The 72,089-nt window shown below is 30.6% G+C and overlaps 4 protein-coding genes and 1 non-coding gene across 11 annotated transcripts; 1 reads left to right on the top strand and 4 right to left on the bottom strand.

The window, feature by feature from the left end:
* The first annotated feature begins 2,308 nt into the window (after positions 1 to 2,308).
* LOC115723482 (immune-associated nucleotide-binding protein 9-like) lies at positions 2,309 to 4,696 on the top strand. The gene is made up of 5 exons (XM_061106252.1): positions 2,309 to 2,706; positions 2,917 to 3,191; positions 3,265 to 3,429; positions 3,562 to 3,651; positions 3,754 to 4,696. Exons 1-5 carry the CDS (start codon positions 2,466 to 2,468, stop codon positions 3,937 to 3,939), a joined length of 957 nt encoding a protein of 318 aa, XP_060962235.1. The 5' UTR covers positions 2,309 to 2,465; the 3' UTR covers positions 3,940 to 4,696.
* A 3,242-nt stretch (positions 4,697 to 7,938) lies between these two features.
* Positions 7,939 to 15,827, bottom strand: LOC133031811 (agamous-like MADS-box protein AGL11). 5 transcript variants are annotated; one of them, XM_061105509.1, is made up of 9 exons: positions 15,583 to 15,827; positions 14,115 to 14,325; positions 10,969 to 11,050; positions 10,806 to 10,867; positions 9,701 to 9,800; positions 9,506 to 9,547; positions 9,322 to 9,363; positions 8,273 to 8,439; positions 7,939 to 8,183 (listed from the first exon to the last, which is right to left on the bottom strand). In XM_061105509.1, exons 2-9 carry the CDS (start codon positions 14,294 to 14,296, stop codon positions 8,180 to 8,182), a joined length of 681 nt encoding a protein of 226 aa, XP_060961492.1. In that variant the 5' UTR covers positions 14,297 to 14,325; positions 15,583 to 15,827; the 3' UTR covers positions 7,939 to 8,179. The 5 variants fall into 5 exon arrangements, with proteins under 5 accessions (XP_060961492.1, XP_060961490.1, XP_060961491.1 ...); XM_061105507.1 differs by having other exon boundaries at positions 10,969 to 11,053; positions 15,583 to 15,822; XM_061105508.1 differs by lacking the exon at positions 15,583 to 15,827 and adding an exon at positions 15,417 to 15,497 and having other exon boundaries at positions 10,969 to 11,053.
* A 13,702-nt stretch (positions 15,828 to 29,529) lies between these two features.
* LOC133031810 (uncharacterized) lies at positions 29,530 to 30,346 on the bottom strand. The gene is made up of 2 exons (XM_061105506.1): positions 30,128 to 30,346; positions 29,530 to 30,033 (listed from the first exon to the last, which is right to left on the bottom strand). Exons 1-2 carry the CDS (start codon positions 30,201 to 30,203, stop codon positions 29,807 to 29,809), a joined length of 303 nt encoding a protein of 100 aa, XP_060961489.1. The 5' UTR covers positions 30,204 to 30,346; the 3' UTR covers positions 29,530 to 29,806.
* Positions 30,347 to 36,360: 6,014 nt separating this feature from the next.
* LOC133032856 (small nucleolar RNA R71) lies at positions 36,361 to 36,467 on the bottom strand. Its single transcript, XR_009685445.1, has one exon. It is a non-coding gene; the product is annotated as a small nucleolar RNA R71 (small nucleolar RNA).
* Positions 36,468 to 46,249: 9,782 nt separating this feature from the next.
* On the bottom strand, positions 46,250 to 51,846 carry LOC115698023 (probable pectin methyltransferase QUA2). Of its 3 annotated transcripts, none has more exons than XM_061105503.1 (9): positions 51,363 to 51,846; positions 49,732 to 50,486; positions 49,515 to 49,647; positions 49,186 to 49,426; positions 48,730 to 48,955; positions 48,422 to 48,597; positions 47,924 to 48,227; positions 47,450 to 47,588; positions 46,250 to 46,919 (listed from the first exon to the last, which is right to left on the bottom strand). In XM_061105503.1, the coding sequence occupies exons 2-9, from the start codon at positions 50,445 to 50,447 to the stop codon at positions 46,761 to 46,763; spliced, it is 2,094 nt and encodes a 697-aa protein (XP_060961486.1). In that variant the 5' UTR covers positions 50,448 to 50,486; positions 51,363 to 51,846; the 3' UTR covers positions 46,250 to 46,760. The 3 variants fall into 3 exon arrangements, with proteins under 3 accessions (XP_060961486.1, XP_060961488.1, XP_060961487.1); XM_061105505.1 differs by lacking the exon at positions 51,363 to 51,846 and adding an exon at positions 50,863 to 51,127; XM_061105504.1 differs by lacking the exon at positions 51,363 to 51,846 and adding an exon at positions 50,586 to 51,126.
* Positions 51,847 to 72,089: the final 20,243 nt, after the last annotated feature.

Here is a 72,089-nt window from a genome sequence, read left to right as displayed (position 1 = left end):
TCCAAAAGCAATATTACATACATCATTGCCATATATAAGCATTTCTCTAAATTAAAATACGTGATGTAGAATTTTAAAAGGGAAAAAAACAAAAAAATACAAAAAAGGAAAAAAAATTACAAAAATACTTTGGGCCGGCCCATTAAACATTTATACAGTCCACATACAAATATTTACAAAAATACCACATGCACTAAGCCTTCAGCTGTACAGAGCGAACCATGAAGATGAAAATACGCGCTCGTTTCAAAACTGCAAAACAACCAAAATGAAACCAAAGCGAGAAAAATACAACTATTAATTCAATTGATCTGATTCAAATAAAACTGATGAAAAAGCACAATGACCACAACTATATTAAATTGAATTAAGTGTTGTGGTTTTTCAAGTTGATTTACAGTTGCATCATTATTTTATATTAGTTTAATTCAATTGTTTGCAAGAATTTATTTTGGAAATAAGAAAAGGAGAAAACACTTTGAGAAATAGTTAGTTTCTGAAATAAATTTAAACGTTTCTTAATAGTTTCATTTTAGTTTTATTATAGTTTATTAACAGCAATAAATATAAATTGTAAATAAACAAGTATACAAACTATAATAAAACTATAAAAAAACTAAAAACAACGACAAGCGAAAACAACTCTACGAATATAAACTACAAACATCTAAATCGAATTGTTACCTAAAAAAGAACAGCAAACAACTATACCTAATAATATTCCCAAAACACATCATACATAAACATATTAAACTATTAAAAAACTAGAAAAAAAAAAACTAAAACCCACTGATTAGAGACACTAAAACAAAAACAAATGTTTCAAAATATCTAAAAAAAACTAGAAACACAAACAGAACATAAAACACAACAAAAATGGAACGAAAATAATAAGAAACAAACTAAAATGCCAAACCCAAGAACAAAATAAAATTGATTAAACAAAAATAAAGTCCTAAAAATCCAAAGAAAACCAAACGAAATTTTAAAATGAAAAACCTAAAATATCACAAACCAGAAAAAACCAAAACGATGAAATGGAAATACAAGAAAATGTTTAAAATGGGGGGAAACGAAAATGAAACTGAAAACCAACCTCTGTTCAAACTTCGGCAGAGGCACTAGCTTTTTCACTAGAAATTTCTTCAACCATTTGCTCCTCCACATTGAGCTTCGATTTCTTCTCTTCAACAATCGGACGTTTACCCTTTGCTTTGTTAGCCAAAGATTTCAAGCCCATTTTCGATTTTTTTTTTCTGAACTGGGGAAAGAGATGAGGATGAACGAGTGATGACCATTTTATAAAGAAATTTGAAACAAGAATAAACTGAGAGGGAAAAAAACTTGAGAAATCGTGGGTTGAGTGAGAGTTGAAATTTTTTGGAAGAACAAAAAATGAGAGAGAAAAAATCGTGATGAATAATGAGTAGTTATGCTTCAACAATGGAGGTTATTGATCTTCCAAACAAAAAAAAAACTGAAAGAAAATCCAAAATCAAATGAAAAGAAAAGGAAAAAAGAGAAAGAAGAGAGAGGAAGTTGATTGATGTGTGATAGAAAAGAAAAAAAGAGAAAGAAGAGAGTGGAAGTTGATTGATGTGTGATGGGGATGACACATGTGTCTGTGCATGAGAATGGTGTGTAAGTGGTATTATTGTAATAAAATAAAGATGGTAAGTAAAAATGTTGATGTAGGCGTGTAGGAGTAAAACAGTAATAAAATGTGCAAAACAGATTTTTGATGTAAAAATTTCATTTTAAAATGAATGAATAGAAACAAGGAGATAATTAATTTCACGTATATCGAACCGGTAACAAATATCAATGCAATAAGAATTAAGGAAGATAAAAGGTCACCATAATAATATTTTCGACCCTTCACGTTTCTCACTTTTCAATAAAGAAGAAATTTATTATAGAAGATAAACGATAAACGATAAACGATAAACGATATATACAGTATCTAATAATATACTTGTACTAAAAAAATAATATTCTAATTGAGAGGTTATAACTAAATAGAGTTAGATTTTAAAAAAAAATCAAAATATAAAAAAAATATCAATGTAATAAAATTACCAATAAACAATTCTTAATCTATATTATATTAGAATTATTTTCGAGTACATATAATATTTATACCTGCACTATAATTTGAAATAAAATTATTAATTTTACATAAATAAACTGGACTTAAAAAATGTATAACTAATTACAATGAGGTTATTCTTATTTATAACTGGCCCAAATTGGGACTTTATTTTTTTATAACAAATTAGAAATTATTCTTGAATAGAGTATTCTTAAATAGAGATTCTACTGTATATATATTATAAAATGCAAACTGAAATATCATCTCTCTCCCACTCTGACTTCTCCTCTCCTCTCTTACTTGCTTTGGCAAGTATCATATATCTTCACCTCTGTTCATAAATTTCTCTCTATATATAATCTGATTGTGTAGGATGGGTGGATATGCTTGTGAATATAGTGATCGAGAAAATGCCTCCATATGCAATGAAAATAAGGCTCTTACTATTGTATTAGTGGGGAAAACAGGCAATGGCAAAAGTGCCACAGGCAATACCATTCTTGGTAGAAAGGCCTTCAACTCGAAAACAAGTTCCTCTGGTGTTACAGCCACTTGTGAATTGCACCACACTCTACGCACAGATGGCCAACTCATCAATGTCATTGACACTCCTGGTAAATTAATAGTAATACATTCATACATACATGTTATATAATTTTTTAAAGCTTAATTTATTAAATTATGATAATAATAATAATAATAATAATAATAATAATAATAATAATAATAATAATAATAATAATAATAATAATAATAATAATAAGGGCACGTAATTTGTGGTTTATTTGTGTGTTTCATGCATATCAATTATATTGGTATTGCAGGACTATTTGATTTTTCAGATGGGAAATCATCAAGGGAAATTGCTAAGTGTATTGATTTGGCTAAGGATGGAATTCATGCTGTGGTGTTAGTTTTGTCTGTTAGGAACCGTTTCACAAAGGAAGAGGAGTCTGTTTTTCATAGTTTGCAAACTCTTTTTGGTACCAAAATAGTTGATTACATGATTATTGTATTTACTGGTGGAGATGACTTTGAAGACGATGTGACTTTTGAATTTGAGCATTACTTAGGCCGTGAATGTCCTCATCCCCTGAAGGTACTTATATATTTCTCAAGAGATATATCATGTGTTTAGTAATCATATATTAATATTTATATGATATGTATAGGTTATGGTCGGAAGATGTGAAAATCGAGTGTTGCTCTTTGATAATAAGACTCGTGATAAAATAAAGAAGGCTGACCAAGTTGAACAGCTTCTGTCTCTTGTAAACAATGTGGTGGAGAAAAATGGTGGTCGTCCATATACTAATGATTTATTCTCTGAGCTAAAGGTATATATATTATGAAATAAAGGATTATTTATTACTATTTTTGATAAATTGCACAAACTAAAACAACAACAACAATGGTTTTAGGTTGCTCATGCAACCAATTCTTGGTTATTTTATTGATATAATTTAAATTATTTACAGGAAGGGGCTATGAAAATTCATGATCGGGAAGATTTGCTATTATTTGATCAAGAAGGGCCTATGAAGAAAATTGTTGAAATGGTATTTTTTTCTTTCTTTCTTCATTCATTGCCCTTTTCTTTTATGGGTGGGCTAAGTCTTATATTTATATTTTATGTAATTTTTTAAAATATTAATATATAGATTGAGGCGAGGTTAAAAGAGACAGTTCAAATTCTTGAAAAACAATTGGAGAAAGAGAAAAAAGCCAGACAAAAGGCAGGAAAGAGGGCTTTGCAAGAACAAAAGATATTAGAAGAGAGAATTCTCAATCTTAGAAGGGATCTCGAGGAAGCAGGCAATAACAAGTCCAACTGTGTCATTCTTTGAAGTATGAACTGTGACCACCTAAACACAAGATCTTCTACCTTTTCCATTAAGATTCTCAACTCTATTTTTTTTTTTGCATTTAGATCCTCAACTCTGTTTTTTGTTTTTGCATTTAATTTGTTATCTTCCAAACATATTGCAGTCGTTATATTTACATTTGGTAACTAAAAATTGTTATTTGATATTTAAAGTTGCTTTATAATATTGTATAATTATTTTTTATATTATTTATTAAATTAAAATAGATAGGACACGATATTAAAATGCATCAATAACACTATATCACGTTTTGTGGTATAACCCTTAACTGGTGTTTGGTTGTGATGGAATGGTGATTGTAATATGCTATTAGTAATATAATGGTACACTACAAAAAACTGTTACTTTTAGTGACAATTTTTTAATACAACATAATTTTTTTGTAATTAAATGTGATTTTTAGTCATAATAAAATGTTAATTAAAACATACTATTTAGATACAAGTTGTCACTAATTTAGTTTTAGTCACAACAAGTATTGTGACTAAAAATACATTTAACCATAGATCTTTTAGTCACAATATAGGAATAATAATTTGTAATTACTCACAATTTTTTCACTTTTAAAGTAAGAATTTTTTGTAGCGGTAATTGATTGCTATGTCTAGTTTGTTATTAGAATGAATATTGGAATAGATAGTAATTTGACAAAATTATCTTTACTTTAGTAAGAAAAAGTATAAAATGAGACTAAGATCATTTTAAGTAATTTGTAACGAGAGTTCATGAGGTATAAGAGTATAATCACTTTTCATACATGTAATATTAATTACAAATATAGGAAATTGTTAATTAATCACTTGTAATGCACCACATCAGTATGGTTAGATATGTTAATTCGATCTAATTTGTATTATTTTTGCTCATAGTATTCTATCTGTACTAAGTATAAATTTTATATTTTGCATCCAATTCAATCCGCATAGTAATTGAAATTCAACTTAATCTAATTACAGATTGGATAAGCTATTTTGAATTAATTATTTTTTAATATTGAATTGTTTAATATTTATTAAAAGTATATATTTTTTTCACCTAAGTAACATTAAAACAAAGAAAATTATTGTTGTTTTATGTACTATAAAAAATTAAAATAAATAAAATAAAAAATAACAAAGTCAAAGCAAGAAGAAAAAAATTGTATGTATAAAAAATAATTTAATTTTGTTTTAGATTATATTTTCTTATAAATAAGAATGTAATATACATTTGACCTATTATATTTTAAAATATATTTGTATCATATATGTATTAAATTTTTAAATTATTATTTTTTACATTAAAATATTAATTATATATTTTTTAAAATATATATATATATAAATATGTTTGGATTAGATTGGATCAGTTATTTTTACATGTCAATCAACATCTAATCTATACAAGTGCGAATTTTAAATTTTCTAATCCAATTCAATCTACACAAATGCGGATATCCGCAATTGGATTGAATTGGATATTTTATATGAATGGTAGATTATAACATAAATACTTAATGTTTCAGATTTTATACACTTAAATACTTAATGTTTATTTTTAGAGGCAAAAATATCTAATGTTACAATTCTCTTACACTGTTACTACTAGTTCCGTTAACTCATAAATATGAACATGTGGAGGGTTCAGATTCATTCCATTTATTTTTATTTTATTTTAAAATTTAATATTCTTCATATTAGAAACTAAATGCTACTTGTTTAAAAAAAAATCAATTTTAGCTCATAACAATTTTCACATGATATTGGCACTTTAATTCGATAATCATGTTCCATATACAGCATTGGTTCACTCAGCTATGGTAATTTAGTATTGCATCTGTCTTATTTTTTTTTTTAAATAACTAGTATTTAGTTTTTGATATTAAGAATATTAATTTTTTTTTTGAATGGAAAATGCATCTTTATTAACCATTAAAGTCCGCTACCAAAGAAGGTAGCAAGTCGATTGGAACAGACTCCAAATCGAAGATACAACCAGGAAAAAATATGGAAGCTCTAGCACAGTTATGAGCTACCACATTTGCTGATCGTTTAAAAAATAACACAGAAATCATTTTTAATTCAAGCAACAGTTTTTTACACTCTTGGATAATTTGACCAAACATTGAAATCATATTCACCTCACTTCTTATCGATTGGACTACCGTTAAGCAATCCGTTTCGAGTGTAACTTGCTGCCAATTATGTCTCTTGATCCAACTTAACGCTTCACGAATGCCAATTGCTTCAGCTACCTCGGGTGTAACCGAACCAGAAAAGAGCGCCATCTTCCCCTCAACTAGCATACCAAAATGATCTCTTGCCACTAAGCCACAGCCGTAACTGTTACCACCGTCAAAGAGAGCAGCGTCAACATTTACCTTGATAGAATTTACACTGGGTGCAGTCCAATGCTCAGCACCGTCGTCCGCTCTAAGGCCTGACCATGACGTCTCAATTCGAGAATTTTGAGCATTCTTCCATTGTTCAAGGTAACCCGTTGCTTGCTTTACAATACTAGCTGCGATAACACTTTTCTGTTGCCATACAACATCATTTCGGGCGTTCCAAATGGCCCAACAAAGGACCGGGAGAAGCAGCTTTTTTTCTGCGTCAACAACATCAAAAACAGCAGTAAACCAGACCAGAAAATTTTCTGGTGCGGCTGCTGCAACATATGTGCCAATACCAACTCTGTCCCACACTTGTTTCACTCTCGTACAAGTAATGAGTGCATGGACAATGGTTTCGTCTTCACCATGGCAGATAGGACAGAATGTTTGGACATCGACTCGTTTAATCTTTAATTGTTGCAGAGTCGGCAGGCATTCTCTAGCAGCTCTCCAAACCAGATTCTTCACCTTTGGGGGAATTTTCAGCTTCCAAAACTTAGTCCAAAACTTGGTGAGATCATCTTCATTGGCACTCCATCTTCCATAAAGATTTTGAAGTAGATTATAACCACTTTTAACCGAGTAAATGCCTGACGTTTCATAGCTCCAAGTAAGCTTGTCACTGCCGTGGCCTATAGTCAAGGGGATATCCAAAATGAGCTGCTTTTCACGCTCATTAAACAAATCTTTCAGGATCTCGACATCCCAACTCCCACCCTCCATGGCCATTAAATTACACACTTTAGCTTCACTCAAACTAGGATGACTTGAGTGAACAAAAGGGTCATCTTCACTAGGCAGCCACGGTTCCTGAAGAACATTTATCTCCTCCCCATTGAAGATACACCAGCGAGTACCTTTTTTAATTAGATCTTGGGCTTCCAACACACTCCGCCACACATAACTTGGATTAGACCCCAGCTTTGCCGTGAAAAAAGACCATTAGAGTAGTATCTCGCCTTGAACACTTTAGCAACAAGAGAATTAGGACGGAATAGTAACCTCCACCCTTGTTTAGCGAGCATGGCTACATTGAAGTCTCGCAAATGTCTAAACCCCATGCCTCCTTTAGACTTATGAGAGCAAAGCCTATCCCATGAGAACCAATAAATACCATTTTTAGCAGTATTTGCATCTTGCCACCAGAACTTGTTCATGGCTTTCTCCATATCACGAGTAATATCCAAAGGCAACAGAAAGACGCTCATCGCATAGCTTGGAAGAGATTGAGCCACCGTTTTGATTAGAATTTCTTTACCAAAGAATATTAAATTTTAAAATAAAATAAATAAATATAATGCATTTGGACCTTCCACGTGTCCATATTTATGAGTTAACGAAAAATGCTCAATAATTGATAGTGTTTTTATTCTAATATTATCCATTTACATCTTACGATTATTCATTCTACCATATGCATATAGATAATAATATCATTCATCAAAACACATTCAAAAGGATGATAATTAATATTGTATCTAATAATTATACTAAATACAAAAGATTATAATAGCTAAAGATCCTACAATTGATTGTTCTCCATGTTCTCTGGTTCTACAATTGAACTCACGTACGGAGAGGCCCATCTCTACCACATAAATACACACACATATATAAATATATATATTCAAGTCATCATTACAATCACAATAATTCCATCATCTGCATCCAAACCTTTGCTTTTAGTTAAACAAAGTCTCTCAAGCTAACTTAGAATAATATTCTTACACATAAAATTCAATTGTTCATAGAGTAGTAACCTTTATTTTATATAGTAATGTTGATACCTTTCTTTCACAAGTTCCCTTAATTTCCACTTGTTCATATATATCACCTACATTAATAAAGAATATATATTATGATATATTTATTTAATTATTATGTAATAAATTATGTATAACATTATTAGTTAATTAATTTTACCCAAGATGGAGCATTTTCTTCTCCTGGTGATGAGAGAAGGAAGTTCCAGCAGCCTCAATAAGATTAGGATTAAAGAAATTGCGTGAAGAAGCTAATGCCTGAATAGCATTGAACTCTGACCCAGATACCATATTGTTGGCTTGATGAATCCTTTCAATCTCTGATATCTGCAGTACAAGATTAACTATTATTACAATTAATTAATTAAGAAAACAAATTAAGAAAGCTCTATATATATAAGTGTTCATCCAATTCAATCTGTACTCTTTTGCTTATAGTGCATTCAATTCGCACTAAGTGCGGATTTCATATTTTGAATCTAATTAAATATATGTCATAACTTAAATTCAATCCAATCCAATCCGCAAAATTACAAATTTAATTAATTATTTTAAATTTGTTACTTTTTAATATTTATTAAAAATATTATTTTTTACATAATTAACAACAAAATAAAACAAATTATTATCATTTTATGTCTCTAACACTTACTAAAATAAATAAAATAACAAATAATAAATTCAAAAAAAAAAAAAATTATATGTAGAAAAGATATTTAATTTTGTTTTAAATCATATTTTTCTTATACATAATAATAAAATATATATTTTATCTATTAAGTTTTAAAATATATTTGTATCATATGTATTAGATTTTTAACTTTTTTTTTTTTTTTGCATTAAAATATTAATTGTATATATAACTTTTTAAAAAATATATATAAGTATGTGTGAATTGAATTTAATTGGTTACTTTTAGATATATATTAATTAATATTTAATTCGCACGTGTAAATTTTGAATTTTTCGATTGAATTTAATCTGCACAAATGTGAATATCCACACTTTATAAATTGAATTTAATTAAATCGTACGAATTTAATTAGATTAAATATTTTATAAATACTCAATATATAAGTATATTTATCATGACCATGCCATCTTATATATTTTATGGCACGTTAAAAAGAAACAATACTAATACTGACGAAAGTAGACAAAAGCATATTTCAGCAAAAGTTAATTGAGCTTGCTAATTGATATTATTACCTTACTTCGAAGACAAATGTTTTCGTTTTCCAAGTCCATTTCCTAATAATAATATTCAGGGTACATGGATCAATTATCAAATCATATATGATTAATTTTGAGGAATAAGTTTAATTATTATACCTATAATTAAATACATTGAATTAATTAGAAAGAAAGGTGTTGTGTAATAAGACTATTTTACCCTTTTCTGCAGGTACTCAATATCTGCCAGTAACATTTCATGCTGTTTTTCCAGGGAACACGTACGGAACAGAAAAAAAACAAAAAGGGTGTTAAAAAGATATGAAAGCTGTGTATGTATACACACACACATATACATTACATAAAGGAGATTATATTATGATTAATATTTTATGAATTAGGAATATATAATTACCTTCTTGGACCTGATTCTGGTGATTCCTCTTTCGAGTCTAGTCTCTAGCTGTTTTAGTTCTTTCACAGAAAGTGAACTTAAAGAATCTCCCATCAAGTGCCTGCACACAATATGGAACACATACATGCATTTACTTATATATATATATATATATATATATGTATATATGTAACACTCACACTCACACTTCCACTGCTGCTAACTTACCTATATATATATATTTAACTTTGATTAATAATTACATAAATTTTGACTATTTTTATTTATATATTAATGTAAATATATAAATATTTGTTGCACGCACAACTTTTAGAAATTTTGACCATTTTTCTTTTTCTTTTCTTTGTTTCTTTTATTTAATTTGCAATCATTTCATCAGCTTTGAATGGAAGAATGTGTTTTTAATTAGTTTACGTTGTGAATTTATGGAGTGAATTTTGGCCTGTGAGAGTAAGCAATCCATGATCTCCATATATAACCATTAAATAATTAAGATTGAGCTGATTTAAGTTTAATAGTAAAAATCAGAATACAAACTTATTAAATTACATTCAATATTAATTAAAATACATAAAATAAAACATATATAAGACATCTTCATTAAATGCTGTAAAATTTAGCTAAATTTGATTAAAAAAATTAGTCAATATTACATTAGCGGTAAAATTAAATTTTTTACCAAAGAAATTATTTAAAGTTGATTTAGAATGGTTTGAAACCTTGTAATAAGGTGATTTGTGTATAGTATAGCAATACACTAGATTTTGGATTGGGGTGCTGTTAGAATGTACATATATAATGGTTTGTTGCAATATAATAAACTGATTTCTCAAAAAAAAAAAAAAAAATTAATAGATTATGAAACAAATTCCCTTTTTTTAATAAAAAGAGAGAAAATTCATTCCATATATATGTATATGTATATATCTAATATTATCATACACAATTAGTTGCTAGCTATATAGGTTTTCTTTTTTAACCTTTTGTCTCATATGTCAATTATGTATTTCACTGTTTGAGTTGTGTCATCATTACTTCAGCATTACAAAACCAAATATTAGATTGTGATGACAATGGTATTCATACATATATTTATATATATTACCTATTGGAATTCTGCAGCATTTGTATCTGTTGTCTCAGTTTTGCCGATTCTTGTTGGTAGTACTGCATAAAATATATATTATCAGTTTCTAAATGAGGATATATAAATCCAATAATACATGTATTATATGTAATCAGGTATATTAATTAGATAATTTAATTACCTGGGCATTTATCTCTGTAATAGAAGTTGCACCTGTGCTATCTGAACATGCCTTCTTGTACCTTTCTATGGTTGATCTTATGCTGCTACAGTACAAAATATAAAATAAAAACCGTTTTAATTATTTAATAAACCTTCATTATTAATATTAATCCATTTATTATATATATATATATATATTATATTGATGGTGATGAGACTATATATGCATAGGTGCTACACCCAATAAATCAACTAAAAAGATATTATATTGGATAGCTCTCAATGATGCCAAATAGAAAAAAAACTAGTACGTCCACACGCACTTTTGTCAAAATGGAAAAAAGATTAATGTGCCTGTAATTCTCAAATTAATTTATAAACTCTCAATTAAGCATGTAATAATTAATAAAACTATTAAAAACTATCTCAATAATGAGAATTATATATATCGTATAAGTTACCGACAAGTACGTTACATATAAATTAAGGGGTAGTTGAAATTAAATAAGCACTTATTATAAATATATCTTTTTCATTTTGGTGGACACATATTTAAATTTTAAAGCTAGTGATCATGCGATGGGACATATTAATCAGATAATGTCCAAAAATCAGATTAAACATAAAGCATGCACTAAAGAGTTTTTCAAGTACTGATCAACTCAAGTCTTAATTACAGTACGTGATGAGTTCAGTGTGACAAGTTTTAAAGTAACTAAATATTAAACGATTGGATGTAATAAACATTTATAAATATATATATATCTAAATAAAAATGTTTATAATGACAAATCCATTCACACAAAGATCCCACTAGTACAGAAAAATTAGTCTTATTATTTAAAAATTATTGATTTATACTCTTATATATGATCATAAAAACATATGTTTAATTAATTAATAGATCTGATATCACAAACATATAAACAAAAAATTAGTACGTAACTAAATAAATATAATGTGTGTGTTTTTCAAAATTAAACTCACATCTCTGTATAGCTAGCTGGACAACACTTTAGAAATAATGTGTAATAGTACAACTCACACAAACAATAAAGGAATACTAGGTTGACTTAAAATAAATCGACATAGAAAAGATATATAGTAAAAGAAACCTTGTACGTATCCCTTTTATTCTTGTAGGCCAGTGTATCTTGAAGCAATACGATCGATAAATATATAATTATATATATTGCATTTAATTATCTATACACTAGTACTCTTTCATGTCCATATGTTTCTTACTATTTACTTTATAATTATTTTCCCTGGCCTATTGATTGACAAGTGTACCAAACCCATTAGGAAATATTAAAGAAAACCAAAAGTTTAGGAAATATTAAAAGACTCTCCATAGTATATACACACGACCCATGCATGTATATGTTTGAGAAGGGTCCATCTTTGTGATTTGATGTGCAAAAAATTGACACCATATATATTATAACACAAAGTAATAGAAAATTATAATAATGAGATCATTTTTTTTTCTTAAATTTGGAAGAAAAGAGGGAAAGGACTGGCTTTATTATTTATTTTTAGGCAAAGGGATTTTTTTTTCTTTCTAATATGTACAGTAAAAAAATACCAATAATATCATGAAAATTACATTTCTCTATGGCTGCTATTATATAGTACTTATTCTAAAGCTAAACATGGCGAAAGAAGCCAATGAACGCAAGTATATCTTATAAACATTCAAAGAGGAAAGACTCAGAATTCATAAATAAAATCTCCTTTATTAATAATAATAATAATAATCTATAGGATGCTCATACTCATACTCTCATACTGGCTTGTCTTACTTTTTTTTTTTTACTGAAAATTAATGACACACTTCTTTTGTTATCATTAAAAAAAGAAAAAACGTAAAAGAAATCAAGCAATGGCTGATTCTGGCAGATGAATAATTAAGTCCCAAATTGGTGCAAGAGTACTGTGTGTTTGAACTGAACTAAGATCTCCTTGCTTTGCATTTTTGTTCATTATTCGATCTGTTTAGTCTCATTTTATGTAATTTTTAGTTATATATCAAAATTTTGACAGAAGAAAAGTTAAAAAAAAAAAAGAATTACTGAGGATATATATCCACTTTATGAGAATATATATATTAAAAAAAAACTGAAAGTTATAATAAGAATTTTTCTAAGTGGCTAAATTTGGTGAGGGAAGTGAGTGAACCTTGATTTGTCCCACAAACACAGGAAGAGAAATATTGGATTAGCTTAGAGAAACTACTGGCCATATATATAGCAGCCAGTAATATATTTAAAAATATTTTAATATATATATATAGCTAAGCCTTGCTTCACAGATTCTCATGAATTATTATTACAAGTTCACTGAAAATTATGACAAAGTGAGAACATGAAAAGACACCCGGCAAGAGGATTCTTTTCAAATAAAAGCAAAACCTAAATTGGTGCAAATATTGCTTTTTGAGCTATCCTATAAATATTATATATATATTTATATATTGTATGTATAGCTAGCTCCTAGCTAGGTTGGCAGTATAGCAAGTTAATTTCAAATTTTGTGGTGAGTCCACATTTTAGAGTGATGATGGTGAATGATATGATCATGATCAAGAGATCTTGATCATAATCCAACAATTTTGACCCATATATATATGTTACATAAATGCACACACAAACACACATGTCTATATTCATATATACCTTGAGTTTGCTATAATAGCTGAGGATTTCTATAATAATATTATATATAATGATCAATTCTAAAATTAGATTTGAAAAAAAATAGGAATTTTCTTCTACTTAACAAGTCTACAATTTGTATACCAAATTATATTTTGAGAAAATAATATTATTTTTTTTCTTTTAAACAAAAAGGTCATATCAACTATCAAGGGTAGAAATAATAATTAGTGAAGAAAGCTAAAATAGGTACAACTTCTTGTCAGACTCAGACTATATATATAGATATATTATTCTCAATTATAAAAATGAAGACTTTAATATTGGGGTTCTCTGCAAAATAATTATAATGATCATGTTATTAAGGTGTATATATATGTATATATCTAACGATCAATTTTTTTTTTTTGAATAAATATCATCAACTAAAAGAAAGGATTTTTGTATCATGAGTATACAGTAAATTTATATAAAGGCCTATAAAAATTAATAATATATATATACTTACTTGTTGTTGGAGTACTCATAGAGACGACCACGACTGGAGAAGACAATGAGGGCAACCTCAGCATCACAGAGAACAGATAACTCATAAGCTTTCTTTAACAGTCCATTTCTTCTCTTGCAGAATGTCACTTGTCGATTTGTTGTGTTCTCAATCCTCTTTATCTCTATCTTCCCTCTCCCCATTTTGTTTAATTAATTAATTAATTAATAACCTGAAACAATATAATAATAATTAATTGATTTATTTTCTAATTAGGAGATTGCAAAGCATTTATTTTGAAAGAAAAAGACAACACATTTATATATATATATATATATATATATAATGTATCATAAAAATTAAGAATAATATTATAAATGTATATTATTTGCAGATCAAGATTATGTATACTAAGAACAAGAACAATTACCCTACAAAAAAAAAAAATGAAGATCTCTACAGCAAAATGACCACAACAAAATTATTTTAATTAATAATGTTTGGTATATAATAGTTTAATTAGTTGGTTTGATATTAGTATCATCATCATCACCATCATGAAACGTCAGATCTCAATTTTCAAAGCTAGATTTGTATGTATGAAGGTTAATGAATTAATATATATATATATTTATGATTTTGTGAAAAGAATAAAAGTAGAATCGCGGCCCGGCCAAGAACTTCGGATTAATAATAAAGATTTTAATTAATTAAAACTAAAAAAAATCGGCATTGCAAAGTATATAACACACACGGTGATCATCATGAATTAAAGACTCACCTTTTACTACATTAAGGTCTAATTAATTGAGATAATAATAAGTAGATAATATAGTAAGTAGATAAATCATATTTATGAAGAACAATTGCAAATATATATGGGAATCTGCAGGTACATTATTAATCGATTTATCATGAACAAGTAATATAAGATCGAGTCCAAAAATATATATTTGAGAGAGAGAGAGAGAACCTACAGACACATAATATGTATATATATTATATTGAACCTAATAAATTAATATATACCACTGAAATAATAAGAAGAAAAGTAATTATTTTTAAATGAGAAGAAACAATAGCTTGAAGTAATATTTGAAGCTACTACTTGAAGATATTTATATGAAGAACTTAAGTATATGAGAGTGAAAAACTAATTAAGCAAATGGGTGATCTGATCATGAAATATATAAAGTTAATAAATTAAGAAAAGAAGGGGGTAAAAAACATGCAGATCGATCTCCAGGAAAAGAAAAGGAAGATTCTTTTGTATGTGTAAGCTAATTAACTATATATATATACAAAATAAGATCAGTACTATACATGTTCATAAAAGAACAGATCTAAAAGAGTAATGACCAATGCATATTTATATATATATATAGATAAATCAGATCTGTATATATGGTGATGATGATGATCACCGAACAGTAAATATATAATATATATAATATTTATTTCTTAAAATGATGAATCACAGGGCACAGACCTCTCTTTTGGGGTTCCTACTCCGGGCAGTTAAGGAGATCAGCTTTCGGAAAACCCTTGTTCCTAAACAAGGCCAAAGTGTATTGTTTATATCCTATAATATAATAACACTTGTATCACTTCTTTCTTCCATTTATAGCTCTCTTTTCTTTCTTTGTCTATTTATATATAATTAATAATATCGACAAACACACACACACACACACACACCCTTCTCTCTCTCTCTCTACTACTACTACTTCTCTTGAGAAATTAAAGAAAAGAAAAGAACCTTACATTAATTATGTAATAGGGTCGTTTTTGCGAAAAGCCAAATTATAATTAAAACTTGGTGGTTTAGCTAAATCAAACTGCAATTTTTTCATGATGATTATTATAGCTAGGGTTAATTGTATTAAAAATGTTGCTGATGACTAATATGTCCCTGGCCTTTATCAATACTAGAGAACTTTGATTATTTATATATATATATATATATATAAACCATGCATTTGGAGATTAATTAGTTAGTTAATTAACTAGTAAAGATGTGTGGTTTTGAAAATTACGTACGGATGGATGTGTTCGACAAAAACTAGGGTTTTGTGCTTTCCACGTATGGGTGCACTATGCAGGGTGTTCAACGAGAAAAACAAAAGTTATAAAACAAAAAGTGAAAGAAAAGGAAAATGGGTCATTTCATTTCTTACATGAGAAAATTGGTGTCATAAATACCTATAGGATGTATGTTATGTGAGTTGAACTTGAAATAAGTATAGTTAGAGAGAGAGGGTGTTTAATTAGATTAAGTGGAGGAAGTTAACATTATGATCATTATTAATTAAACTTATAAAAAATCAGACTCAATTGGAAACACAAGCTCTAATTAACTCATTAAAATTGAATTTACTAAATATGGGTTGAGTTTGATATTCTCATTACCACCAAGATGAATCCTCATACTAAATGCATAATTTAGTACTCAAATCTTTTTTTTATTATTATTTTAATTTTTAGCAATATTTTTGTAGGATGAAGTGTTTACGTGCGTCCTCGAGTGGCTCGACTCATATTTTTTTAGTACATTTTAAAATATAAGTTGTGTTGTATCGTGCCATGCATACTTAAAAAAATACAAATCATGTCATGTTGTGTTCGGATTCAAACCGTACTTTACTCATGACATCCTATTTTCTTATACGGGCTCTAATTTGCATTTTACTTGTTCACATTTTATTTTGCATTAAATTAATGAGATAATTAGTAAGTGTTATATGTGTTTTTTTATAGTTTCAATTATTTTTTTTTATAGCTTTTCAATAATATATTATAAAAAATTATATAAAAAAATTATTAAAATTTTAATATTTACTAATAAATACTCAAATTATTATTATTACTATTATCATATTATAAGATTTTTAATGTGTTGTGTTCTCAAGTTAGATTATTCATATTTATGTGTCATAATTTTTAAGTTTATTATGTCGTGTCATGCTTAAATTTATTTATTTTTTTTGTATCCAAACCCATATTTATGTGTTGTACTCGTACTCGTGCCTCGTGAGCTTGTGTCCTATAAAAAAGTAGGACCCGTATTACCATTAGATTTATGCATTTAAAATGTCAAATTTTTGTGAAGCATTGTTATTTTTTAGTACTTTTATCATAAAATATTTTTTCAATAGTTTTCTAAAAGTTGTGTTATTAATTTATCACAAGTATTACAATATTAACAAATATACATGTTTTATATACAATAATGTCATCAAACACTAATGAGTGACTTTAATTATATTAATTATCATTAATAACAATTACTTTTCCTATCAATTTACATATTCAAAGGCTATTATATGCATTCAATCGTAGCTACAAAAGTTGTGTTTTTCTTTTTAACCACAAAAGTTGTGTTAAATATATAACATTATTTACTCATTATTTGTAACTACATTATAATTTGTAGATGGTTTTAAATACCAAACATATTTATAAAAGAGAACGTTAAGAAAATATAAGTAGTTGTGCTTAGCACGTTTTAAGGTGTGATATCGCTAATAGTATATATAATTAAGTATTAGATTTTATATAATTTAATACAATAACTTTTATAATATATCGCTAATTAATAAGAAAGTGCCACTCTTAAGTACTGGTGTTGTTGGGCACTAGTGATGTTTTATTGCAATGCTCTTTATAAAATGCTTATTGGTCTTGTTACAATGATTGGTTAGAGATAAGTTCTATTTAGCTTAGCTTTTTACTTTTGTTTATAGCTAAAAGTATAAGATAAATAAATTAATTTATTTTTTTATCGAATTATTACTGTATAAAGATTTGTTTTAAGTGAAAAGTTTTTCGAAGTGCTTAATATTATTAAAACAAAGATCTTAAGTATTTAAATTATTCTGAAATCTTTTCGAGGGAAGCTACAAGTCTTATTAATTAATTTCTACTAAAAAGAACTTCAAATTAAAAAAGAAAAAAAATATTTTTGCATACAAACACCTTTATTAGAAAGATTTTTTTTTAATTATAAAAACTAAAAAAAAATAAAAATTGTCACTATCAAAAATCTTACTTTTAGTCAAATTTGTGATTAAAAATAAAAAAGTTGTAGCTAATTCTAAATTATTATTATTGTGTTGTGACTAAAAGTCTAAAAAGGTCCGTGGGTAAAAGTAATAGTCACAAAAATTACAATTTGTTGTGAATAAATATATTTTTAGTCACAATATTTGTTGTGACTAGAATTAAATTAGTGACAACTTGTAATTAAATACTATGTTTTAGTCACAAGTTTGTTGTGACTAAAAGTCTCATTTAGTCACAAAAAATTTATTTTGTAACTAAAAGTTATCTCTAAAAGTACCAATTTTTTATAGTGTGTGTGCGACTGTAGTAATCTTTAATCAAATAAACTGATAAGGTAACAAAACAAAATTACTATTTTACAAACATAAACTATTAATACCTCCAAGTAAATATACATAAATTAAATATGTATACCATCTTTCATCATATAATAAATATATATTTATAGATATATATATATATATATATATGTAATATATATGGCTGTGCTGGTGTTGTAAATCGTGTGCACATAGTATGAGGTAGCATCAATCATGTATAGTTTGTGCTCCTGAAACATACACGACACATATCTTGGGGTATGCTAGTGTATGGTTTGGTATTATAATAAATATCCAATATGTTTAATTTTGTATCACTACTACTTATTGTTTTCTTAATTATGTACAATGTTGACTTTTATTCCATTCCCATGAATCCATATATATGTAATGTCCCCCACCCCCATACTTACCATAATCATTAACTTATTTGAACCTGAGCTGCTTCCTTATATACTTAATTACTTCATAAATATACATCTACACAATACATATACTTAATTAATTTGTTTAAATATAATGAATATATTAATTAAAGTTCGGTACATATAAATATAATATTTTGGAAAATGAGAGATTTGTATTCCAATGAACCACACTTACATCTTATTATCACTTTTGTAAAACTAGAGGCCTGACCAAAACTATAGCTGTATGAATCAAGTGAAACTATAATTTCTCAAACCATTAATTCTTTATCATGTTTGCTAATATTTTTTGGTCAAACAAATAATACTCTACATTTTATAATTATCAATATCTTCTTTACAAGAATATTTATTGTAGTTACTTTCAAAGATCACCAAAAAGCTTCATTCTTAGCTTTCAAATATGGTATACCAATACAAGTAGAAAAGATAAGTTTCTTAAACTTAACTTAGCTCGATCTACCCAACGAATCAACTGCTGAGAGGCAGCCAATACATTCCAGTCAAGCCAGTTTTTAGGTGGTGTTTGGTTGGGAGGAATGAAAATATAGGAATAAAAATAGGAATGAGAATAGGAATAGGATCAATGGAATGGAATAAAATTTAAAATGCATAAAAAAAATTGATTAAAAAATCATTAAATTTTTTCTCTTGTTACATTAGAATGGTCTTTCATTTCTTTTAAAATGGAATAGTCATTCTACCAAAATAGTAGAAAGAATATTCCATTGGAATGCCATTTCAATATTTTAAAATGCAACCAAACAAAAGAATGGAATGAAAATTGTTTCCTTTCCACTCCATTCCATTTCATTACCTCCAACCAAACGTCACCTTAATTTCCATTAGAACCTTCCTACTAACAACACAATCAAAGAATTAGTGAACAGCCGATTCCGATCTCGTTCACACAACAGTCAAGAGCAATCTTGCACCAAATTTATGCGCTTCAACCTGTTCCTAGTTTTTAAGCAATTTTGAACAACCAACCAAAATATAAAGCAATATTTGGGAAGATTGAATCTACCCCAAACCTCCTTGCTCTATTATAATTTGTCAGAATCTGGCCAAATGAGAGCATACCCCTAGTGAATCATATACTTTATTATTATGAATTGTTGCTCATTAACTTATTTTTTAATCTCATCCTTCACTGCAACCACTTTCATCCAATTCTGCTCTTTTATATAGACACAATCGATTTACTATACCAAAATATCATATTTTTTGTTGAAATTTCTCAAACATATTTTTCTATTGCTGCTTTATTCCAGGCCAAAGTATTTTTGAATTTGAGTACTCCAGCCTTCTTAGACTTTCAAATTTGATCCCTAGCAATTAGGAGTAAAGCTATGCTTTTTCATGCCACAAGAATACTCGAAATATAGTATTAATTTCCTCTGGGATTTTTTTTAGTATAAAAAAGATTTGACTCCAATATGTATGTATAAAAATAAACACCGAATTAATAAGAGTTATTCTTGAGCATATATTTTTTTTACACATATTGGAATCCTCAAATATCAAAATGGTAATGAACTTCTTTAAAACCCAAAAGCATCAATTAAGCGATGCACTTCACTTTCACATTCCACTACAATACAAGGTGGATTTTGCTTCACTCGAAAAAAAGACCCGAAGTCTTAAAATAGTTTCAATCCTTGTACCAAAAAATAAACTGATTAAAAGACAAAGAATACTAGTAGAGTACACTCTTGGAAATATAGTAAAAAGTTAGGCGAATTTTCACTATGAAAAGGGTAAAAGATCATTTATAAATTTTAATGTGATTTTTTTATTATTGTTAATTTCAAAACCCGAATTAATTCACATTATAAAATCCTATGATATATAGGATTTGGCGATTGTATTAGGATAGAATATAAATACCTTAAGAAATTCATACACACAACCAATTGGTAATGTACATGGATGCTCTTAATGTGATTAATGATGTTGATGTACATAACACAAACTTATTTAATTTTGAACTATTTGTGGATCTTGGACCATTACTTGTGCAACAATCTGATCATCCACCATTTATTGTACACAATGAGCCTATACTCCCAATAACTACTTAAGATGATACGATAGAAGATATTGAAGAAGTAGCAGAGGAAGAAGACTTGCTTGTTGATCTTAGTGTTGATAATGATATTGATGATGTGTCCCGTGTAATAAAAATTTAATTACCAAATATGATAATGATTATTCTGTTTAGATGTAGTTTTGTAATAAATTATTTATTCGACTATGTAATAAATATTTTTAGAAGTATAACATCTATAATATTTTTAAAAATACAATATTCATAAATAGTTTTAATAAATTTTTTGTATTTAGTATCAATATGTCAACAGATGTAGCTTTTTAGCATGGTGGAGATAGTAACGGAGAAGATCCCCCTGATCCTTCTAGGATTGCGCCGGTAATAATCCCATTATTAGGGGCGGACCGTCCCCGCTGATAATAGGTTCGCCCCTAATTATAATTTTTGTTGTAGTGTGCATGCGAGGACGACTCATTTATATTTATACTAATATTTTAAAAAATAAAAAAAATTATATGTTCGTTATAGTTTTTTTTTTCTTATTCAAAATATAAGATACTCGAAGAAAGGGTCGTGGTCCATCAATTCGTGAAGAATCGAAGAAAAGAAGGAGAGAGGCAAAAGAGCCATTGCCATTAGTCTACTGTCCAATTTCACAGAAGATAACGGGAGTAGAGCATGCGTTTTGAGCGATTACATTGCTGCTATGTGTCCTACCCATTACAAAGATTGGAATGCAGTGTCCCAACAGTACAAGGATCAAGTGCTTGGAAGAATTCAGGTAAATAATTTGTTAATATACTTAATATTTTTTTTATGTAATTTTACTATCAAATTGACGAGAATCCGTATGTTGAAATTTTTTTGAGATGTTTCGACACCGAGTGTGCTAATAGATACAGAACAAAAAAAAAATTAGTCGACACAAGCATTTCAAACGTTTTTATTCAAAACCTGAGGATTACGAGGAAACACTAAAATATCATCCAATTGATATGACTCTGGAACAATGGCAAAGGCAGGGTGAATTTTTTACTAGCCTAGCTTTTCTTACTCGATCTGAACAAAATAAGAAAAACCGAGAACATATGACATATGTTTCAACCCAAGGAACAATATCCTTGGCTCAGAGGCACCATGAATTAGTAAGTTCAAATATAATTATAGTTAAGTTATATTAAATTGTATAATCTCTAATGTTTAATTACTTCATAAATTATAGGAATATGCAAAACAAGATTATGTAAATTTTTGTAACTTAATCTTTATATTTTCCCAATGTTAGTGTCATATTGTTATAATTTATTGATTTAATATAGGAGCGGTTAGAAGAAGCTCGAGCAACTTGTTCTCAGACAGATTTTGATTCTTGGTCATCATCTGATTACGTCAGCTTCTTCGAAGAGACGTATGGTTAGTGGCGGGGTCACGTTCGTGGAATTGGCCGCAAATTGAAGGGTACATCTTGACCCATAAAATATGGACCCTGCAAAGTTAGCAATGTTTAATATGCTTAAGAGTAAGTACTCCACTCCAGTGCCTCAACCGTCTCAGACTCACATGTGTCAAGGTTCCCATGCACATTCTCAACATTCAGTGGCACAACCTGACATGCATACATCTTCGACATCACAGTCTCAGCATCCACCACAACCTTTTCCACAACCATCACACCCTCCACCGTCTTACCCTTACATGTATGGACCACCGTACACACATCCATACATCTACGGAGGAATTTCATAGTAGCATCCTTCTGCTTTCTTTCCGGGTTCGACTGATATGGGTGGATCATCACAGCAACCTACGCCATCACAGCAGGCTCAACCAGCCCACCCATATCAATAGATGATGGGGGCACCGATATCACAGTCGCTACAACTACCACATACATCTTAGCTGCTACAGCTATCCCATACATCACAACCGCTACAATCACTTCAGACATCACAGCCGCTACAACCACCTCAGACATCACAGCACCAGCTACCGAGTCATCCAAAGTTCAATAAGAACGAGAGATCAAATGACTTTTTATCACAGTTATAGAACCAAAAGACTACTATTTTTTTGTAAGAACTAATTATAATCATTTTTTGTTTTCTTTAAGTTATTTTAGTTACTAATTTTTGTAAGAACTATTTAATTTTATTATGTTATTGTGCTACTATATTAATGAATAAATTTGTATTTCATATTAATTATTATTTTTAATTTTATTTGTTATTATAATTATTTTTAATAAATTAAAAATTAATATTTCAAGTAATATAAAAAATATATTTATTTAATTTAATAACTTTTAGGGGTGATATTGTCGCTCCTAAAAGTCAAATGCAACAATTCTAACAACACATTTTAGGGGTAACTTTATGGGTATTAGGGGTGACAATATCGCCCCTAAAAGTAAAAAAATAGAAATTCGTCGCCCTTATTTTCAGGCGACTATTTTGTCGCCTCTAATATTACTTTTAGGCGTGAATTATTTGAGGCCAGTGCAAAATGTGGGATTCCTAAGGCAAATTACACTACACACAAGATACAATATTGGTCTTCCAACCCGTTATAATTATTTTGATTTTTAATTCCAAAATCTGAATTAGTCCATTTTTCACAAAATTTTAGTGTGACTTATATTATAATAATACTTTTCGTAATAATATATGTATAAAAAAAAATAAAAACTCTTCACATTATATATGTTACATGAGTATATTATAAAAGAAAATAAGCTGTATTCGGAAAATTAGCGAAGATCATATGACTCGATCTTATTAATAATTTGATGGAGTTTTAAATATTTTGAGCAAATCATATTTTTTTCAAGGAAGAGCAAATCATATATTAGTGAGAACTACTATATAGTTATTTATATATATATATATATATATATATAAATATATGTATATCTGATCAGTATTCAGTAGTAGTTGTAAGTAATCTAGAGAGATCTAGTATTTATTATTTAATATTAATATGTGTTCACTGCAATATTAGTTATTGTGTGGAGTAATAATTAAGTTATGACTTCATACACACACATATATGTATGTACTACACAGCCACGTGAATACTGATAACAACAACATCCAACTACACCTTTTAGGTAATTTATATAGCAATACATTTTTAATTAGGGTTTCGTATTTTGTGCCTATACAACACACATAATATATATAAAGTATTTTAAATATATATGATCATTTTCATCTAAATATGTAGTTATTTATTATTGCAGAAGCATTTGGAAGGTAGCTTGCATAAGGTAATTATATAATTATAACTAATAAGGTAGACGTAAGTTAGCTATAGCTATGAAAACCCAAATAATACATATATTGAAGTTGATCAAGTACCTATATATATAGCTATATATATATAGATATATGGCCCATCTTCTGTATGCTACACATAATATATACACATCAACACCATAAATGCTCTTTGATAGTTTTTTCTTTTTTTTTTTTTTTTTGAGAGAGAAAGTTATTATTAATTACCTCTTTATATTAATTGGTAATATCATGTTTCCCCCGTTGTGCATGTACTGCATGTTATATTATATATATGCATATAGTTAAAAGTTAAAAATCAAATTGAAGATGTACGAATTGGTTGTGTGTACATATTAATTTATACATGTGTGTATGTGTATGTATATGCGTGGCTTAGCTATATGCCATTATTCATGATAGAGTAGAGCTAATTTCGTACATATATATATATATATATATACACATAATAAATAAGATCCAAGCAAGGGCAATGGGTGAATCGATGAATATGATCACCCGTGAAATATTCAATCTAATAGTACCATATTTAGATCTCTCTCTTCCAATATTACTTTCTGACACCATCACCTATTACTTACATATGTCCAACAGACATGTATATATGTATATATACATATCATCAGAAAGTTGGGAAGACATTCAATATTTTTATGTTTACTTAATTTCAAATTTCAGAGAAATGATGATAATTATTATTCAATATTCAATATTTGTCATTAATTATAAATCAGTATTTTTATGTTGTGATTAAAAGGTCTCTGACTAAAAGTATTAGTCATAAAAATTATAATTTGTTGTGACTAAATTTAATTTTAGTAATAATGTTTATTGTGACTAGAACTAAATTAGTGATAATATGTATTTAAATATTATGTTTTAATCACAAGTAATTTTTTGTTATTGTGACTATGAAATCGTCACTAAAAGTAATAGTTTTTTTAGCACTTGGTATGTTATTATTTGTGTGTGTGAAAAATATCAATCTATGCGGTTGTACCTATAGTATTCTTGGTCAGTGGCGGACCCAGAATTTAAAGTGAGGGGGGCGTAAATAAATTTAAAAAGAAAATATAAAGTGTAGTTAGTGGGGTTTGAACATTTACCCTCTAACCTATTTACTAACCACCTTAACCATTACACCAAGGTTACTATTATGTCAATAAATATCATCTTTTAATACATATATATGTTGTAACTAATTAAAATACATATACATTTTTTTCTCGATTTTTTTTTTCAGGGGGGGCGACTGCCCTCCCTCGCTACAATGTGGGTCCGCCCCTGTTCTTGGTGGTATTATATTGTCTTGCCAAGACGAAAAGAAGTGAGTTCATGATTAATACCAAATTATTACATGTAAACAAACACATAACCACTCCTGTTTGTATATATATGAAAAGTCATGAGAACTACACCAATAATCCCTCTATATATAATTCTACGATTTTTCCTTTCACATGCTTAGATATATATATCCACTAATTGCAAATTAACTTTTAATAATTTGAAACCTAGCTAATTAAGTAATCATCTAAAGAAGTACTTAAAACTCTTTTCACTTTCAAAAAAAAAATATTAATTAATTATTTAAAGAAGTTGGAGAATACATGTGATGTGTATAAAATATACATAATTAAAGAATGGCAGTCAAACTTACAACTCAAGCAAGCTTAAGTATTCTCTTGAGTTAATTATAAGAATAATATCTAATATTATTACGTAACATTTTCCACAACTATAAAACATTTCCTTAATAATTGAATCTAATTAAAATAATAAAAAAGGTCAACTATGGACAAGTGTCAAGATACTCTAATGATGGGTTGCCAAATCTTATTGCATAGGATGATGATCAGTATTCAGTAGTGAATTGAAAATAATAAAACCTTGGTAATTTGTGACCCTAGAATCTTGATGATGAACAAGATTTGAAAATGAGGTTTGGCAAGACAGGCCGACCACGCATGTTTTGAGGATTAATGGTAACTTGTCTGAGATTGGTATTACACTTGGTTTGGTTTGGTTTATTAGGAGAATCCAATCTAACAAAAAACAAAGTGAAAAAGCATGTTTTGTTCCATGAAATTCGATCAATATTTTTTTGTATATATATTTATATATCACAATCTGTCCTTCTCTTTACAGGCAGATCGATGTGTGTGGCTCTAGTACTCTTGTTTCATTTACTATTGCTTGACTTGAGGCTAAATTAATTTGTGTGAAAAAGAAGAGGGACCGACCTGTGTAAATAAAAAAGTTATATTGGATTTCTACATCGAATCCAATTTAGATTATGAAGTGTTTGGAATATTACTATAAATGGTAAAAATTCCCTTAAACAGTGATAAATGTTAATATGAGAAGTTTTCCCGAAAATAGATGACTTATTATTCTGTGGTCCTAAATGCCTGTCTTTCAATCTTCAATATTCCCATTAACAATGCAAAATTGAAATAAAGTTGTGAAAAGGAAAGGAAAGACAGAGATGGTGAAAGAGAACCCTCTCCAACTCCAACTTTCTTTTCTTCTCCACATCACCTTTTCTTTTCTTTTCACTAAAATATAATTAATGCTCTCTTAATTTTATCATATCTCTCTCCACCCAAACCGATATAAATATCCCATTCTCATGTTAATTAACACCGAATTAACTGATCAAAACATTAATACAACTAATTCATAAAAAAAAGATATGAGTGGATTTCCAGATAAACCACAAATGAGGAGCTGGAATTGAGAGGACTGAGGAAAAAAAAAGACACATTCAATAAAAGAAACTGCTGATATATGATGATATACAAGCTAGAATACCATTCTAATGAATTTGTTATTATTATTTTTTTTAAATACCCCAGGATTATCAAACTAAAAGAGGTGATGAAGAAAATAAAATACTTTAATCATATTTCTCTCTACATATGATTATTTGACTTTGACTAGTTTGGAGAAGAAAATAAACTTAAAAAAAACAAATAAATGACTCTCATTCATTCATTCATTCATCTTGGGATATGAAAGCACGCGTTGTTCTTCTGATATCACCTGCGTATTATCATGTGGGAAATGACGACCAAGTCGTCATATGGCATGGTATGGGTCTCATAAATGCTCAATCGCAATTAACATAAATAGATTCTTTTCCTTTTGTGGGGGAGAAAAAACAGGCCAATATAAATATAAATATAATCAAGCTGAGTTGTTCCATGATCATGGTTTCACTTTCCCTACTAGGAGGAAGCAGATAAATTAACAACAACAACCCATTTATGCACAGTTGAATAAGGCTTTAGGTGTTGTATAATTACCTACACTACTCTACACTACAACCTCTCCCCTCTCATAATCTACTCAGGAGTCTTCCTTTTTCGTTTCACTTATTCTTTACCCTTTTGGGTATTTTAAAGTTTAAAATCACTACCCCCAATTCTAATATAAGGATATTACCTTTGTTATACGTAAAGGAACCACAGAGGAAACTTGCATAACTAGGAAAAATCTAAAAACAAGTTGCTGTTTTGATTTCACACTTGGTGTACCTAACACCGCGTGCGTGAGGTGCTTACATTACATCTCTCTCTCCTATACAATATTAGAATATAAAGAAAGCAGCAATCTAACCACCATCACCACCCCCTAACCCATCAACAATCCAAACAATACCAAAAAAAGGTAAATAAGATTTATACCCTTTATTCCGAAAGCTTAAACATTTCAGGGGGAAAAAAATGCTTAGGACTAGGTCTAAATTAAATTCTAAATATCAATTTTGGATAGCAATCTTCACTTTGTCTAGTAATTGACCATCATACACAATCAGCTTGTCTTGATCACCATTCTCCGAGGGAAGCTCAGCAGCTTCAGAGAAGGAAAGCAATAAAAAGTTTAACGGAAGTTATACCAGATCGGAGATCTTGGCCATCTTTTTAACTACAAACTCATTATATCGTGAAGAAGAGTACAAATCGGGCATGAATCTTTCAAGAACGCCTTGATCCATTCATCGTGGCAATTTCAAAGATAAGATATACTAATCCACCTCACCTCCCCAAAAGGAATATTAGAAATAAAATGATATAGTTGAACAATCAAACAACAAATGAGACAAACAAAGACGAATTTAAAGGTATACCAGCAAGGAGCAAAAGATTAACAAATGGAATCACAAGTCTATCATCCACCAAAGGACGAGGGTTATCACAAGTCTTTGACATTTGACATCATAGTTTCCATCAACATCTCCCATTATATTATCACAGAATCTTAAGCATAGCACATCCATCTCCCCTCCTCCCTCCCTCCCTCTCTTTTTGAACAATCTAAATCAATGATAATTCATCAATGAACTAAAACAAATTGACCTCTGCCAAATCCTCCATGACCTATCGGTATAATCCTATACTGGATTTATTTTCCCTTTTGGGATTGTAAGCATGTTTGCTAGAGCTAAAGACAAAACAAAACTACCTAGCTAAAGGACCATGAAAAACAAACGGAAAATAAAATAGTGTATGATATGATATGACATAAAATTATGCTGACATACAATAGGCCATTAAGGAAAAAGAGTAGTCTATTTTGGTCATAATTTACAAAAATAAACTGATGCACAAGACAAACGGACTAGTAGAATACAAAAGGAAATAGTTATGTGGAAGTCAAATATAACATAGATATCATGTGATTAATGTCTGGTTAAATATGATTGTGTAGAAAAAAATTCTAATTAGATGGAAGAAAGCTAAAAAGAACAGCAAGTTACTGAATATGACATAACACTAAAACATAAAGAGATACGAAAGAGCATAAACAACAATTATGGTACTTCAGTAGATGTTACTACGGAATTATCTAGATCCAACATTGCCAATCCCACAGTTTGGAGCATAGCAAGTTTTAGAGCAAAGATGTTAAGTTGCCCTGATCTGATGCATGTGTGCTAACATGTCCAAAATGCTATTAAAATAACAAATAGACAATACCTACATCACCAATTTTTAAACACACATTTAGCTAGTTCTCTTCTGATCCTATATCATACCCAGTACATAAAAAGAATAAAAGATAAAAGAATTCATCTCCAAATATTGATAAGGAACTTTTCACAGACAATCCGAATATACATAATAAAAGAGTACACAGCATTCTTAACAATTGGCATAATTGTCAATCAATATCCTAAATCCCAAATTGGACCAACATATAAAACTGAATGCACAAGAATTGATTATACAGAAGTATATATATATATATATAAGCCCATGCATGCAAAACAACACATACGAAAAAAAATCAAATAAAATCTTATTCCAAAATGTAATACAGAATGCAAATCAAAGATTTAGGGCAAAACCCCAAAAAAAACATCCATACAAAATTTTCAACAATTCCACAAACGGATCAACTACTATAAGCACAAATGACATTAGTATACAAGAAAAGATGTATATCACTAATTACAATAATTCTGTAAATGACCTAAATTTAACCCAAAGCGCACCTAATCCGATTCCGAATCAAAATCATTCGTCGGAGCGTATTAGGGTAATGAGCTACATCAATCGCGAATACCTAATTCAACCTCAAGCTCATCGTCATCCTCAAACAGCTTGAGAAGACGAGCGTGTTGTTCTTCCCTCTTCTTTTTTTGCCATAATTTGAATAACAAGACACAGAATCCAATTACTGCCACCAAACCCAGCAATATAATCAGTACCTTGATCCCTGCCGAGCTTGATTTGCTCTCAGATTTCGAAATTGCGGGATCAATCGCGGTCGCTAGACCTTCAGCAACAACAAAATTTCATGTTAGATCAAAATTTACCAACGAACCTCGATCTGCTTCCCAAAAAAAAATTAGAGAGAAAGAGAACTATACCCGAAACGCAGAGCAGCAAAAGCGATGAGAGCAGAGATGAGATTTGCATGGATCTTCGGGTAAGGGACATAGTCATCTCTCTCTCTCTCTCTCTCTCTCTCTCTCTCTCTCTCTCTCTCTCTCTATACTCCTTTCCTTTCTTTCTTTCTTGTTCAAAATAATACAAAGGAAATGGCCGCGTCTGTAATCTTTTATTCGATTTTGGTCGATTCGAACGAAGTTCTCTAATACTTCAAAGTTCGTTGTCGTTTTTACTACAAAAGAAAAACTTTTGTTGTCGTTTTACCGCTACACAGAAGGTTCGTGTCGTCTACTCTCAATCAGGCGAAAAACGACATAATTCGAAAGTGTTTGGTGTGGCAAACGACATAATCTTTAAACCGACAGTTTTTTTTATCCTCCTCTTCAAAAAAATAGGAAGGAAAGTAATGGTGCAGTCTTTTTCTTAATTTAATACTATTATAGTTATAATTTATTTTATTTTTAATTATATATTTTAGTTATAGTAATATTTTATTAAATTTTGAAAAAAGTTGAGATCTTTCGTTTCTTTGGGTAGGAAAAAGAAGGAGGTGTCAAAGCTCTGACTGATGCTCTTGATGAGATTGCAGCGAGTAAGCTCCCTTCAAACTAGGAGACTTCAGAGATGGTGAGTCAAGGGTGAGGATTACTTACTCTGATTTATAAGTATAGGCGTTGATGAGTTGATGAAGGTTAATCGATTGTCTGCTTGTCGATCTTGGTCGGAGCAAGTGCAACAAGGAGCTACGGTGGATTACCATGATGTTGCAAAGAAGTTTGGGGGAAATTGGAGGAGAACCAGGTCAATCCTCCATCAAATAAACTTCAATACGAGAAACCTTTAAAACAGGGTGATTAGATAATAGCAAAAATTGATCTAGAAGAGGTTGAGGAAGAGGCTTCCTTTTGGCAATCTTCTATAGTCTACATTGTGATGGGAACTTACCCTTTAATTTTAGTTTTTGAAGGTTTCATTAAGAGAGTGTGGGAAAATTTGGTGGTAGATTGTATTGTGCAAATGCACACTAGGTATACTTTGGTAATGTTTAGGGATGAAGTTACAAGGGATTTGGTGTTGGAGAGTGGTGTTATCCATTTTGATAAGAAACATGTGATACTTTGGCCTTGGTCTAAGGATATGGACACTTTAAAATTGGTTAAATCGATCTTGTTAAGGATTCCTCTAAATGACCTAGGCCTTCAATATTGGGGAAGGAAAACTCTAAGTGCTTTGGTGAGTATAATTGGCAAGTCGATAATGGTTGACAAGGTAACTAGGGATCGATCAATGGTAAAGTTTGCTAGAGTTCTTGTGGAGATGGAAATCTCAGATAATCCTCCCTCAACAATCTGCCTTTTGAAAGAAAATGGGCAATTGGTGGATCAAAAGGTGGAGTATGAATGACTCCCTACTAAATGTTTAGCTTGTGGAGGCTTAGGCCATGGAGTTATATCATGTTCGAAAAAGTCAGGTAAGGTTTCGGTAAAGAAGAATAAGGCAATTCAAAATATGAAAAAAATCTAAATTGGCTAATTTTGATCGTTGATGATGATACAACAGTCAAAAATAACTTCTAAGGTTGATAGACAATTTTCTGAGCAGGTCGTGACGGCGGAACCTACTTTGGGTAAGCCATTGCTTATTTTTGTAACTCTCTTGGGGTGAAATTTGAGGCCGATAACTTTAGAATTACGACTAAAGTTTGAACATCACTTGATAGAGCATTGAAATAGTTTCGAAACACAATTTGAATCACATCAATAAGATTAATATTGAGTAAGTTATGGCCGTGTTACTGAAGGCATTTCATAACCTAGTGCCCAAGTTGACATCCCAGCGCCCAAGTTGACATATGACGTCAACATGGAGGCTAGGTGAATGGGAAAACATCCTATGGATGTACTTTTGATGTCTAAGTAATATTTTGACATCACTTAGTCTGTTTTTGTGTTCTGGCAAAGCTGGTCACTAGTTCTCAGAGATATTGTTATTTTGTAGAAATGAGAGACTTGAAACTCTTCATTTCTGAGTGTTCTTCCCATGTTGGAAATGAGAAATGTAAAGTTGTGAATTTGACCTTTCTGACTTTATGGGATTTAGTTAGGGAATTTTGATTTTATATACTTAAAAAATTAAAAAATTTTATTATTAAACCAAAAACTTAAACCCTAAAAAAACTATGATTTTTTTTTCAAAACCCCAAAAATACCCCCCTCACAATTCACCCATTCTCTCTCTGCATCATCTCTCTCTCTCTCTCTATATATATCTCGCATCCCAACCGCCCACCCTCACCACCACCTCCGACCTCCATCCTCCGACCTCCGGCCCTCACCACCACCTCCGACCACCCGCACCAACACCCTCGACCCAGCCCCACTCTCTCGGACCACCCCAAAGTCGCACCCCCTCAGCCCCAATCTCTCTTCCTTTCTCTGAAATCGCAGAAGAAAAAAAATTCCCCTAGGTCCGATGGTCGAACCATTAAGTCCGACCATCGGACCTATATATTTTTTTTTATTTTTTTTTTTTTTTTTTTTTTGCGTTTTCGGAGAGAGGAAGAGAGATTAGGGTACGATGGCTCGGACCATGGGGTCCGATGGGTCCGATTGGTCGGACCCCATTGGACCCCATGGTCCGACCATCGGACCCAGGGGGAATTTTTTTTTTTTTTTTTTTTTGCGATTTCAGAGAGAGGAAGAGAGAGTGGGCTGAGGGGATGCGACTTTTGGGTGGTCCGAGAGAGTGGGGCTGGGTCGAGGGTGTTGGTGCAGGTGGTCGGAGGTGGTGGTGAGGGTCGTAGGTCGGAGGATGGAGGTCGGAGGTGGTGGTGAGGGTGGGCGGTTGGGATGAGAGAGAGAGAGAGAGAGAGAGAGAGAGAGAGAGAGAGAGAGAGAGAGAGAGAGAGAGAGAGAGAGAGAGAGAGAGAGAGAGAGAGAGAGAGAGAGAGAGAAATGATGCAGAGAGAGAATGGGTGAATTGTGAGGGGGTATTTTTGGAGTTTTGAAAAAAAGTCATAGTTTTTTTAGGGTTTAATAAAATTTTTTAATTTTTTAAGTATATAAAATCAAATTTCCCTTTAGTTATTACAAAAAACTAGACAGATGGTCGAAATAGAATCAGAATCAAATAAGCAGAACCCAGTGCACCAGGCTATTTGCCAACATGGGCGCTGGGTGCTTTTTTCAAAGCTTCCGGGATGTTGTTTTGATACTTCCAAGGTTTCAGAACTTGAGGACGAGGTCTCCTACCCCGTTTTGACCATTCCAGATTGAATGCTTGGATAATTTGGCATTTGAATGATCGAAACTAGCGCACTAGGTTGATTGTCAACCTGGGTGATGGGCTTAGCACCAAGTCAACATGGGCATTAGGCTTTGCTTCTATGGCCTCGGGTTTGTGGTTTTCTCCCTGAGTTTGCTTGAATCTTCACTATTTCTGATGACAGAAAAAATACTCAGGACAATTTTTCAAGAACTTGATTGGAAATAGCCCAGGTTGACAATATGTCAACTTGGGCGCTAGGTCCCTTTTATGGCCCTTCGAAAGTTTTGTTTGGGCCCAAAAATAGTTGAATCTTAATCTTTGCTGAAAACATAGAAGATGCTCAAAAGAATTCTCGGAAAACATCATTGAAATCGACCTAGGTTTACAAAATATCAACTTGGGCGCTTGGCCTTGCTTCTAGCACCCAATACGTGTTGTTTCTTCCTCAGAAGTATCTATTTCCCCATTTTTTTATGAAGACAAGGAAGATGAAAAAGTCGGATCGTCGATCTAATACTTAGAAGGTGCCTAGATTGACAAATTGTCAACTTAGGCACTGGGTGCTCAAGCGCCGAGTGCTCTGTGTGCTAAAAATGAACTTTCTCCGAATCTGATTATGATGCCTCAAATATGTCTGTGGTATGTCTAGTTCATGTCACAATGCAAAGTTTGACCCATTCTCACTAAGTCAGTCCCGAAAACTAAAACCCTAGTTGAGGATGTCAACTGATAACTTTATGGTATAGAGTTAATTTTTATGCTTTTAAACTAAAGTATTGTGAGGAGAGTAGTGAAAATGTGTTTATTTTGCTTAATTTTAATTAGTTTTAGTGTTATTTTCTATTTAGTAATCTAACCTTTAAGTTTTGTAAATATTGATATTGTTGGGTGTGTTTTTCCAATTAACTGTGCTTATTTTGTTGAAAAAGGAGGAATTAAATTGATAGGAAAAAGAAAAAGAAGCAAGGAAGAAAAGGAGCACAAGCTGAAACTGGGCTGATTGCTGAAGCAATGCTAAAGCAATGCTGAAGTGAATTCAGGATCCTGGCAGTGACATGGAAACACGAATTTCACTTATCCACCTCAGCAACTTCGGTCCAGTCACTCAAATTGCACCAGCCAGCTGATGTGGAAGAAAGGGGTCTAACCCTAGTGGGCCAAAGTGGAAAAGTTTGGGCTTCTATTTTGGGGTATGAAGTTTGTACCCTAAAAACCCAACAACAAAAAGAGAAGGAAAGGGAAGTACACCATTATCATCTTCATCAATTTTCGTACTTGGGCAGCTGCCATATTTTTCTGGAGAAGCTTTTAATTCACAGCAGGAAGTACTACAAAGAAGAAAGAAGAGGGGACCAAGCCTTAGTGTTTGACTTTTCTTTTACCCCTTTTCTTTAGTTTTCTTTCTTTACTCTCTTTTATTTTTTATTGTACTTAGTATCAAAAAACTTCTTGAGATTGTAAATTTGGGCAGCAGCCATGGATGATTTGTTTTTAGCTTGGATTTTATCTTCTTACTTGAATATGAGCTAAACTTTTGAGGCTTGAATGACTATGAACTTGTAAGTTGGGTATGATTAAATTTTAAGCTTACTTTAGCATTTGTTTGCCTTTGTTCATTCAAGTGAGTTTAATTTTAATTGATTGTTGTTTCTTGGCCATGAATAACAATTTGCTAAGCTAGATCTTGTACCGGAAGGGCTAGATCTAGTAGTTCAACTTGAATGGAGCAAGTGAAAACCTAGATTTAGGCTTTTCTTTGTAAGTGGAATAGGAATATTTCATTTACCTTGCATAACTTACCAAATGAATGTTTGAATGGTGTTACGCTATTGGTTTGATATAGGAATATATTGAGCTAAATGGTAGAATTAAAGTTGTGAGTGTTGGAAAGTTCTCACAAGCCTAGAGGAATTTTTTGTTATCTCTGTGTAGAATGCTAGAGTAATGTTGAACCGATGCTGTACTGACTGTAAAAAAACCTGACTAGAAGGAATTAGTTATTCAAGCCATTTTTGCCATATTACACTTTTTTATCTTGCAGCCAATTTGTTTTCCAGCAGCAGTAGTTTAATTCTAGCAAGTTTAATTCATGTCATTTTTAATTTTGAACCATTACTCAACCATTTGCATATTATTTCTTTTTATTTTAAGTTGTAATTAGTTGATTGTACATCAAACTTTGTTTACAATCCCTGTGGAGACGATCTTACTTATCACTTTATTACTTGTGTGACTGCGTATACTTGCGTATATAATTTTCACAACAAGTTTTTGGCGCCGTTGCCGGGGATTGAAACTAAAAATTGTATATTATCAACTATTTTGCAATTTATTTTCTGGTTTAAAGTTTTAATCCTATTTTGGTGCGCTGAATTTTTCTTTTTCAGGTGTAATCTAGTGTATGAACGAGCAAGAAGAGGACCTTGAACTTGCTCCTATTGACCCTGAAATTGAACGCACTTTCAGACAAAAAAGGAAGGAACAAAAGGCTAAAAAACGCTGCAATATGGCTGATGGGTTTGAAGTTGGGGGTGCTCATAATGAAGCCAATCCTATTGCTTTGGCCGATGATAAAGCCCGAGCAATAAGAGAGTATGCAACCCCTATGTTCAATGAGCTAAATCCGGGTATTGTGAGACCCGAAATCCAAGCACCTCACTTTGAGCTCAAGCCCGTCATGTTTCAAATGCTCCAAACGGTTGGTCAATTTGGTGGGTCGCCAACGGAAGATCCTCACCTCCATATTCGCTCATTTTTGGAGGTGAGTGACTCTTTCAAGTTACAAGGAGTAAGTGAAGAGGCTTTAAGATTGAAGTTGTTCCCATTTTCCTTGAGGGATCGGGCTAGAGCATGGCTTAACACTCTTCCTCCCGATTCGGTGACTAATTGGAATGACTTGGCTGAAAAATTCTTGAGAAAGTACTTTCCTCCAACAATAAATGCAAAGTTTCGAAGCGAGATCATGTCTTTTCAACAATTGGAAGACGAGACTACTAGTGATGCATGGGAAAGATTCAAGGAGTTGTTAAGGAAGTGCCCACACCATGGTATTCCTCATTGTATCCAACTTGAGACATTTTACAATGGTCTCAATGCGGCATCTAGGATGGTGTTGGATGCCTCCGCTAATGGAGCCATTCTTTCCAAGTCTTATAATGAAGCTTTTGAGATTTTGGAAAGGATAGCTAGCAACAACTATCAATGGTCAACTAATAGAGCTCCTACAAGTCGAAAAGTAGCGGGTGTTCTTGAAGTAGATGCCTTGACCGCTCTAACCGCTCAAATGGCCTCAATGACCAACATTTTGAAGAATATGAATATGGGAGGAAGTGTACAACCAGCCGCTGCCATTCAAAGGGCCGAAATTTCTTGTGTGTATTGTGGTGATGGGCATACTTTTGAAAATTGCCCTTCAAATCCAGCTTCGGTTTGCTATGTGGGTAATCAAAACTTTAACCGCAACAACAATCCATACTCAAACTCCTACAATCCGGCATGGAAGCATCATCCGAACTTTTCATGGGGAGGTCAAGGGGCAAGTTCAAGTGGAGCACAACAAGCACAAGGAAAGCAATCATTTCCACCGGGTTTTTCTCAACAACCAAGACCTCAACAACCTCACCAACCTCAAGGCTCTCAAACTAGTTCTTTGGAGAGCTTAATGAGAGATTATATGGCCAAGAATGACGCTGTAATTCAAAGCCAAGCAGCATCTCTTCGGAATCTTGAAGTTCAATTGGGGCAATTGGCCAATGATTTGAAGAATAGACCACAAAGCACTTTGCCTAGTGACACCGAAAACCCAAGAAGAGATGGCAAAAAGCATTGCAAAGCGATAACCTTGAGAAGTAGAAAAATTCTTGAGTCAAATGTGGTTGCAACAGGCAGTAAGGAGCCCTCTTCAATCCAAAAAGAGGGGGAAATGAAGAAAAAACCAGCAATTTCAGCTGCTGAAATTCCCCCGTGGTTACTGACATCTGTCGACGTGCCTTTCTGAGAAAAGTCTTTGCAAAAGCCACCTCCACCATTTCCTCAACGATTCAAGAAGCAGCAAGACGATGGTCGATTCCGGAGATTTCTTGATGTTCTAAAGCAGCTCCACATCAACATACCATTAGTAGAAGCTTTGGAGCAAATGCCAACTTATGTGAAGTTTTTGAAGGATATTTTGACAAAGAAAAGGAGGCTTGGCGAGTTTGAAACGGTTGCTTTGACGGAGGGATGTAGTGCTATGTTGAAAAGTAAAATCCCGCCCAAATTGAAAGATCCGGGCAGCTTTACAATTCCAATTTCTATAGGGGGTCGAGATGTTGGAAGAGCTCTTTGTGACTTGGGAGCTAGTATTAATTTCATGCCTATGTCTATTTTTAGGAAGTTGGGAATTGGAGAAGCAAGGCCAACCACCGTCACTTTGCAATTAGCTGATCGTTCCATGGCTCATCCGGAAGGGAAAATTGAAGATGTGTTGGTACAAGTGGATAAGTTCATTTTTCCGGCCGATTTCATTATTCTTGACTATGAGGAAGATAGGGAAGTTCCAATCATTTTAGGGAGGCCATTTCTTGCCACGGGAAGAACTTTGATAGATGTTGAAAAGGGAGAGCTTACCATGAGAGCTCAAGATGAACAAGCCACATTCAAGGTTTTCCATCCCATACGTGCTCCGGATGCAATAGGAGAATGCTTAGCAATTGGAGATATGGATCCTAACATGGTTGAGGAGTCCAAATTCAAAAATAGTAAGAAGGTGAGAAAGAAGATTCCCCTTAAAGAAATTGCTAAGGATCACGAGCTGCGAGAAAGCAAAGACAAAACATCATTTGAACCTAAAAAACCACCCACAAAGAAGAGAAAGAAAAAGAAGTTTAGTAGAAAAATTTGGTCTCAAATGTTTAAAGTTGGGCAGCAAGTGATTTTTGCTAACTCTTTAACGAAGGCTACTCATGGACGACTAGATTCAAGGTGTGATGGATCTTTCTTGGTGGTGAGAGTATACCCCGACGGGGTGGTAGAACTACGTGATGCACTTTCAAGAAGAAAATTTTTGGTGAAAGGCCAAGGAGTGAAGTTTGGGGGTGGTGAGGTTGATCGAGCAAAGACCTCCATCACATTGGAAGAGGGTTGAGGAAGAAGGGTCTCGGGTTGTCATGGCTTTAGTGAATCACATTTGGGCAACCCAAGAGCGGAGGAACAAGATTATATTTAGTTATATATATGCTATGTAATAAGTTTGGGGTGTGCCACCCCTTGAAAAAAAATATATATGTATTTACAATTAAGTTTGGGGTGTGCCACCCCTTGTTGAAAAAAAAACAAGAAAAAGAAGAAAAAGAAAAAAAAAAGAGGAAAAGAAGAAAAAGAAAAAAAAAATAGTATATATATACTTATATAATTACATATATATATATATAACTTTTAATTTCCTACATTTACTAATGATTTTGCTGTAGTGTGGTGATCTTTATTGCTGGTGCAAAGCAGGGAATGACAGAAAAAAGGGGCTGCTGCAATATGGTGTGAGCAAATTTGTATGTTGAAGCAGTGGGTCCCAGTACAGCATTGGATCAGCATCACTTCAGCATTTTGAAGCAGAGACTCTAGTGGGGAAGAGTTCAAATCTTGAGGGAGTTTTCTTTTTTTCCTTAGTTAAATTGTTATTGCTGGTTGTGTTTGATTGTTTACTTAGTTTACTTTTATTGTTGTCTTTAGTTCTGTGAGTAATAAATATTATGTGGATTAGATGTGTATTAATTATGTTGTTTTGTCATGTTTGTGATGTTATGTTTTAGCTTGCAAATGAGAAAAATACTGCATGTATTTTCAGCTTGGTTTAGTGTAGCGCTCGATGATGAAAAATATCTATTTTCCTCCATTTGTGGAGTGCCTTGGTTTGTGTGTTGAAGATGCTAATTTTAAGTGTTATTTTTGTCTAAATGCTAGCCTATGAGGAATGCTTTCAACAATTGTGTGCTTGTGTTATCCCACCATACTTTGAGTTTTTAGAATAGCTAACACTTTGAGAGAGTTTAAGCATCTAGAATTAGTTAGTGTAATTCTTGAGGCGAAATCCAAGCGAGCTTTATAACTTGGAAATGATTTAGGCCATTTTTGGACGTTTGAGCCTTTCTAACCTTCCCTATACATTCAATTTTTCCCTAGTCACCCAAGTTTGAGCCGTTTAGCCTATTCTTGTTGTGCAACCCAATCCTACATCTAACGCCAATCCTAATTTGCATTTCCACATATGTCCTAACTTAATTGCTCACTTGTCAAGAGCCAAGTTTCACATTAAGTTTGGGGTGAGTGTAACTTGTGGCGAGCTAATTAAAGGTTATACTTTTAGCCACATTGGGGACAATGTTGGGTTGTAAGTTTGGGGTGGGGGAATTGGCTCACAAAGTATATGAGTATGAACTTTCAATTAACCGTCTCTTGCTATTTATTATATAAGTATAATATAGTAATAAATGTCTTTCTAATGTATAAAAAAAAATTCAACAATGAAAAAAAAAAAAAACAAAAAAAATACATATGCTTGCAACTAAGTTTGGGGTGTTCCACCCATTTTAGTTCAAAAAAAAAAAATAAATAAACATAGCAAGAGGAGTCAATTTTAATACAAGTACTTGTGAGTATTGAATTAGGGAAGCGGGTCAAGAAAAAAAAATTTAAGGAAGAGGCTCGGTTTTTGACAAGTGAAGTGGTTAGGTGTTGAGCTAGCTTAAATACATCCTATACCATACCCTAACCCAAGCCTAACATTCAAGCCTAGTCAAGTCCTTTTGATCTAAGTTGTAAAGCTAAGCTACATTAGTGGAGAGGATTGCACTAATTCAACTTATGGAAGCAAACCTTTAAACTTGAGGATCAAAGGTGTTATAGAAATTCAAGTTGTTGGTGGGAAGTATTTGCACACTTATTTGATCGAATTACTCTTGGTAAGTTTTAAGGACATAGATAGCATGCAAAATTCTGTTGACACACACAAGTTCAAGGCATATTCATTACTGCCAATTACACCTCCATTTCATCTAATTCTGAGAGCAATTTTCATCCCTAAACCAAGTGTGAAAGAGCAAGATTTTCTCTGCTGCAAGCATGTTAGTGTCGCTGTCATTGTCTGTTTTTATTGTTTAGTTCTTTTTATTTTTCATTACTCGAGGACGAGCAATACTCTAAGTTTGGGGTGTGATAACTCTATGGTATAGAGTTAATTTTTATGCTTTTAAACTAAAGTATTGTGAGGAGAGTAGTGAAAATGTGTTTATTTTGCTTAATTTTAATTAGTTTTAGTGTTATTTTCTATTTAGTAATCTAACCTTTAAGTTTTGTAAATATTGATATTGTTGGGTGTGTTTTTCCAATTAACTGTGCTTATTTTGTTGAAAAATGAGGAATTAAATTGATAGGAAAAAGAAAAAGAAGCAAGGAAGAAAAGGAGCACAAGCTAAAACTAGGCTGATTGCTGAAGCAATGCTAAAGCAATGCTGAAGTGAATTCAGCATCCTGGCAGTGACATGGAAACACGAATTTCACTTATCCACCTCAGCAACTTCGGTCCAGTCACTCAAATTGCACCAGCCAGCTGATGTGGAAGAAAGGGGTCTAACCCTAGTGGGCCAAAGTGGAAAAGTTTGGGCTTCTATTTTGGGGTATGAAGTTTGTACCCTAAAAACCCAACAACAAAAAGAGAAGGAAAGGGAAGTACACCATTATCATCTTCATCAATTTTCGTACTTGGGCAGCTGCCATATTTTTCTGGAGAAGCTTTTAATTCACAGCAGGAAGTACTACAAAGAAGAAAGAAGAGGGGACCAAGCCTTAGTGTTTGACTTTTCTTTTACCCCTTTTCTTTAGTTTTCTTTCTTTACTCTCTTTTATTTTTTATTGTACTTAGTATCAAAAAACTTCTTGAGATTGTAAATTTGGGCAGCAGCCATGGATGATTTGTTTTTAGCTTGGATTTTATCTTCTTACTTGAATATGAGCTAAACTTTTGAGGCTTGAATGACTATGAACTTGTAAGTTGGGTATGATTAAATTTTAAGCTTACTTTAGCATTTGTTTGCCTTTGTTCATTCAAGTGAGTTTAATTTTAATTGATTGTTGTTTCTTGGCCATGAATAACAATTTGCTAAGCTAGATCTTGTACCGGAAGGGCTAGATCTAGTAGTTCAACTTGAATGGAGCAAGTGAAAACCTAGATTTAGGCTTTTCTTTGTAAGTGGAATAGGAATATTTCATTTACCTTGCATAACTTACCAAATGAATGTTTGAATGGTGTTCTGCTTGCTGGTTTGATATAGGAATATATTGAGCTAAATGGTAGAATTAAAGTTGTGAGTGTTGGAAAGTTCTCACAAGCCTAGAGGAATTTTTTGTTATCTCTGTGTAGAATGCTAGAGTAATGTTGAACCGATGCTGTACTGACTGTAAAAAAACCTGACTAGAAGGAATTAGTTATTCAAGCCATTTTTGCCATATTACACTTTTTTATCTTGCAGCCAATTTGTTTTCCAGCAGCAGTAGTTTAATTCTAGCAAGTTTAATTCATGTCATTTTTAATTTTGAACCATTACTCAACCATTTGCATATTATTTCTTTTTATTTTAAGTTGTAATTAGTTGATTGTACATCAAACTTTGTTTACAATCCCTGTGGAGACGATCTTACTTATCACTTTATTACTTGTGTGACTGCGTATACTTGCGTATATAATTTTCACAACATCAACCTAGGTGCTGGGTGAAACCATAAGTGCCCAGGTTGATTTTTGGGTTGCAGGTTCATGTATTTTTAGCTCTCGGGGCTTGGATTTGTTTGCTCCATATCTTCACGGTACATAATACTGAAAGATAGTGAGTTGAAAATGAGTTATCAAAGTCCGAACTTCCATTTCAGAATTCCTGAATTCAACTTGAGGGCAGGGTTAAGGACCCTTCTCAGGTCGACTTGCTATGACTCGGGAGTATTCAACTCCGAAATATCATATTTCTTGCCACGTATAAAATATTAATGTCCACGTTATTAGGACTACTTTGGTGTAAACAATGTTCATACAGTGGAGAGAATATCGTTTTATGAGAGTAAAAGAGGATTAGGCTCAGGGGCGGACGTATATGGACCTCTACAGAGGCCATGGCCCCTCCAAAGTTTCTATATCCTATATTATTTCATTTATATAATTTATTTTTATTATTATATACTATATGGTGGCCCCCACTTAAAGTTAAATAATTTTTTTTTTTCAAAAAATAAAAAAATAGATATTATAAATAAACCCAATTTATATTATATATATATATGTATTCTCAAAAAAAAAAAAAAAATATTTGTTTCCTTTTTTTAATAGGCAATTATTTTCTAAGACACATATTTCTTTTAATTTTTTTATAATAATAAAAAAAAAGTGAAAATTTAAAAATTTAAAAGACCTTCAAAATAGATAATTATGTATTATTTTCTCTTCTTCTTCTCTTATAAATAATTAGGTATTACCATTTTTTTCTTCTTCTCTCATTTCATACCTATTACATGAGCCACTATTTTTATAAATAAAGCGATTGAATTATGTTTTATTTTAATTATTTCTATAGATATATTATTTATCATTAAGATAGAAAATAACATCTATATTTAATGTTTTGGCAACCATTTCTGATTTATGTCAGTGGTGTAAAAACTAGAAAAACAGATTTTTTTTTCAATTGTGTATAAAGTGATAACTCTTATTCTTACATTTCCAGTTTCTACAGCTACCACAGAACGATCTTTTTTAGCTATGAATATAGTAAAGACTACACTTCGCAATAAGATAGAAGATGAATTTTTAAGTGATTGTTTGCTCGTGTTTATTGAAAGAGAAATTGTCAAAAAATTTAGTATAAATTCACTTATTGATGATTTTCGTGATATGCAAGAAAGATCATCTGTATTTTAATTTTAATTATGAATTTAATAAAAATATTGAGATTTTTTATACTTAAATTTACAATATAGTTTGGCTCCTTCCTAACTTTTCATTCTGACTCTGCCCTGATTAAGCTCAAGTTATTTGTGTTGAAACTATAATTTTAATTGGTGTGATCTTTATTGTTATTCTTGCTGATTTTTTATCTCTACTCTCTGCATTTTGTGTCTGTTATTTTTGTAACTTCTACGTGTAAATGAAACTGGTGTAAGAGAAGTCCATTCTCTAACAGCTAATAACTAAATTGAATAATTATAAATCTTATTTTTTATGAAGATAATAAAAGCGGTAAGTTCAGCAAATAAATCGTTCTCAGAATTTGTTAACAGTGATAATGGTGCAGAAGATTAGTGTATATTTACAGCTATAATTACACCAAGTTCACTGGTTAATGATTTGATAGATAATAATGGTAAGTCAAATACTTTCTCCAACGTTCAAAAATCTTTTTCAATTTTATTTATAAATGCATTTTTCAAACAAAAAAAAAAAAAACGTTCAAAAATCTTTAAATTAAGGGACTTTGATTATAGTAAAAATGTTCATTTTTTCTTTAACTTTAATAACCAACGGCCACCTACACAATTTTGTGACTTGTATTCAAACTATTAGCAACTCCAAAACTGGAATATAGAAAAGGGCAAAAAAAAAAAAAAAAAACCCCAACTTCAAAATTTGTGATTTTTAGTAATGAAGTAAATATTGAATGTTTTTTAATAAATAAATAAATATTCGATCTTAATCAAAATTTATCTTTGAAGAAAATAAAACTCAAACTCAAACCCAAGATTTATTATTTTTTTTTTTTAGTACAAAGATCTTAATAAATAAATATGACCCTTTATTTTTAAGAAAATATTTTAATGATTCAAAGTCAAATTATAAACTTAAATGTTAATAAAATACCAATTTAAAAGTTTTAAATGCATACACATGATTTATTGGTTTTATTCGTTTGCTTTTAATATTTAAAATTTATAGACTAATTAACAAAACGATGCTCATAAATACTAAATTTTGAGGTGAAAAAAAATACACTTGTGACATTTCTATAAAAAATTAATTTTTTAGAACAACATATTGTTAAATTGATGTCATGTCAATGTTTTACTACAAGAAAAGAGACTTAATGTGACAACAAAGATGTCGTCTCTATAGATACGTAATGCAACGATATGTTGCAATATACTTACCCTACCCATAAAATTTTCTAAAAAATTTTATTTTCACTTTCATTTATTATTTACGAAGGCCCTATAATTTGGTGTGGATAGGGTTGCACCAAAAATATCTAGGTGGAACAAGTAAATTATTTTTTAAAATTTGAGTTACCTCTTGCGATGACATTTTGTCGCCATCTATATTATAACTCAAAATTATTTCAAAACTTTAATCACCTACATCGATGAAAAATCATGACAATAGGTAATAACATTCAAATTTATTCAAAATTTGAACCATCTATCGTGACTTGTAATAGGGCTTCAATAATCAAATTTAAGTGACAACTTTGGATTATTCAAAGGCGATAAGTTGTTGCAGTATTGGAACCCTACGGCGATGATTCGCTCTATCATCACAATAACGACTTACAATGTGCATACAAAACTACATCGATGCCTCTATTACAAATGTGTCGTCATTAAAGTCCTACTATGATATATCAGGATAAAAAAAAAACATTGGATACTCAATGCATTTTAGAGGTTAAAAATGATGGATAATGCATTTTGATGGTTTTATCTATCAAAAGTTGATTTGAAAATCAATGTAGAAAAAAATTTGATACTAAACTGTTGCGCGTTATTGAATTTAGCTACCACAACGAGGTTCTATAGAGAAAATCGCTACGGCAAATGACCTACAACTAACTGGATTGCATAGAACTCAAAACAAAAATAACTAAAAATAAAAATAAAAATATAAACTCACCTCAAACAGTAAAAAGTAGTTACTCTTCAAAATATTTATCAAATTTCATGAAAATGTTAACTACGTGCCTTTTTTTTTTCAGACCAACACAGGAAAATCAAAACAACATTATTTCTAGTATCTAGTAAGTTTTTATGGGAATATCGCATATCATTGTTATTATTTTTCACTCAAAATTAAGTTTTCATGAGACTATCGTAACATCATCACAAACTATCGATATAGCATCAAAAACTATGATTTTGTTGATCCATGTATACATCAATTTAATCTTGTTTGGGGCGTCAAAAATCAAGTTTTCATGGAGCATCGCAATTCGCAGCCGTGTCGTTCTTTAATTACTTCAAAAATGTTTTTGAAGCAGAGAACCATTACTTGTTCACACGAAAGGTGAGCAAAATGAATAAATTATTTACAGATATGGTCAAAATCTTTAAATGCCAAGTTTTAGAATGAATTTTGAATCATTAAAAAATGTAATAGATCCGTGTGTTAATGGCTGGCGAGTGGTGACTGGTTAGAGGCTGGTATGGCTTGCTTTTATTTTTGGTTACGGGTAAAGAGGAGAGATAAGGGGCTGTTTGGATGACCCAAACAGTTTGGTCAAATTTTGAAAAAGGGCATATCTTTTTTTCTGAATAGGGCATACTAAATGTAAATGCAAGGTCAAATTTTCCATTGAAACCGAGAATCAAATTCACATTTAATTATAATTATTTTTTCAAAGTTTCCATGATAATACTGAGTCTGAAACTATCCATATATATAAAGGGCATCATTCATTGCCTAATAAAAACTTAATAGGAAAACAATCCATGGCATCATTGACTGCAAGAAATCCATAGGATTCAGCACATATATTGAAAATGAAGTTCCAATAGTGTAAAATTTATTCTACCAAACAATACAAATGGAATGTTGCAAACGGGCATACTTAAGCAAATAAATTAATATTTAATCTAGAGAAAAAAAAAACAGATACAAGAAAAGAAAATATATAGAATTTTGTTTTTCCCATTTACTTGAATGCAATGCCAAGCATTTTATACACTAAAAGCAAACTGCACTTGCTTATTCTTTTTCTTCTTTTTTTTTTTTGGGTAATAATCTTCACAATCTTAATGACATGGTTGTGTAGGTATAATGAGACATCACATTGAAAATTAAAACTAACCCCTATAATTCTTCACCTGCTCTGCGCCTCAATAGCATAATTACATGCCCTATGAACGCCTTACGGCTCCACAGGAGTTTGCAGTTGATTGATCCGTCGTACCAATCGTTATGTTTTTCCTTTCTTTCTGGTGTCTTCTTCTGTTCAAAATTTTGGATTTCCCACCTTTCTTTGGCGGAGCTTTATGATGATTAAATAACATCAGTAAATGAATATGAATACTGTGAACTAAAAAACTTCTCAGGCTATCTTTGGAAACCCAATAATACTAGATTGCTTGTCTCTTGAAGAAAGGCTTCTGGCAGATAAGGAGCCTCTCATCACTGTTACTCTCCATCTCTATAACTCTTGCATCCCACTTTAGCCCTGTTGTCAGCGCTCTCGCTGCTTCAATAAGAGGAGCTCTGTCACGGAATATCACCCAACCCTGCAACATCCCGTTTGGTTAGCCAATACATATAAAAAGGCATCCAACAAAAGTAGGTCAAGATTAGAAAAGAAAATCTTTAGATATAAACATATAACCATTTTGTTTAACAAAGGTGAAATAGTATGCTTGCACATGGTAGCTACATGTGTTTGGTAATCACCAGTCGCCATGGTGTGAGGCAGTTTGCCGTACTCTTTGAGACAATGAAAGACCGACGACGATCAATCAAGTCATTGTCATCGTCATTGAAAGTTTTATTTCCTAGCTAGTTTTACTATTAGTGTACACCGCACTCATTTCAAGCATTAGGGTCAAACTAAAGACTGGACTATAAGTAAACACACCAAAGGACAAAAGGAATGGATACATTTACGCCTAAAACAGTGCCTTAATATAATTACAGCAATTTGTTGATAAATTTTGATTTTTCTACATCATCACAAGCACTTCAAACTAAATTTCAACATGAAAGAGTAATGGAAAAACTGAATTGATGGAATGAAAAGATAATCAATAGGTTTTAATACCTCTGGACGAAGTAAGCGATCAATTTCAGCAAATAGATCAAGCGTGGTACACCTGTGCTGCTGTTTAGTTTCAAGAGATAGAAGACCTTCTGCATGCACCATATCATAAGTTCTTGGGTACGTTGGAAAAGCTTCACACCTGAAAAAGAGAAAATGATCATGATTCATGATGTTAAGGATTATTGAGGAGCTTAGAAATGTCATTTACACTAGTCAGGCAAGGTAAATACTGAAACCAGTTAATGACATTGCATAGTAGAACTATTAAGTATCCTCTAGTACATGCCACTTTATTCCTGCAAGGGTTTAGCCAAACATTTTTCCGATAACTTCAAGGTTACAAGCTATTTTGGTTCCAAATTTTAAATGCCATAAGCTCTTTACTTGGTTGCACCTTAAAGTACCTAGGACCAAATCAACCAAGTATTGTATATGAAGATAATGAGAGAAGAGGGATGGGAGCAAGTAGCATACCAATCATGTAAAACACCAACATAACCACGGTCAAGTATCAAAGGGAGATAGTTAGGCCCGCTCGTTGGAATAACATTCATGACCCATACAGACTTTCCAGCTTCCAGTAGTGCAGAATTAAAACCACCATATTGAGCATTCATGTCAAGCACATTCCTAACCATGTTATAAGGTGGTGACGGATCTTCATCACCTGGCCTCTTTGGATGATCCGAGAATATTAAAGGTGACAGCAGTGACCAATAATTACGAACTGACATTTTCCAATTTTCAGCATCTTCAGCCAATTCTTCTGGGTGTAAACCTGAAATACAATATAAACTATTAATATATACAGCTTGAACAACTTTTTGTTCTGTTGTTTTTTTTAAAAATTTTGATTGCAATAAATCAGTACATACAGTTATATAAAATCCTGCATCAACAATTTAAAGCAACTGTCATTTTTTTTCTTTTTTTGCAGAAGCGCTCCACAGAGTGCAGGAACATAGTATTTACCATATATTGCAAGTTCATTCTTGTCAAGATTAGCTCTAGAAGGCCAGATCCTCCTCTCTTGAATAGGAATCCACCTGCGGCTTTGTGTGCCTCCGATGCAAGCTTGAAGGGGTCGGTAATATGGAGTTTCAACATCATGACCTCTACTGCATAAAGCAGGGCCAGAACCAGGTTTCCTACAAAAACAAGAAAGTTGATTGCTCAGAACCAGCTCCTGTTCTAACTCTAACAGACCAAGAAAGCACCAACTTATATTACCAAATAAACTATTCTTGAATAGTAAAAGAATTTTGAGCAAAATGTCTTACCGTGCACTATAACACTTCTTTTTACTTGTCTTCTTCCACACAACAGTTTCATCTTGTTGAGGCAACATCTCCCAACAGAGACTTTCTGCAAAATCATGAACAAAGTTCCACCTTTTTTGATTCTCTTTGTTATGAAGGTATGTTTGAACATTGGTTAGTGGTGATGTCCAAACAAAGTATCCACCGGGCTTTAGAACTCTATCAACTTCAATCAGGAGCATACCATCTGCGTCAACATAATACAAACTTATTCTTCCTTCATTTCTTATGAACAAAAACAGACCAAACTCTTATCAACTCATTATATGTTTTATCGAATGTCCCCAAAGGGACTATCAACTTATTATATGTGCTGATATACATTCCGATGGAAATTATATATTTTGTGTGCGCGTGTGTTTATTGGGTATTTGGCAAGAAACATCACTTTGTTGTGCTCGGTTTTTATAAAAGTACCTTTTTTATCCCAATCAATACCACATCGTGCACAATGCAGCATATCAAACGAGAGAGATGGATATGGCAGCTGCTTTGAGGTGAGAGATCCAACCATTGCAGGAAGACCTCTTTCAAGAGTTAGCTGAACTTGACTGCCTGAAGCCTCATAGTTTGCAATGCATATAGTTAAGAGCTGTTTAGAAAAGAGATGTGCTCCAAAGCTACCATAGCCACACCCTATATCAAGAACAGTTCTTACCTGCAAGAATTAGATCAACATATAAAAGTGATTAAGCATTTGATGTATACTGCAAACATGTCTCAATCGAAAAGTACAATTCCCTTACCCCAGCTTCAATGAAGTTAGATTCATTTCTCAGACCAATCATTTCTGCAATTTGATGCGAGTAATCTTCAACGCCATCAAACATGGGTGAGGCTGAACGGAAAGAAATCTGCTCTTTATCCAACAACATCATTCTAAAAGCAAAAGAAGTGAGGCGTTAGAGAATGATCAGGTCAGCACAGACTAAAAAAAGCTGTTGATAAGAGAATGTCTGCTACCTCTTGGTCAAGCTTCCAGAGGAAAGTACTTCCTCAGCGGTAATTTTCACATTTGCCAACCAAATGATATCTCTTCCAGTAGGCCACCTAAGAGGGATCTTATAATTTACAGGTGGAAGAACCAAACAATTTTGCTTCATCCCACGCATGCAATTCCGTGGGTACTCCTGGCCATCAGATAAAGGTAACGCGCCGCTCTCTGAGACATTATTGTTGTAGCATGGAACATGATTTTCAAACTCCTGAGGACAAAATTCCATGTCTTTCACCCTAGCAGAACCAAGAGAGAGCTCCCCGATATCCCACAGGTCTGAAACGAGTTGTTCTTGGAGTCTCCTATAACCAACAAATATTTGTCCTCTTGAAGACGTTGAAATGGATAATGTCCACCAAAATGATCCGGAAAGTGCAACAAGTATAATGAATGCTAAACTGAGCTTCAGAAGTAGCATTGCTAATTTGTGTCGGTTTCTTGGAGAGAGAGGATCAGAAGCAAAGCCATTTTCATTACTCCCATATTTGGAAGGAGAATTCTCTGGGAAAAGTACCCGGATGGGCAGCTTCATCCCAAAAGCACTCTGATCAGATGAACCTCTTCTATCCAAATCATCCTTTTCCGATTTATCTTTCATTTGAGAATCACTGAAATCATTGCTCCCTCCAGAGCCTCGTACCCCAGAAGATATGCCACGATGCAGAGGCAAAGGCCTGGACATTCTTTAACCACGGACTCGCTAGTCGCTACACAGAAGAGACTACAGGAAACAAGAAAAGAATATATGGGATTAAAATAGAAACAACTCAATCTGAACAAAAGCAAGATAGAGATTAAGAGAAACAGACTCAAATCCTACCCTTCAAGCTCTACAAAAATTTAAAAAAGCTTATTCTCAAATGGAATTTGTTTGACTGACAGTAATAGAGACTCCACCAAAAACGAATAAATCCTTATATAAGATACGTGCCCACCAATGTTTCTAACCCAAACAAGTAGAAGCGTAAAAGGAATATTAAAAAAAAACCCAGATATATTCTTCAATTAATTTCCAAGAAATATGCAAACTTAGATTGGTTCTTCACTCAAGAGAGTTTAAAACACAGGCTAATGAAAAACCCTGAACATTTTCTAACCCAGAAAAACTAAAGAGTTGTATCCCTGGTGGAAATGGTCATTTTCCAAATATCAATGCTAGATCCATAAACCCAGTAAGAATTAAACGTATTAAGGAAACAGTTTCAGTCAATAAAGATGAAAAATAATAGAACTTTGAGTCTTCTTTAGAAAGTGAAAAGAATAAGCTTATAAAGGGCAATTGGTATTTCGAGGACAGAAAAGGGAAAGTAAAGTAGATACGTTCCGAGATAACCAAAGAAAACAGTTGTATCACTTTCACTCGTTTCGGAAACCCTTATCAGCAAAAAAGGGCAAGCTCATTTTTCAGTCCAACTTTCAGCTCCATTCAATTTTATCATACTAAAATCCAAAAATAGACCCAAAATTCATTCAGATCAATATCATAAGAATAACCCCAAAAAAAAATATTAACAAACCATCTTGAAATCAATCAAATCAAACAAGTTCAAGTAATCACATAAAAACAAGAAGAAGAACAAGAACAAGCAAACACTACCTAGAGATGAAGACTGCAGAAACAGAGATAAAAAGAACGAAAGCAAAACGAACAGAGCCAAAGACACCCTTTTGAATCAGCGCGAATTCATGATTGGGTTTGGCTTTGGCTTAAACCATAAACACTTCTATGGTTTTCTTCTTCTCTTTGTTCCTTGAATGTTTTAAGCTACTGAAGCAAGCGAGAAGAGAGAGAGAGAGAGAGAGAGAGGAAGAGAGTGAGAGATTTTGTACCGATCCAATCACGACAGTTCTCGTGAAATCTAAATACTATATTTTATATAAATTTTCTCAGAGCAAAATACAAATTTTTAAAAATAAAATAAATAAAAGAGTCTAGTAAATGATGGTGTATGATTAAAAACTATTGTAAGCATTAACTAAGCAATTACTACCTGTCTAATTCAATTTTAAAGCCCAACTATAGTTAATGAATTATTTCTTATAAAACCCAAATAGTTAAATTATCCTCATTCAAAAAAAAAAAAAATAATTAGTTAAATTATTTCTGAAGATTTTTTATATATATAAAATTGCACTAAATATAGTATTTTTTAAATACAGTATTTATCAAATTAACAAAATCTTATTTAAGATTTTTTTTAAAAATATAATATATGTTTAGATTTGGGAAAACATTACTGGAAATAGTCAAATCCCGTGAACATGAAGGAGAGACGCTAATCAACAGTTAAAACTATCTTTCTCTCTCCTCAATGGCCTTTTTTGGGATCAACCCCACTTCAATCTTTCTTATATATTTAATAATTAATTAACCTTTTTTTTTCCTTGGCTTATTTTTCAATTCTCACCTTAGAAAAGCAAATGGGAAAAGGGTTCAGGACATGTTAAACGGCAGTAGATCTGAACCAATGGAACCCCAAAATTTATATGTTTCCTCTTTGCTATTAAATTTATATATTTATATATATTTGTTTTCCGAGATAAATATACATATGTAATTTGAATTTAGTTGATGTTTGAGACAATTTTTAAGAATCAATTTAATCACTGATTAGATGGTTGTGTATATATTAAGATTATTATTTGAAGAATACTCATAGTGATTTGTTGCAAATTTTGTCACAAAACCGAGTCACCACTTTTTGGGTGACGAAAATAATTAATTTAGCAAAGAAGAAATTAATACAGCGCAATGAAAATAAATAAATAGGCATAATAATATATATAAGATGAAACATGAATTATTATCGACTCTTTCTCATCTCATTTAATATAGTTTACATAATCAATTCAAATACAACCTTGGTAAAGAAGTTAAGAAAACTATCTTTATTGTGACGTGAATTATTGACATAAAAAAAAAGTTATTATAGATCAAAAGAGAGAATTTATGGAGTTCATAGTTCTTGGCAAGCTGTACGGAGTATATATATATATATTTATATATTCAATTCTCATTAAGTGGAGTCATCCCCACATAATAATTATTATTAACTTAAATAATAATCCAAAAATTGAACCACAAAAAAGGTTTATTTGTTTAATATATATATTTTAATAAGCCAGGGAAATGGGAGGTAATTACGGAATGACCCAGTGAACTGCTTTTTAAAAAAATAAAGTTGAAAATTAATTATCATAATTAATGGAATACAGATTTTCAACTCTTAATTACTACGAAGCTAATCATATATATTACATATGCCATGTCATGCTATATGCATTGTCTCAGCTGTACAACTCTCCAAAAGTTGCTAGCTTTTGATTTTTTGAAGATTCTGTTTGCCTAACATTTTTATTACTTATGAATTCACTACAAAAATATATATATATACATTATTTTTTAATAAAATTGAACGAATAAAACTTGAATGGTGAAAAAAAAAAAGAAGATATGTATTATATGTAGAAGAGAAGACGTCCTTTTCAAAATCCAAATGAATAAAATAGTGTGATGGATTGGAGTGAGCCCATGTCTTTGATAGAGAGTTCACGTATAGAAGGGAGGCCTAATTTGTGGTGAGAGTGAAAATCAGAAAATGAGAATTTGTTGAGTAAATCCACTCAAGGGCAATACAGTAATAACCCATTGGGAATGGGTAGTACTGTATATTCATTCAAGACCAGCTTTGTAGTTGTACTCTTATCTGCATCGACGTCGGATTGATGTATGTTCAAAAATATTACGCCATACACAGTGAATAAAACCTAATTAAATCAATATTACTATGTATATATATATGTAATTAATAAAATTTATATAGAACATCTATTTGAATGTAATTTATATAATATACACTTACAGTTTATAAATTTATTTATGTCTAAATTATAATATATATAAATATTATATTTACTTAAAAATAATTTTTATTATAATATCATATTAAAAATCATTTATTGTTTATTATTTTTACATTAATATTTGTTATGTTTTAATTTCTTCTAATATAAATTTGTTTAATTTTTTTACATTCTTAAATAAAAATTCTATTGTCTATATATATTTAAGCTTATAGTATGACCAATACTTTAATGCATGATATAGGTGCCACGTAATCCTCACATGCAACGATGAGAGATTCAATTTAGGGGTTTTGGCAAGTTTAATTTTTCCCTTTGGAGAAGAAAGGCCCAAATAAACCACCTAAGCAAAGAGCTTAAAGGAAGGGCCACACTAATTAATTGATCAAACGTGCTCACCTAAAATGAGCTAAAATAATTCACTAAATATTGCTAATAATTTCTAATAAGCCATATTTAGTTAAGATATAGATCACAATATTATCTAATCTAGAACAATAAGAAAAATTAGCAGTTTGAAATTAAATTTAAAAAATTTGTGTAAAATCAAGTACAATCAAACTCAAAGACGATATCAAAGAGTCTTGGTTATTAAATTTTGAGTAATTTTCTGTATAAATTTTTTATTGTAAATAAATAATTAAGTTTAATTTTTAGCGATAATAATACTTAAAGTTATATTTCTAGAACTCTGTAGTTATCTAACCGTTAAATGTTAATTAGTCATTATACATGTGTCATTTTCTTATTGGTATGTTTTAAACTAATTATTTTTGAAAAAATAAAATAATGACTTAGACTAATCAGAAATTAATACGTGTTAATTTACTTAATACATAATAGTCAGATACCTATAGAAATTTTAAAATTATAACTTAAATATTATTACCGCTAAAAATTAAATTTAAATATTTATTTACAAGTGGAAGTTAAACTTAAATATTTATACCGCAAATTACTCTTAACTTTTAGTGCCCACCCTTATACAATGAGATTGAAAAGAAACATTTTCAAACTCCAACAAACTTTTTTGGCTAAGTTGAATTAATATTAAGAGACGCATTATTTAGAATTGTATAAATATTTATTAAAAGTTAAGTCTTTAATTCTAACAAAATTTTGACAGAACTTTAAGTATTGTTTTTAGACAATATTGATATTATATATATATACATAAAAAGATTACAAAAAGATTAATTACTAATGTTTAATTCAGGGGTTGTGATAAAAATTTATAAAGTAAGGTGCCGTTTGGTAACACTTTTATTTTTTAATTTTTCAATCACAAAATGAAAGTAAAATTTTCGTTTTTAAAAATTTTGCTTTTGAAAAATAAAAATGCGTTCTGTAACCACTTTTGTTTTTCAATTTTAAAAACAAAAGTGTGTTCTGTAAAGTTCATTTTTCATTTTTATTTTTTTGATTTTACTTACGTCAGGTCTAGGTCCGGGGTCAGATTTGGGTTCAAGTTAGAAGTCGGGTTCAGCGCCAGGGCCGTGGGGGGATTTGGGTCCGAGTCATGATCGAAGTCCAAGATATTGATTAAGAAAAAAAAACTGTTTAAAAAATATTGAAAGTGATTTTTTTTTTTTGTTTTTAAAATTTTGATTTTCAATTAAAAAATTAAAAAGTAAAAACAGTTTTATAGAACATGCTTTTCAAAAATATTTTCACTTTTTCAATTTTAAAAACAGAAAACTAATTAAAAAAGTATTACCAAACGGCACATAAACTTATAGGATCACAATTTAAATTAAAAACGGAAAATATTAGTTAATCCACAAATTAAATTTTAAAAATTGTTGAAAAAAAAGAAAATAATTAGTAATTTTATCTCATAAACTTTCGACAATATTGATTATGTCTCTTAAAAGATACAGCTTGTTAAGAATCCCCTAAACTTTTATGATTACATAAATTTAGTCCTTCTATTAAGTTATGTTCCATTATTTCGTTTAAATAGTGACATGTCTTTGTAAATTAGTAATTTTATCCCCTCAACGTTGACAACTATTAAATCGCATCCCTTCAAAATAAAAATGAGAAAAAATCAATATTTTTTTAATAAATCTTGAAAAAATAATTTAGATCTTAGAAAATCATTTTTAATGATTAAAAAAATTTAAGAAAAAATTTAAAAATAATTAAATGATTTACAAATTATTTATTCTCTTATTAAAAATATATTTATATATAAAAATATATATTAAAAATTCAATTTTTGTAAAGTTAAATTTTATGGGAACAAGTTTGAGTCTGTTATTCTTCCTCCAAAAATCTAGATTTGTTTAAGTAAACAAATATTCTTTTAGTTGAATTTTTAATTTTTTTTGCAAAATAATTTTATATTTTTATTGAATTTCTAATTATTTATCTTTATTTTTAAGATATGAGTTTATAAATATAAATTAGTTTGATATTTTCTTCAAAAAATATTTATTTGTTTAAAATATTTATTACATTTTTTTATAATTTTGATTTGATTTTTTAAGTTACATATTTATAAATAAAATAAAGTTTAAAAATATTTTTTTTTAAGAATAATTTATGTTTTTTTAAGTAAATTTAATATTTTTATTAAATTTTTAATACTTTTATATTAATTTTTTTAGAATTAATAAATATTATAATTTTTAAAAATAATTTTTTTAATAAAAAAGAACTAAATTTTGTATTAGTAAAATGTTAATTTTTAACGGTGAAAGAAACCAAAAAAAACAATAATTATGTAACTATTTTAAGGGAAATTTTCAAAAAGTCCAATATTAAATATTTTAAAGACAAGATCGTGTTAAAACTTTAAATGTAAAAATACTAATCATTCATAAAAATATATATATATTTATATATACATAAGAGATATATTTTAGAATTTTAATTTTTGATGTTACCCAAAATAAAAAGAAAATATTATGATAAACCGAGAAAAAGAATCTCATGTAACGAAATTGTAATATTTTTTTAAATAGCAAAAATCTGTATTAATAATTGAGAGAGGGGCCCACCTACGGCAACGCGTTTGATTGTCGGTGGGGAAATAGAGAGAGAGAACGTGTCGTACAGTGTGGAGAGAAAACAGAATTAAGAACGCGGAATTAACACCACCCTCGTCTCTTCACGGGGCTCCATTCTGCTGACGTGGACTGCTTCTTTTGTCTTAAACTGATCAAATTCTCAGTCTCAGTACTGCCTCCCTCCCACATCAATTTACTCTTTCTTCTTCTTCTCTATTTTTTAATGTAAGGGAATATAATACTATTATTTTATGTTGTTTAAATTAAACAAGATTAACCGCACTTTCATAACGCTGTTCAGACTTATCTTAAAAACAAAACTCAAATTAATATAATTCTATTTAATTATGTCGGAATTTTAATATATAATTTTTTAACATTACAAAAATAGTGCCCTTTTCTAAAACACAGATTATAATTTTTTTGTCAGAAAAAAATATCTCCATTTTGAATTTATTTTTTTAGAATTAACGAGAGTATATATATATTTGATATAAAATATACTCGTTTAAGCAGATTTCATTAATTATTATTTTGTTATCAAGTGTTTGGCAGAAACATAGTCTAAACTTTCTCGTGATTACCTTTGACGTTAAACTCACAAGTCGATAGATATATAGATATAGTCTTTTTAAATATGTAAATATGTTACTATATACAAAAGGTTGAAGTAGACATTATGGTTTTTATTTTAAATTGTGTTTTGAATAGATTTATCTAATTTTGTCATTTGGCACAGTTGTTTGTTGTTGCACCAGTTATACGAATGAGAAAAATGAAGCACCAGTTGTCAACATTTACTTTGGCATACTATACAATACAAACCACATTTTACTTTATTTTAAATGCCTATAATGTTTTAATTTTCTTTCTTAAAAACAAAACAAAAAAAAATATGAGTGATTTTGTTTGTATACTTTCTTATATCTTCTCCTTAATTTATTATTTTAGGGTTCATTTAGTACGCCGTATTTTATTGTATTATATTGTGTTTGATTATATTATATTAATATTATTTAATACAATACTATGTCTTGTATTGACTTTATTAATAGATTGTGTAAAGTTATAGTATATTTTCAATACACTCGACTCCAACACCAACTACAAGTCAGGTCCGAGTTTGGGTCCTGGGTCCTGGGTCTAGGTCGGATTCGGATCCGGGTCCCGATACGGGTCTCGGTCTAGGTCTAGGTTCTGGTCCGGCTCCCAGTTCTGGGTCGGGGTCTGGGTTCAGCTCCTGAGTTCGTGTCTGAGTCCCGGTCTGAGTCTGTGTCCCGGATTTGGATTCAGATTCGGTTTCGAGTTCGGGTCGGAGATTGAGACTGACCCTAAATCCTTTGTAAATATTATAATACAAGCTAATACGGACCATTTTTTATGTATTAAAAATTTAGTCGTAATAATTAATACAATACATTATTTTATCCAAACATAGTGTTATTTATTATTTAATACAGTACGGCCCTTATACGGCATACCAAACAAGCCCTTACAATTGAATATAAAACAACCCTATTTAGCAAAATTATCAATCAATATATAAAGAAGGGTTTTGAAGAAATGAGGTGGCACTCTCTTCTTCTAATGTTCTACTTTTTCTAATTCTTAATTTTTTGTTTATTTTTTTTTTTGTATTTAACACTAGGCAATATAGCCGCCCTTCGCGCGGCTTAATTTAATTTTTTTTAATATTATAATAAATAGTTACTTAAAAATATAATTCTAATATATAATAAAATTGTAAATATATTATTTTATTTCATATTATTATCAATAATTTATTTATTAAAAACTAAATGCATGATTTTATTAATTATTATTTAGAATTATTTATTAAAAAGTTTAAAATTTATTATATGTAGTAATTTAAATTGCTTTGTTAAAAGAAATTATTTTTTATAAAAATAAATAAATAAAATTTATTATTATATATCACTTATTTTCATCACCGTATCTCACCCGTTGTCATCACTATATTGCATCACTTGTCATTACCGTAGTTCACTTGTAGTCGTCACTATTGTATTTTCCAAATCTGTATCTTAATCTTATATTGCATCTCGAATTTTAAATAGTTTTTTAACATTTTTAAGACATTATAGAAAATTCATTAGGTTGTTATATTATTATTAATTAATATGTTTTAATAAAGTTATTATTATTTATTAAATATCTTAATTAAAAAAAGAAAAAAAATATATAAAAATGTGATATTTTAGTTATGAGAAATGCTAAAAGGCAACCCTCTTTGCTGGTATCATACCACTATTAGTGTAATTAAGTAGCATGCCCCATATATAACTTAAAAAAAAATTAGAGAATATCACTAACTAATCATCACCTATGAAAGCTGTTGGGTACTATTGGTGCCCAATAGTAATGCTCTTTAGTTATAATTATGTGATACTTGACATTAAAGTTATCATTTTAATAAAAGACGTAAAGTAGGCTTTTGTTAAAAATTAATTAATATTTTTAATAAAAAATTTAAACGTGGTAAAAATCAATTGAAATATTATTCAAGTAGGGATATTGGCGGCTAAACCACTTGAACTTTGCGGTTTGTAACACTTAACCACAAAAATCAAATTTTTAGCGGTTAAACTCCCTAAACCCTGGTTCTGTTTTGCTCTGCATACCTCCGTCCAAAAATCACAGTTAAATGCCACGGTGGACTGTCTACGTGTACACAAGGCCGGCCTTGAAACAAAGTGGGCCATAGGGAAAAAAAAATTTGGGCCCTTATGTTAGAAAAAATGTGGTATTTTCAAAATCGGTAAAAAAATGTATAATTTTAAAAGAGGAAAAAAAAATTTTGGGCCCCTGGGCTGGGTGGGCCCTAGGCACAGCACAGACCTAGCGGGCCCTAGGCACAGGCCTAGCCTGCCTATGCCCAGGGTCGGGCCTGCGTGTACACACTTGTACACGTAATATTAGTTTTAAAAAATCATTATAAATATTTAAAAAAATTAAAAAAAAAAATCAGATTTTTTTTTTCTTTTTTACTTTTTTAATTTAATTTTTTAAATTTTTTTAAATATTTATAATTATTTTTTAAAACTAATATTACGTGGACCACTAAAAACTTTCCACGTGTACAAGTGTGTACACGTGGACAGTCAACTGTGGCACTTAACTGTGATTTTTGGACGGAGGTGTGCAGAGCAAAACGGAACCAGGGTTTAGGCGGTTTAGCTGCCAAAAATTCATTGTTTGTGGTTAAGTGTTACAAACCGTAAAGTTCAGATAGTTTAACCGCCAATATCCATTTCAAGTATCACATACAATTAATTCTTTTATTATTATTATTATTATTATTATTATTATTATTATTATTATTATTTTATTTTTTTTTTTTAAGAAAAGCCAAAAACGTACATATTAGAATTATCATTTTTATATTATTATTATTTAAAACAAAACCAAAAAAGTTAAGGTTATATATTGTATTATTATTACTATAATTTGAGTTTTATGGAGTTATTTTTGTATTTTTTATAGAACTAAAATTAAAAAAGTGAGAGAATTAAGGGGAAAAGAGAAAAATAGTTTTAGAGCAATTTTATATGAATTAAAAATTAAAAAAACTTAGAAAATTAAAGAGAGAAAAGAAAAATAGCTTTAAAAAAAATTTAGAATATCATGTCACTGTTTTATGTATATATATAGATTTATATATATATATTGATTGATATTTTATGTATGTATATAAACGAAATTTATGATTAATTATATTTGATTTAAGTTTTAATAATTTTTTAGAATTTGTTTTTTATTTTTTAACTTTTTTTTTAAATATTTTATATTTTTTATAGAAAATTAAAATAATAGTAAAATATCAATTTGTAGATTTATATTATTTTATAGAAAAATTATTAAAATAATAGTAAAATATTAATTTGTAGATTAATGCTTTAATAAAATATTAAAATTGAGAAAATTAAGGAGAGAAGAGAAAAATAGTTTTGAAGTGATTTTAGAATATAATATTACCGCTTCATACTTTTCCTTTATATTTATATATAGATTTATAATAATTATATTATTAATATTTATTTTTATATTAATTGACATAAAAATGATAATATGTCTTTTTCATTTTATAACTTCCATATCAAATTAAATATCTATTATTATTATTATGATTATTATTATCACATTCTCTTCATATTCTCATATTTAATATGTAACCACAATTTATGTTATATATACTAGTTATTACTATATTATTTGAGCATCAACAAATATGTTTGGCCAACCATGTAGGCATATATTTTATTATTGAAGAAACTTATACTCTTAAGGCATGATATGTTTCTCAATGCCGTTTCCACCTCTTGCCTCTACTAGCTGACGTCTCTTTCATCACCAATTGTAACTGAATCGATCAAGTTTTGTATAAAAAATTATTCCTTTGAAACTAAAAAAATTTTGGCATGCACTATTATATGTTTCTATCTTATGTTTTAGTTAATTAATCAAGTTGATATGGCTTGTGATCATTTATTTTTTCTTTGATCCATACACATATTTATACATTGATTTTGTAAATATTATCAAAATTATATGTATTCTATTTATTTTATTCATGTTTTTTTTTTTTATATATTACTAATTTAAATATCTAAATATTATCCCAATGTGCTTATAATTTTAGGTGACATCTTAATCCATTTCCATTCTCTATTATTTATTTATAACATTATATATATGATATATATACATTATAAACAAACACCCCAAAATAATCTGAGATAACCAGAAAAGAGCATAACTATGGTAGAGAAAAATAGGATTGATTTTTCACTCCCTCTTTCTCTCTCCTTACACGCCTATCTCACACTCTCTCTCTCCTCATCTCACACGCTACACACTATCAAGTGTGGTGTGAGATTATGACTAACCATATCTCAATTACAGTTGTAACGTCCCCGCTTCAAGTCTTTATTGGGCCCTTACACCCACGGACTCATGGTTCTTATACACGAGTACGCCACTCTGGCTGCTTCCTGGATTGATGACTGACCTTACAGACCAACACGAGTGTTTCCAGCGTGCTTTGTCCTCACTCGCACGCTTCTTGGGAAAACTTCCCAAGAGGTCACCCATCCTAAAATTACCCCAGGTCAAGCACGCTTAAATGTGGAGTTCTTTTGTGATGGGCTATCAAAAAACAAGATGCACCTTGTTGATATAGGTAGTAACAATCAATCCATTTAAGCTCTCTTCAACTGTGCAGTCCCATACCTACACAGTCTCAGAATCATCCCACTTGACCTTCCCCAGGCGATGTGGGATTGCACAGCTTACCCGGTTGTTTCCCTTTATGGATCACGGGACTACTGACTGTCACAATCACCCCCCTTACGGGGTCCGACGTCCTCGTCGACCACACTTCTGGCTGGGTCAAGGCTCTGATACCATTTTGTAACGTCCCCGCTTGAAGCCTCCATTGGGCCCTTACACCCACGGACTCATGGCTCTTATACACGAGTACGCCACTCTAGCTACTTCCTGGATTGATGACTGACCCTACAGACCAACACGAGTGTTTCCAGCGTGCTTTGTCCTCACTCGCACGCTTTCTGGGAAAACTTCTCAAGAGGTCACCCATCCTAAAATTGCCCCAAGTCAAGCACGCTTAACTATGGAGTTCTTTCGTGATGGGCTACCGAAAAACAAGATGCTTCTTGTTGATATAGGTAATACCAATCAATCCATTTAAGCTCTCTTCAACTGTGCAGTCCCATACCTACACAGTCTCAGATTCATCCTACTTGACCTTCCCCAGGCGATGTGGGATTGCACAACTTACCCGGTGTTTCCTCTTATGGATCACGGGACTACTGACTGTCACAACAGTGTCTCATGAGTACTGCAATGCATAAATTTGTTCATCCTGTAGAATCTAATAGCCTACTCTATTCTTGAGTGTTGAGATTGGCTTGAAAGATTACAATGTGAATTTTTTTAACGAAATTCTTAGATTGGATGATCGTTATTAACTTAAAAGATAGCGAGGATCCCCTGATAGGGTACAAGAGGTATTGTCTCTCTATTCATTAGTCTAAATTTAATTTATATATATTATGTTGAGATCCTTGGACTTATGATTCATATTGAATAAAATTGTTTTTATCAAATCCGCTTTTACTTTTCTAACTCTGATATGGACCATAAAAACTATCAACCTTGGCTTTAAAAATATGGAGCATTGGAATATTATAGCGGTAGGGAACATGTTTGGGCTCTTTCTCAAAAGAAGAATAATTTGTGAGTTAAATGGGTTCATGCTGTGTATTTAAAAGAGAGTGATTGGTGGGCTTATATAAAGCCCTGTAAGATTGTAGTTGGTACGGGCTTAAAGTGTTAGGATTTATCAAAATACTTAAGAAATACAAATAATTACAGATCTAATCATATTTCAAAAGTGCTTTAATATAGAAAACCCTATAAGTTATATTTTTATAGAACCTTTGTTAAATTAAAAAGGAAAAATATGAATACATATGAGTAGAAACACTAATCTGAAGCCATTGTTGGAGATTGTTCAGAAAGTTATTATGATCTTCTAAGAATACACTATTTCTTTAGGGGCCGTTTGGTACGCATGATTGGATTGGATTAGATAAACTAATTTGTCCAATCCAGTGTTTGGGCATGGCAGAAGTTTGGGTAACTAATCCAGCTAATCTTATCTGTCTAGGATTATTTATCCCATCCAGCAGGATGGGATAAATAATCCCATGCAGGTGAGATTTTTTTTTTAATGTTGATTTTATTAATATATTTTAAATTTAATAAGAATTTAAATGAAATAATTATCACACATTTATTTATAATTTTTTTTATCAAAAGTTATTCATTAAAATGAGTGAAAATGTATAATTTTAAATTATACATAAGTTTTCAAAATTTAAAATATTGTTAATTAAACAATAGTTACTTAAATTGATTCTAAGAGAAACAATATAACAATAAAATTATACATTATTTTTAAATGACTAGAAAATTTATATAAATATTTTAAAAAATTAATATTTATATTAAATTAGTGTTTAACATAAACAATTTTATATTATTCAAGTATTTTTATTTTACTATTTTAATTTTTTATTAAATAAAAAAATATGCTAAACTATTTTATTATATATTTATGATATATACTTGATTATATAGAATATATTATTTTATTTAATTTTATAATTTAATTATTTTTTATTTTATTTTTTTTTTGCTGCGAATCATTCATTTTTATTTGTTTATTATTATATATTTTAATTTTAATTTAATATTATATATTTTTATTTTAATATAAGTTTTCTTTTTCTAAAAGGAAATAAATAAAATAGTCTAGTCTATTCTTAAACCAAATACAAGATTACTTTTAACATAATCCAATCTTGTCCAGTCTAGTCCAATATCCTTTTTAGTCCAATCCAGTCTAATCTTATGTACCAAACAGTCCCTTAAAGTATTTTCTCTAATGGGGAAGGAGAGAATACAAGAACCCTAGTATTTTTTGAAGACCACTACTTATTTATAGGCTCTTTATAGAATGAGTTTTGAGTATTTATAATTTGATCCCTTAACAAATTATAAATTAATTTATGGTATCTATATACTATTTCATGATAATTTAATATTTTTTGATACCCACAACATAATTGGTCACTTAAATTTTGTATCACTTTATAATAGTATATACATTATATATATATATGCCTACAATAAAATTTTAATCCAACATAAAGTGATTCAAGTGAAGGATAAAATGGCTAATTACATCTCCAAAACACAGTAAATGAACGTTTATTTTATGAGGAACAAAAGTGGTATGTTACTTCCATTTGGAAAAGATATTTTGAATTAAAACGGTTACAACAATCACAAATTATCGAGACTTCTTTATGAGAAAATTTATAATTATCCTAAGTTATTTTCATGACTATTATTTTTTTTTAAAAGAAAAGCAAAATTTTAATTCTTATTTTTTTTTTTAACTATGTATAATAATTTTTCTTTGAATGGAAAATAATAATTTTATTACTGTTTTTGGGTATATTGTACTTCTTTAATATTTATATTTAAACCATTAATAAGAGGAAAATTGTTAAATGTTCTTGATTAGTATTTTTTTATGGAAAAAAAACTATCAATATTGATTAGTAGTTAGTTTAGTAGTGAGTGTACATCTTGCTATATATGCTTACATTTATTGCTTGGTTGACTTCATTTGAATCTAAATTATTTATTTACTAATTCCAATATAGGCAAAATCAACAAAAAAAACAAGAAGATATCACTTGAATAAAATAAGAGTAGTGTTGGTCAAAACATTTCATGTGAGGTTGGTATCTTTCCATCTTAGTTAGCAGTGCATTGATCAACAATTTTGACCATAATAACCACTACTTACAATAGACTAATAACACCTATTAGTTATTTATCTAAGTAATTAATTAAGAACAAGAGCAGATTAATTAAATTATTCAACTCATTAAAAAGAGTTACAACTAATACCCATAATCATCGCCTCAAATATCAGGCAAGAGAGAGGGTAGGACCAATTTCCACTCAAAATTCCCTAATAAATCTAAATCTGTATAATGTATTTTAATAAATAGGGGCCTTTAGTAGAATACCAAAAGTCAATAACCTCCATATTTGATTCCTTTTAACATTATTTCCAATGGAGTAATATTTTATAATTGTTAAAAGAGTATTGCTATTAAGTATTAGTGGTGCTTAGATCTTCTCGATATGTCGCATTGCGATTAGTTAATAATACTTCCTAAAAGCTATTATATTAAACTATATGAGATCTGATACTTAATTGAACCAATAACGATAGTAATACATACGAGAGTGCTAGGCACCATTTATACTCTTTATCATTTCTCATTGTTAAAATACACACATTATTTTAAAATATAATTTTTTTTATTTTCTCTTTCATCACATTGTCTTTTTTTTTTTTAAAAAAAAAAAAATAAACAAAATACTTTAATGATTGATAACTCTAAAAATTATCCATCATAATCTCACATCACATTGAATTAATAATTTTTTAAGTAAAAAAAACAATTTATTTCTAATAAAAAATTAAAAATGAAAAAAAAAAATTATTATGTATCTGTTATATATATTGAGTAACATTTCACACAAATTTACTTTTAAAAATTAAACCACAGCATATATATCAAGACCAATCGGTTAGAGATGCTCTACTATACTTTTGAAGATGTTGCCTATTCATTTCAATAATTTTATTTTTTGGATTTTAGATAATGTCATAATACAAAGGATTTTTTACGTAGATGTGAAGAGTGCATGATAACATAAATATAAATAATACATAGATCTAAATAAATTTAGAGTTTTTTTATTGTTCTCCTAAAAATAAAGAATTATTTCAATTATGTATATATATATATATATATATATGGGATTATGATATATTTACCTTGATGTCGACCACTAAGGAAACCCTTTTGGGTCATATTTTATGTCCATCTGTAAAGCACTTGGATGCCACTGAGAAGAATCCTTGATGGTGCTTTTTAGGGGTTTAAGTAATTATACATCTTAATATATATATATGATATATATGATATATATAAAATATATGGATGAGTATTTAATAGTCGTTAGACTATAATTTTAATTATTAGATTATTATTGAATAGTTGAAATTAATGATTGCATTTTGACTAAAAGTTGAATTACAACAATGACTGCTAGAGTGGCTTCTGCTGTAATAACACCACATCAAAGATTGATAGGGTTCTTTGGAGAGCACCTATAATCTAAATGGACTGAAACTGAATGTGGATGTTGCGCTGAACATGAACACCTTAGTCTTAGGAATTGGAGCAGTAATAAGAGATCATAATGGACATGATGTTGCTGTCTTATCCAAACCAGTTCAAATTTGTTTTAGATCGATCGGACGAGATGGAGAGAAAAGCTCTTTTTTATAGCATATCCAACTACAAATTCCTATCACACACATTATGCTTTAAGAGTCTCAAATATGTTATCAACAACATCTTTAGATTTATATTCTTTTTTTAGATTTAATCTGAGATGTTCGTTATCTTTTATCCTTTCATCCTAGAATTATTGTTTCACATGTTAAAAGATATACTAATCAAGTTGTACATGTTTTAATAAAATATATATACTCTAGCGTTAGATGAAAATATTTATTGGATAGGTGAAATTATTTATCTTATTTTCTTTATTGTTGTAAATGATTTCTAATTTATATTAATAATAAAAAATTTCTCGAAAAAACTAAAAATATTTAACATATTACTTGTAACTTGATGTCAACTTTATCACATTTCATATACTAATTATATATTTTGTTTTCTTATAAAATACTAATTAAGATAATTTTATTTAAAAAAATAAATTTAATAATTATTAACTAACTTTTGCAATTAGTTATTAAATAAAAATATTTAGCAATTAATTTCTTTTTCAAAACTTCTTAATAATTTAAAATTATTAGACATATGCCATAGCTAAAAAATTGTAGACTATAATCCTTTACATTAATATTTTTTTAAATATACCTATTTGGCTAAGTAATTGCATATGTTGATATATTATTGGGCCGCCAATTAGTTTATTTTTTATTTGAAAAGTATTTTAAAATAAATTTAATAAATTAAGAAAATAAAAATATAAATTTGAATTTTTTTTTTTACAGTAGTCTTAGTTAATCTATCTTAACGTAGTTATAAACCATATTAATTTTTTTTAAAAGAAAATTATATAAAGAAGAGACTAAAATGGCATCTCCCAAATAAACGTTTACGATTAGTTTGTTTTTAACTTCATATGACTTTATTCAAATTTTAATGAGATGTCTATAAATTACTTTAGAGTATGCAATGTTTAAATCAAATTTACTCTCTTTTTTCTTTTCTTTTTCTATATGACTATATGCTAAAATATCTTGAACCGTCCAGTTTCGAGAAATATTAAAAAAGTTATATATGGCCAAAATATTATCAGTCGTCATATTAGGAAGCTCGCTGCCAAAAATTGTGCTTCAAGCGTTTCGACATTACTTGGTAGTGTCGTGGCCCGCCTATATTAAATGACAAAAATTAGGGTTTTAACCCTACTAGAAGGTTATATAATAGACCCTTTTGACACATTAAAATCCTAATTTGTAAAGGGTGTGAAAGTTGAAATTTTGTATTTTAATATTACCAGTTTATTATTTAATTAAATACGAAATAATGAAACTGATACTGAAAAAGTTTTTCTGTAGCTACAGAAGACAACTCTGTAACTCCAGAAGAAACCAGAAAAACAAACAGTGCAGAAAAGTAAAAACACACAAGATTTTTGTACGTGGTTTCAACAATCCTTTCAGATTGTTACTAGTCCACGATGCCACGACCAGGGATAAGATTCATTAGATAAATCTCAAAAATACAAAGTAATTAACTTATACATAAATAGACTCCCTCTTATTATATGCCACAAGCTTGATGTATTCTACCTTCTAATCGAATCTTGTTGAAACTTCAAGTGCTTGAACTCCCTTCGATCTCCTTGAAGAGTTCTTGCTTCCTCCCGAGGCAAGACTTGAAAAGCAATCTCACGAAAGTTCTGTAAAACCTTCTCCCAACGGTAGCACTATTGTTCTTCTTCTTTGTAAGCTTGAATACAGACTCAAGACAATATAAGTGTAAAGCCCGCTTAGTTTAATTTGGAAATTAGCAGTTAATTATGATTAATTATGAAAATTATTTATAGCTATTTAAATAATTTATTATGCTGTTATTTATGGAATTCAGAAATGCATTTTTATGTCGTGTAGTAGTTTGCATAATTTTGCATTCCGGTGCCCGGTATTTTGGAACTCGGTGTTTGGCTCAGTAGAAATCACAACTTAGCATGTTAGTAGTTTGGGATGGGTTAGTAGACATTGGGAATGTCGGGAATGGCCGGGAATTTAGAATTTCCTAAAAATACCCCTTTAGTGTTATTTATGTGGTTTTAGTGTGGAGGGGCAAAATGGTCTTTTTGTCCCATTAGTATTTTGTCTTTAGTGATTTTAGTAATTGAAAATAAATGTTTATTTTATTGTTTATTTGGCTGAAATGAGTTATATGCTAGGTGGCTTTTATTCTTTTTACAAAATCAACACTTAGAAAAAAAAATTAGAGAAAAATTTCAAAGAAACACTCTCTCTTTTTCCTCTCTTTTTCAGCCCTAGGAGCAGCTGGATTCTTGCTCCTCTTTTCTTGTGGATTCAAGGATTTTGTGTTTAATCCAAGCTAGGTTAGCTTCTCTTGTTTCTTTCTTTAAATTGTTGAATTTTGATGAAAAGATGATGATGCATGCATGAATTCTTAGTTGTTGTTACTGCTGTGTTTTATTGATAATTTCTGAGATGTAAGCATGTTAATTTGAAGTTAATTAAGTTGTTAGAAATGCATGTAAATTACTTTGTTTCAAGTTTGGAATTTCTAGCTCAAAAATATGATTTTTGAAGGAAATGTTGTGAATCTGTTGCTGTGTTGTTGTTAATGTTTTTAATTGTTTCCAGAGGTTATAATATGCTTATTTAAGAAGATTTATGTTGGTTTGATTGCATGTTAGCTAGGTTTACTCAAGTTTGAGTTTAGAACTCAAAGCTTGAGCTTTAATGGCACTTTTTGCTATGGTGCAATCTGGGTGGTTTTGGTGCCTTAGAAATATTCTTTGGGTCATATGGAATAGGTCTGGAAGGTTTGAATTGATTTGGAGTCGATTTGTGCAAGTTATGAATTTTTGGGTTTGCTGCCTGCGAGGAACCGGAATTCCGGTTGTGCATCCGGAATTCCGGATGGGGGTCCTGAATTTTCCAGAATCGGAATTCCGGTTGGGCAACCGGTCTACCGGTTGGGGAATTTTCAGAAACCCTAGATTTCCTCGATTTTATATTTTAGGGGGGGTATTGCCATGCTTTTTATCGATAGGGAAACTTTTAGTTCCTAGTTTAAGTCCCCGGGAAGTGATTTAGCGTGTCACTTATAGTGTTGTGATTTTTATGGTTTAGGAGTCTGTAATCCGCCGCGCAGTTAAAGTTCCAGTCAGGTTGACCGGCACACCTGAATTCGGAATCCAGGTAAGATTAGTATAACAGTATGCATATGTAGATTACATGTTTAGCGAGCATGTAGGAAGCCTGTTAGATTACATTAGTTATGTATGTTGGCTTCGAACCATCCAACCCTGTCATGTCGGTACAGGCTGGAGTATGACCAGTTCGACCGATCAGGCTGACACTTGGTTGGTGGTTCCGTACTATTGACGTATCCCGTCGGTACAGGCTGGAGTATGACCAGCAGCCGGAGTATGACCGGTTCGACCGATTAGGTGGATATAGTAACACGTCGGTACAGGCTGGACTATGACCAGCAGCCGGAGTATGACCGGTTCGACCGATCAGGCTGTTACGTGTCAATAGTACCGTCCCTATGAACGTTCAGAACTCAGTACCGTGTTGGACACGGCAGTAGTGGCTCAGTACCGTGTTGGACACGGCAGTAGCGGGACTCAGTATCGTGTTGGACACGACAGTTAGGGTTATGATCAGGGGTATGGGCGTCTGATCATGACCGGGTTTATGTATGAATATTATTATGCTTTTCTTACTGAGTCTGTCAACTCACAGTTCTACGTTTATGTGTAGGTAAAGGCAAGGCTAAAGCTAATGGACCGTGAGCGAGCTTATGAAGGTTGTACATGTCGGGGCAGTTAGGCCTGAAGCGTACGATCATCGGGACAGCGAGGCTGATTTTGTAACTAGTCGCTAGGCGACAATTATTTTGTATAAACAGTTAACTCTTTTGTAAATGATTTTGTAATCGGGATCCCGAGTCTTTTGTAATATTATTTTATAAGTTTAATTAAAAAGCAAAAATTTTAATTAATCACGTTTTCCATAAACCTCGTTGATTAGCAACGAGCTGCACATCATGTTTAAAAATCACGTAATACGCCTTTGTTAGTTAGGGTGTTACAATAAGTGTTACGAATTTTATGTTTACTACGCAAGTATACGCAATCAAGTAGTATCTCACGCAAGTGAGGTCGAACCACAGGGAATTGGATTAAGTACTACTAAACTATACTTATGATTCTATTTGGAAAAATAATAATTTTTGCAATTAAAAAGTAAATAACTCAAAAAATGAAAAAGAGAATAAACAACGATTAATCAAGATGAGAGATTAGGGAGGTGAATCCTATTGATAAGCTACCAATGTTAATACCTAATTGCGATCCTTATCTTAATGTGAATGACAGATTATGAATTAACCTAACTCTTTTCAGATCTTTTAGGTTCTAAATCTTATGTTCTCTAATTAACTTCTTAATTAAATCAACACAAAATCAGCATTAAGTAATAATCTATTGGTCACTGAGGCTATGTAAATACTTTCGTTTCACATCAAAACCTAGACTATCCAATTTTAGCATTCTCAATTCTCACTTTTCAGATTTCGAATTAAGATCATTAAACATGTAAAAGGTGATCAAACTTGCACATGGAATTAAACATAAATAAAGATAGTATTCACAAACAAGATAAAGGAATGACAATTATTTATTAACTAGGCATAAACTTAAACAACATTCATCATCCTCCCTTAATAGGAGTTTAGTTCATAAAATCCATAATAGCATCCATAATCAAAACTAAAACATAAATTAACATAGAAATTAAGAGTTTAAGAAAGAACTAGTTGGTGATTGCATTCTGGATCGCCACAATTGCTTCCTTTGCCTCCTTCTTCATCTCTAGGGTTTTATTTCTGCCTCCTTTCCTTCTAAAACACAAGCCCCTTAAATAGAAATTAGGGTTGCTACCTTTGAAAAAGTCAAAAACTGCCCAAAAATCTCGTTTTTCGCCCATAGTCGCGACTACATAAAGTCTAGTCGCGACCATAGGCAAAATACGAAAAAATACTCGCTGTTTAGCTCCTAGTCGCGACCATGGTCGCGACCATGGAAAGTGGTGGTCGCGACTACTGAAGCAAAATTTGACAGCTTCAGCATCTTTCAGTAAAATGTGCATAACTTTCACATACGAACTCCAAATGAGTTGATTCAAGATGCGTTGGAAAGAAGAAAAAGAAATATAAAACTTTTATGTTTTGACTTTTTCCAAAATCTGATAAGAACATAGTCGAATTTAAGCTTGAAGTTTCAGCTTTATTTTCTTGCAGAATTTTCTCTATTCTATAGCTTGTTAGTTTCCGAAATTTGATCGATTGATATATTCCAAGTGTGAAACCTGAAATCAAAGAAAACAAGCGTAATTCTATTCCAAAAAGAATAACAAAGAAGGAAAACAACTATAAAAAGTGACCCAAAATGTAGGCTAAAAATAGCCTAACAATAAGATACAAATAAACAGAGTAAGA

Source organism: Cannabis sativa, chromosome X, assembly GCF_029168945.1.
Source record: "Cannabis sativa cultivar Pink pepper isolate KNU-18-1 chromosome X, ASM2916894v1, whole genome shotgun sequence".
Lineage (NCBI taxonomy): Eukaryota > Viridiplantae > Streptophyta > Magnoliopsida > Rosales > Cannabaceae > Cannabis > Cannabis sativa.
Note: the sequence above shows the minus strand (reverse complement) of the source record. Positions and strands in the feature narration are given on the sequence as shown.

Coding starts and splice junctions, on each gene's coding strand:
- LOC115723482 (XM_061106252.1), top strand. CDS start 2,466: ATGGGTGGATATGCTTGTGAATATAGTGATCGAGAAAATGCCTCCATA. Junction 3,192..3,264: donor AATGTCCTCATCCCCTGAAG/GTACTTATATAT, acceptor TGATATGTATAG/GTTATGGTCGGAAGATGTGA. Junction 3,652..3,753: donor TGAAGAAAATTGTTGAAATG/GTATTTTTTTCT, acceptor ATTAATATATAG/ATTGAGGCGAGGTTAAAAGA.
- LOC133031811 (XM_061105507.1), bottom strand. CDS start 14,296: ATGGGGAGAGGGAAGATAGAGATAAAGAGGATTGAGAACACAACAAAT. Junction 9,801..10,805: donor ATGCTGCAGAATTCCAATAG/GTAATATATATA, acceptor TATTGTGTGCAG/GCACTTGATGGGAGATTCTT. Junction 8,440..9,321: donor ACATTTGTCTTCGAAGTAAG/GTAATAATATCA, acceptor CTTGTACTGCAG/ATATCAGAGATTGAAAGGAT.
- LOC133031810 (XM_061105506.1), bottom strand. CDS start 30,203: ATGACTATGTCCCTTACCCGAAGATCCATGCAAATCTCATCTCTGCTC. Junction 30,034..30,127: donor TTTGCTGCTCTGCGTTTCGG/GTATAGTTCTCT, acceptor TTGTTGCTGAAG/GTCTAGCGACCGCGATTGAT.
- LOC115698023 (XM_061105503.1), bottom strand. CDS start 50,447: ATGTCCAGGCCTTTGCCTCTGCATCGTGGCATATCTTCTGGGGTACGA. Junction 48,956..49,185: donor TATTGATTGGGATAAAAAAG/GTACTTTTATAA, acceptor ATGTTGACGCAG/ATGGTATGCTCCTGATTGAA. Junction 48,598..48,729: donor AAGAAGTGTTATAGTGCACG/GTAAGACATTTT, acceptor TTGTTTTTGTAG/GAAACCTGGTTCTGGCCCTG.